This window comes from Pollicipes pollicipes, unplaced genomic scaffold (genome assembly GCF_011947565.3).
Source record: "Pollicipes pollicipes isolate AB1234 unplaced genomic scaffold, Ppol_2.1 Scaffold_5724;HRSCAF=6776_pilon_pilon_pilon, whole genome shotgun sequence".
NCBI lineage: Eukaryota > Metazoa > Arthropoda > Thecostraca > Pollicipedomorpha > Pollicipedidae > Pollicipes > Pollicipes pollicipes.
Window position 1 is genome coordinate 30,715,192 of NW_023596746.1, and position 67,500 is coordinate 30,782,691.

At 54.7% G+C, this 67,500-nt stretch overlaps 1 protein-coding gene across 4 annotated transcripts; it reads right to left on the reverse strand.

The window, feature by feature from the left end:
• Positions 1-5,955: 5,955 nt before the first annotated feature.
• On the reverse strand, positions 5,956-55,303 carry LOC119102625 (uncharacterized). Of its 4 annotated transcripts, XM_037226070.1 has the most exons (12): positions 37,715-38,131; positions 29,455-29,581; positions 22,574-22,731; positions 18,612-18,684; positions 18,121-18,276; positions 16,409-16,607; positions 15,765-15,949; positions 13,643-13,760; positions 10,317-10,475; positions 9,385-9,477; positions 8,666-8,773; positions 6,829-6,916 (listed from the first exon to the last, which is right to left on the reverse strand). In XM_037226070.1, exons 1-11 carry the CDS (start codon positions 37,864-37,866, stop codon positions 8,715-8,717), a joined length of 1,479 nt encoding a protein of 492 aa, XP_037081965.1. In that variant the 5' UTR covers positions 37,867-38,131; the 3' UTR covers positions 6,829-6,916; positions 8,666-8,714. The 4 variants fall into 4 exon arrangements, with proteins under 4 accessions (XP_037081968.1, XP_037081964.1, XP_037081967.1 ...); XM_037226073.1 differs by lacking the exons at positions 8,666-8,773; positions 37,715-38,131 and adding an exon at positions 55,124-55,303 and having other exon boundaries at positions 5,956-6,916; XM_037226069.1 differs by lacking the exon at positions 8,666-8,773 and having other exon boundaries at positions 5,956-6,916.
• Positions 55,304-67,500: the final 12,197 nt, after the last annotated feature.

The following is a 67,500-nucleotide window of genomic DNA, read 5'->3' on the forward strand; positions in this document are numbered from 1 at the left end:
ATCTCAGTTGAACAACGGTATGTCCGTTTTGGAATGCAACCATAACCAGTAAGATGCATTGTACAGGGCAGGAAAAACGAGGTTTTAAGAAAGTTGCGGTTCTTTGATGCCAAAGACCAGTGTAATGGCACCAGTCACTTTATGGTAAACGATTCCAAGAAGATTGATCGGCGCGTTAATGGGCGCCTTCAGGAAGAACTTGGCCAGAGTCCAGTCCTCCTTAGTAATTGCGATCCATGATATCGATGAAGCTTCAATAATTTTTAGGTTTGGCAACGTCGCCCAAAACGTTACAGAACACGTGAATATCAATAAACGCCAGGACATTACCGCCCTGAGTAGGACTGCCGACCTGAGCAGTTCGCATGGCCCAATCCCCGTCGTTGCAGGCCGCAGTGTAATGTGTTCAGGGTTTGTCTCGGGAAATGCGACGGACACTTCCCGGCTGTTTAACTGATCGGTCACACATTCCTGAGATCATCGCCTCGTGATTCCTGGACAGTGCATTCACATGCAACTTGTCGGGTTTTCCTCTTCAGCTGTTTTGGTCGCTGAGATCTGACATCAATGCTTACAATCGTACCACAATGGTTAGGTCCCTGGTTTGCGGGTGGTAGTGCGTCAGGTTAGCACACATCACTCAACAAGTTCGCCGACACTGTTAGTTCGCTCCACAGTTAGTATCACCTAGTCTCGTGTCGCCACTGGGGATGGTTGTTGAGATCTCAACCCGGTTTCGCCCCTTATTCTTGGTAATTTTGCTCGAGCTTTTCAAATAATTTTAATGAAAATTTTTAACCAATGACGACACAAATTTCCGATATTTGTGTTGCTGTGGACCGCGTGGACTTTGATCAGTGGCTCTTAAGATAGTGGCCACTGAAAGGCGTGATAGCGCGGCCGGGCCGCGCCGCCAAAGTTCAACATGCATCATTGGTTTAAACCCAGTTCCTCGTGAGTGACGATGAGGGCGGCCACCACTATCATGTATGACTGACCAAAGTTAGTCTGCACTACTGGTTTGGTGATAGCTGCCCTTTAGCAGCGTGACTGCCGTCAGTTGTTTTCTTTTCTTGATCTGTCAGTGTTGTTTCCTCATCTGCAATCAACACTTTCACCCTGGTTAAATATTACAGCTCATCGGTGTTAAATTCAAACTCCAAACCGATCGCAAAAGGATAAGGATTTAATTGAATTCATTCATCACATTTCAGTACGTACTACAGCCGAAAATAGTTCTTCCCCTCTTAACATCCAGTCTTGAAAGTTGGAAGAGCAGAGCCACCCTTACACCAGCGCAATCAAAATAGCCGACCAAGTTTGAACAAAACGGTCGTCAGCTTTCTTGTGATAATTGCCACACATCATTCGCCGTCGCCATGCACTCATAGCTGTTCACAGAACATTAAAACTTGCCATAGACGGGCTATACTCTGAAGATGTTCAAACTGTGTTCAGACATGAGAAGTGAGAACGTCATGCAGGTTAGTTATGAATATACACACTCGCAAGCCTCGGAAACAAAAAGGAACGACGCCCGGCGTTGTAGTCTCCGTATGATGCGCGGGTGGGCGCACGGTTAACACTAGGCGGCGGCCACCAGATGAACGAAGTAAATGGTGAGCCTGAAAAGCCACCTTCGAACGCTGTAGAACACCGATTGGAATGTTAAGGCTGTGTATCTATTTCGCATGTGCGATGTTTAGATAGATGATAGGAACAGATTACCACTTGAAGGGAGTCTGTCTAGTCAAGTTAGGATTATTGACTGTGCACGTAGGGTGGTAGGAAATTTCGATTCACAAATTTTTGCGCGATCGGTTTCTTTAAATTCGCCCCCACTGACGAGATATTGCTACGGCCCCCAAATTTTCTTTGGCTTGTATGGAAGAAGTAAGTTATCGGATAGCCCCCAAGCAATATTCAGTACTAAACACATCAACATCATTGAGAAGGCATCGTTAGCTCTAGCCTACGGCTTTTCGTGGATGTCGCTTGCTAGCGCTGACAGTAGCTTGCGAATGCGGCAATGGCGGCGGTCATAATGCTGATTTTTTTGCATTCAGCTGAGGGTTGCGAGTGTATGGGTTTAGACATGTGGTAAAGCTGGTCAGATGATACACACCAGTTCATGTCTGCCTTCTATATACTGAGATGAGGAACAAGTATTATGTCATGTCAATCGGCTGCACCAGGCTCTAGAAAAATGCGGTTGTTTTACGTTGCTTAATAACCAAAGCAATGGCCATGTCTCTAGCGCGCAGTTACTCGCCGTATATAAACCAGGCAGTCGTTCTTTCCTGCCCGCTGATTGGTGTATCTCTTAGGATTGCATTTGTTCACTCACAGCCATGACGGGATCGATAAAAATAAATCTATTAAAACTGTTCCAAAGCCCAAATACACATTCAGCAACCAAAATTAACCATAGATAATTGCCAAAATCATTTTAGGCGTGTATTGAAAAACCGAAAACGTTAGACACACTCCCTTTAAAGCACCGCGAACTGGCGCTACTCTGGTGGTTGAACCGAAAAAGTAATGGTAAAATCTTCTGTGTTGCTGCAACCATCAAATTGTTTGAAGACCAAGCCCAAAATCTTAGAGGTAAAATACCTTGCCCATTCTTTGAATGGAAAGAACTGATTGTGAAACACTTCCGAGATCATTATTTGACGAGTGTGGGTCTGGCGCGTCCAACGCCCGCCGCCCGATGTCAGCTGCGGGGCGGCCAGTGCCGCTCGGTCTGAGGACAGTTGTGAACCCGACCGTCAGTGTGCTTGTCGATTCTGCAACAGGATGGACATCATGAGGCAAGCAAGAGTTGGCCTTTTTATTTTTGACTTTCATTCCTACCCACCCCATTTGCCGCTGAGGAGACCCTCGGAAAGGGGCTCCCACGGGTAGCACACGGGGCGCAATGCCTTTCTCGGTCAGGGGATGAAGGGCGGTTATGTCCCAGCACGGGGTGCCTACCGGCTACTCTTCTGGCGGCACGGGAGGGGTAGCCTGATTATTCGGATGCCTTTGAAGGAATACATCATGCACTGGTCACCCCACTGACGCGGAAGGCCCTCTGACCTGGGAAGTTGGCCCGGATCGACCCAGAGGTCTTAATTACTGTAAAGAGATCTATTATCGCCACGCAGGGTTCAATTATTGGCAATCAGGCTTCTGGTCGGCCTAAGTTCGGCTCCCCCAGCTGGAGGGATGTTAAGGGTCCGTTCGTAAATGGCCCCTTACTGGCCCCTTACTGGTCCCTTACTGGCCCTTTCATTGCCTCATTGTGAACTCCCATCAAAAGCTCTCTTATTCTTTTTCCATTTTAATATGAGAGGCCCCAACCAACGCGTGAAGCCCTCTGGCATTCGGAGTTCCGTCCATGGCCCGTTAAGCAAATATTCCACGGTCATACCCGGGGCTGCTTGCAGGCACGGCAGCCCCTATTGGACGCTGTGGGCCCACAGCCCACAGCCCACAGCTGACTCGGCCAGCCACACGGCCAGACTCGGGGCTGCTTGCAGGCACAGCAGCCCCTATTGGACGCTGTGGGCCCACAGCCCACAGCTGACTCGGCCAGCCACACGGCCAGACTCGGGGCTGCTTGCAGACACAAGAGCCTCTATTGGACGCTGTGGGCCCTGACCTGCGCGGGTACCCCTCATTGTTTCAGGAGTTTCAACCAATGCAAAGATCGGGTACCTGCCTCGTCCATACTTGTAAAATGGGCCCCGAGGGCTCAGGCCAACCGTTTGGATCTGATTTTTGCTTGGCTCTGACTGTTTGGTACGGCTGGTACCTGGCCGATAAGGATACCCTCATCGACTCAGAGGACATCCGATTGGCACAAAGGGCCCTCTGAATGGCATCTGAGGGTCCGGTGCTAGGGACCCGCCCCTTTAATACAACCTTCGGCTAGTCCTTTGGGACCTTTGAACACTGCCTCGGGCCAACTCGGTCCCAATCGTTGGTCCGGAAGGGCCCTCCGGACCCGTCGTCGGATCCCCTCGAAAACTTACGCTGATGGACTCGGGGCCAACACAGGACCAAATCGCCAACGCAGGACCCTCTATCAGGCACTCTGGGCACCGGACCGACAAAGAGGTCCCTTTTTGAGCTAGGGCCACCGACCAATGTAAATCGCAGACCCTGGCCTTGTCCCCGCTTGGGAAACGGTCACTCACTGTAGTCCCTTTCATGTCACCTTTTATTTTCAGGGAGCCCTGGTCAACGCAGATGCCGTCTGACATTTGGAGTTTTGTCCCTATCTCCCTGAGCAGTCAGAGGAGAACGCCATTTGTGGCCCAAAGGCCCTGAGTAACTTCAAAGGCTCATGAGCGGCCAGGGGGCCCTTAACATACAGGGCCCCGAGCAGGCCATGCGGCCCCGAGCGGCCAAAGAACCTTTGGTTAGTCCCGAGGTCCCTTTAGTGTTCCGAAGGGAATTTGAAAGGCCAGAGATCCCTAAGTAGCTATAAAGGCAGTGTACCCCTGGTGGCCGGAAAAAAACACCGAATGGTCAAAAGAACCCGTGTTGCCACATGGGGTGTGCTGAGCATCTAGAGGGAGACGTTTGTTACCGTATGTACTTTTATTCTTCGACATAAATTATTTTTGAGTGTTTCTCATTCAACACGCTCACTTTTCTTCGAGCCACGTGGACTGAATAAAAGCCTCTCAAAGGGCCCTTAGACTCCCCGGACCCCCCAAAATTTCTGGCTTGCAGGGGCCCGAGGGTCCGCCCCCGCCCTGACCCTACAGGATTTCAAGCCATGCTTGTAACCTTTTCTGAGCAATTCCTGAGTATCTTAGAACTTCTCCGCCAGGAAGTAATCGCTTTGCATCACAGCATACCCTGATTATTTGTGGAATCCTTGCCTTTGAACTCATACGGGTGAGCAGCGCTCATTCCGCGCACAATCCATTGATTGTTCGCCATATGTTTTCCCACTGGCTGGACCTAGACAGGTGGGTGACGACATTTGGGTGCAATTTGATTGGACGCAAAGCTTTGAGGCAACAGACCGCTGCATTCCCAAAATAAAACATCAAGAGCTCTGCCAGCGTTACATTTGCTGGGCAAAATCGGTGAAAGGTATATTTCGCGGGCCTAATTGATATCATACGCCACGGGTTGCACCCCCAATTCGGCTTTGCAAGGTGACGTCACTGTTCTCTACGTGAATACTAGTCATGTGAATGAATGCTATCAAAATTCAGATTGCAGCGAAGCTAGCTATCTTTCAGAAGCTGCAATCGCACAGTAAATGGCGCAGTGTCAAGCGCAAACGCCTAGATTTCGCCACACTGACGAATTCGTGGCGCTTGGCATAATGCTCAAAATTTGCTTAACTGCACTAAGAAGAAAACGATAATAATAGGCATAATATATATATATATATATATATATATATATATATATATATATGGATAGATAGATAGATAGATATAAACGACAATAATAAGTCACGTACCTGTTAGATCTTGGAGAAGACAAAACTCGGTTGGCGCATTTTCCACACGCTTGCGCTGGGCCAATGGTTTTATTACACATGCACACACCTGTCAGCATACACCATGCGGCTCGTAACCGGAAAGGCAAGCCGCTAAGACACCGATGAGCAATAGAGTGGCAAGCGTCCTTTATGCATTGTGTTCAAGCTTCTGGGAGCCAAGCAGAGTTTGTAGACGAGGCTGGCGACTGGTGGCTGGCGGTATTTATACATTTTTGAAAGGATTGCGAGTAAAGGATCATTCGGTAAAAAGGGTTTACATTCTGTAACGCGACAACTTTGGCAGAAATGGATATGCCGATTATTTCAATTAATTCCATAAACCGCAAAAGAAATGGCGGAAGGAATGGCACCTTACTTGATGGTAGCCAAAGTCGATATCAACGTATCAACGCGTAAAGGGTTATGTCTCGGAAAATGCACTCAGGCGAAGATCTCCCCCCCCCCCCCCCCGTTTGCCCATCACGAAAACACGCACGAGGGTGACTGTTTACGGGCAGTACGACTCGCACAATTGCGCACGCTCTCGCCGTCACGAGAGAAAACGCCAAACCGGTGGCGGAGTGATGAGCGCAGACATCCCAGATCAAACTGGGCGAGTTAATATCAGTTTTGAAACCTCGGCGTGAGTGGCCAGGCGGTGCGTGAACATCTCACGCCATACGCCTGCGTGGTCAAGTCACGCATGGCCCAGGAATACCAGGCTGAGCACTCGGTTTGACTTTCACACGCTTCTCATCACCAAAGCTCACATCTTATCAGCCCTTCAGCAGGCACCGCGCGGTGCGCACTAGTGGCAAGCCAGCAACAATCATCATCATCACGCATCGACCCTACAATACCTCGCACGTAAACGGACTGCCACTCGCACCGACATCTCGATATATAAATCCGGAAGACTTAAATCTACCAAAAAACAACACTCCAAGGGAAGAACACCATTACAAATGGTAACACGAAACCGATCGTGAAATATCGCACGCGGTGCGGCGACTCGCCACTGCCCTCTGCCGGCCGCGCCTCTGACTGACGGTACGAGCGCGGGGCGCGGCGCGGCGCTCGTGGCCGGGACCGCCCCCGCCCCGGGGGCACCGGTCCGCTCCCACCGCTGCGAACCGCGCCGCCGGCGACCCCCGCTCCTGGATTCAGCGGGCGCTGTATCACATCCACGGACGAGTCCTACACCGCCGCTGCTGCGCCGGCCAGCCTTAACAAGCGTCTCGGGCGCTCGCCGTCCAGCGCCGGCCGCCGCTCGGCGCTCGCTCGCCGCCACTGCGCCACGTCTGCCTCACTGCCAGTTGGAGACGTACATGGCGCGCCGCTGCTGGAAGGAGGGCGGCAGCCGACCGTGGATCGGGTTCCAGTTGGGCATCCGACTGTACGGCGAGTCGACCTTCTCCATCTCTGGAATGTACGGCATGCGTGTGCTTACCCTGTCAACGGAGCAGGACAAACATTTTGCATTTACGGTTAGCGAAAGAGGATGAAGCGTGTTTGAGCATAATGGCGTGTTAGCTGAGGTATAACAGGAGAACTCAATGAAACTTTGAAACTCCAATGAAACAATGAAACTCCAACTGACCTCGATGAGGTCAACTGGATGATTTCATACAGCACAGCCCCCGTCACAATGGAATGAATCCCGCAGCTAAATGTGTTTGAATTATTTACGAACAATCGTACATAAATTTTGCATTAGCTCGGTACGCAATGCTTCGCATACCCTGATTCAACAGAAACCGACGTTATTTTTTATGCTCAATACGGGTCTGAAAAAGCATCGAGACAGCTCAGCAGAAAAGGTGAACAACTTGGTGTAAAATTTGACGAATCTAGTGTTGGGAAACTAGCTTAGTGGGCCTTAAAATTCTAACTGCAGGCAGGCACATGGCGTTTTCAGCGGCAGGATTTTTATATTAGTACTTCAAATCTTCGAGAACACGTAGAGCAGAAATTATATTAACCATCTTTTCGTATATCACAGGTTATGAGTTAAGTTCTCGGCCAATTTGTCTTAAAAAGCCTATAAATTACATTACACCCAATCAAAAAAGAAAACGGTGGCCCCGATGCTTTAGCTGGTGATTCGAATGTAAAAGTAGCCATTGAGAGGAACGTTAGCGAATGTCTGAGAGCCCCAGCCAAAACGGATCTAAGATGCCAGGCCGCATATATGAACACCAAATTATTCGGTTACTGACGTTGATCTGCCGACAAGCCTTGAAAGCAGCTTAACCCATTGTTCCTAAAGCGGTATTCACGGCCAAGTACCGTAAATGTAACTGTGTCATCACTAATACAGTCAAAGGAACGTTACTTATGTCATCTGGGGCCAACCGTCATCAAAACGTCACTCGCTGTAAATGCCATAATCATTATCATCAGCTCAAGCCATCGGTGATCTAACAAGAACAAGTGCCCAATGAGAAAACCTAAGTGCCTTTCTAACATAGCCCAACCCCGCACCCCGACGGCGAGCATGAAACACTTGTCAATCGACCCATCCCGGCCGCCCGTAGCGTCACGTACCTCTGGGTCGGTGCGTCCGTCAAAAGCGTGTCAAGGTCGTGTCACTGTCCGTCCAGCAGGCAATCCAAAGCGTCCGTCACGCGCAGCCTGTCTGTGCAGTGGTCGGTGGACCCGTGCCAGCTCTCACCGACGCGGCTTAGGCGGCGCGCACGAGTACGCGGCGGGATGCATTTTAAACGGTGCAACTTCACCAGCCAGTCGGAGCGGTGTTCTTTGTACAGTGTTTCATCGGCGTCAATATGTACGTCACGGTTAATTCAGAAGTGCTTGTAGCGGGATGAGGTTGACTGACGACAGAGGACAGCCTCTAAAATGTCTCCAAAAGCTTGTGGCGTATAACACAGCTTGCTATTAGCGCTGGCGCATGCACTATAGACGTGGACATCGATATTTGATATGTATGTACAACTTTTTTCACCACAAAACCTCCGTAATCGACCGAGTTGGGCTTCATAACCGTCACCCTTCAAACCGCATCCATCCAACCATCACTCAAGTCAGGCCACATCACACGCGAATCAGGTCAGGTCAGGTCACGTAGGTCGGGTCAGGTCAGGTCAGGTCGGGTGGGGACAAGCCGGCCAAGCCGCACGTGCGGGGTTTGCACGTTAGCTAATGGCTTACCTAGCCAGGAAGGCAAAACCGAGCGCGGAATGGGTCGGATCAAGGCTATCTATTTGACGGGCCCTCCGTGCTGGTGTCTGAAATAGAGCTCCCATTCCCGGTCGACAGCTGCCGGGGCAGAGACAGAGGAAGGCGCGTCAGCGTTATCCACAAGCCACGTGCACAGATCTAGCCGGGAGGAACAGGCACATAGGGATACAGCGAAATAGAGCAGGCATACAGAGCGCATGAGAGAGAAGAATGGCCAGAGAGAGCTACTGGGTAAAGAAAAGTATAGAACACAGAAGAAAGTATGGGGCTCAGGTCCTAACCCAGTTTGCCTTTTAGCTACTGTTACACTATTGCTTAACCAGCTGTTGCTTAACAAGCATGAAAACTTGAAAGAAACCGAAAGTAGTATGCTCAAGAGAAATTCAAACTAAACATAGTCGGATAATACTATTACACCACGAAGTGGAAGTTGTGTTATCCGCGATAACTATACCGCCAACATGCCATGGCTAACGCTCATCTCATATCATGCAAATTGAGCACAAAATATCATTAAATTAAATCGAAATAGTGACATTACCCGACTGTGACTAGTGACAGAAGCCAGGAGAATCCATAGCGAGACTGCGAATTAGGTTGTTTATGTTTGATGCAGCCTTATAATGCTCAAATCTATGGATATATTTGTCTAGATCTAAGCACCTCTAGCTATCGTTTCTCAAACTCACCCTGGTGCAAGGCCATGGGCTGAACGAAATTCATCGGGTTTTGTATTTGTGACATCCGATGGATGTTAGGCATGGACACATACTGCATGCGTCCTGTATGGGCGAGAGCACAGGTTAGTTCGGTGCCGGCCACAGACGACAATGAAGAACAACACGGAACACAGCACGTCAGAGCAGCGTGAGGAGGCTTCACGCCAGTGCGAGGAGCCACTGAGGGAGACCAAGAGCTGCCCGAAGCCCTCCCCATGACCCACACAGCAACGGCCAAGTACCACCGCCCAGCGTGCATGAGCCTAGCACTGCTCTCTGGTCATGCGTGGGGTGACCCAGACGAAGGACGGCGCGGCAGTGGGGAGGGGGGCGGCAGGTGGTGCCCCGGCTTACTCCCCACACGACCAGGCGAACAACGACGCTGTTTTATCGACTTGTACACCAGAGTGGCCGAGGTTGTGGGCCCCGGGCGCTCGAAATGTTCGGGGTTGGCCTAACGAACTTGACTCGTCACACTGATAAGTTGTCATAATCGTCGTAGGCTCACAACTGCTGGCTGCACCGACCCAAATACGTGGATCTACCACGCGGTTAATTGTAGTCAGTGGCCTTATAGCGCTCACAGCTAGTGCTTATATGATGTGGTCAACAACGGAGTTGTTAAGCGCGGTCAATAACTTTTTATAGCACAGTCCATACCTACACTGATATGCATATGTGCATTGCCAGGCGCACAGCTGACGTCACCAGAAGTGAGGCACGTGACGTAGCGGCAAAACGGGCAAACACACAATATGTTACATGTTAATACCGCGGGTTCAGCCCGTCCTTTCCAAAAGCGTAATAGCCTTTTGCGGGTCCTTAGCGCTTAAATAAATACAGATTTATTTAAAAGGCCGTGCTTTCGTTGAAAGCACGTCTCCGCTACCGTATGCACTTACCCATGCCGCTCTCGTAGCTCCGGCTGTGCCACATGGCTGGGTGTGGCATGGGCACACCGCCATGGGGGCCCGCCATGTAGGCGCGCGGGTCCTCCCTGCCGTGCTTGGACTTGGCGAAGTTGGGGATGCGAGCCTGGAATCCGCCGTAGTACAGCTCATCTGGAACAGAAGAGCCGGCTTCGTAACGGTTCTGCCGTGGCTTGTAACACACACTGCGTGACACTACTCTGTGGCGACCTCGCCTCCTGGGGCCTGCTTCTCGTGCCGCTGTGAAAAGGGCTGTGCGAGGCACGCTAAGCACGCCTCGGTCCGGATCTGTTCATAGATCCGGACAGGGCTGTGCCTGGCTGTCACAGTTGCCGCACAGCTGGCACGTGATGCAAGCTGGCTGACGCTGCCGGCCTCCACTGACCACACGGTTCCCACGGCACCTGCTGTAGCGCGGCCTTCAGGCGACCGTAGCCCGCAGCTGCGGCTGTTCATGCAATCATCTTAACTAAATCACCAGGTCTGCATCGCGTCATAGAATGCGGTGAAGCGGGTCCTAACCTACATAGCTGGTGACGAAACATCGGCGGTTTCACGTATATGCCGGACAGGATGAAGTAACGGTGTCCCTCTAGCGTCACCCCCTCATTCAACCCCCCCCCCCCCTTACCCCGGGTCACTCCTCACGCCTTTCGTGGAGGCACCAGCTTCACATCCGACCAGCGCTCTGTCGTCACGACTGTCAAATTTTATCACCATGCTGTCGGGGTACTCGCTGTCTGCTCTCGATGTTCACATCAGGCGACGAGCTTGTGGCTTCGCAGCCGATGACCTTTACACTTTAACCGACAGCTTGCATAAGCTTTTTCCCTTTCTATTGCTTGCATAAGCTTCTTCCCATTCCATTGCAAAGTTTTAGAGCCAAGGGTCCACTGCTCTTCCCCTCACCCGGTCTTGTGACCCCCAGCTCTAGTTGGGGCGGAAGCTCTGCGCCAGCACGGGACTCGCCCCCCGCCCCCCCCCCCTCCGGCGCTGGGTCTCTGCTATGAGTTTGCAGGCCTTGATATTGCGAGTGCTGAAATTTGCATGTAAAGAGCCTGCAAATTACTTACAATAAAGTTATTCAGATAAGTAGAAGAGGCGGGGATTTGTTTTGAACCGTAGTCTGTTCCGAGGAGCTTGTCTGAATAGAAAAACAGTGAAAAACATGGGCAGAATGCCTCGACATTGCAGCTCGCGGCTTTCAAAGCTGTTATTGCTACTCTTTCTGCTATGTGTGCGGTGGGTGGGACGACCGTATCTCGATATATTTTGGGTCGCTTACTCATGGTTGCTGAAGATGTGTTCTTGAAGCCTCCCAAAAAATAGAGGTTGTTTTCAATGTCATCGAAGTATATTTTGTCGGGCCTTCTCGGCAGCTAGGTTCTGTTTCGTATCGTCATACCGTTAAACACAAACCAGTTCCCTTCCATCTGGCGGTCGTCTCTCCAGTGCAAACCACCATTCATTTATTTTGATTCTGCATGGGAACTGGTGGTATTTTTAATTTCCCGCTCTTTTTCGCTGCCAAAGAAACATGCGCCATATTGCTCATGCAGCCTCATGGTGCATATGCCAAATGCAATCCTAGCGGTCAACCTAGGGTCTACTAATCCTCAGTCTCAAGCCTCTTCCTGAACTCATGCATTTCCCCCGTCTGGAGCCAAACTACCACCCAAGCCACTGCTCGGGCGGGGGTTCGAGGGCCCCCGCTTGGGTGTTAAGCCCGTGCCCCGCCGCACCCTTGGACCACTCCCCGCCGCCGGCCACCCCGGGCCTGCTCTGGGAGTGGCCGGCGCGTGCCGCGCCCGTCCGGAGCCCGCCCAGCGGCCGGCCAGCGGCCGGCCAGCGGCAGCCGCCCCACCGCACTCCAGTGAAAGTAAAACAGGTTCTGGACGAGGCGCGCCGCCCAAAAACGGCCGCACTCCGGCCACGCGTGACGTCACATGCGCTTATCTCGCGACAATCCGGCCATCGGACGCAGCGCAGCAATCCGGGAAACTGGCCGGGACTTTCGGAGTGCACGCGCTGTTGTGTTGGCGTGCCCCTCGGCGAGCGAGCTGCGGCCTCTGCCTGGGGGTGGGGGGGGGGGGGGGGGATTATCCAGCTCGGGCACAAGGCCCCGCTGAGTCCACGCTTGTTTACGAGCTGGTGCTGCGGCTGGCATAACGCCAACTGGTGGGACGGCGACTCTTGCACGACATGGTGAGCGAGAATGGGAGAGGACAAAGAGCTGGGCTTTAGAGATGGTTGTTCGTCACAAACAAGTTACCCTGTTCACAGTGATTTGATTGCAGTTTTGTAAACTACAGATTATGATGGCTAACACCCAGTACTGTACTGCTCTGTATGAGTTAGATGGGGCTAGGATGACTAAAGGAAGCGCTGAATTATTATCTAAAACATAAGTCAATGAATAACTGTATAAGTGTTTTGCTATCAAAACCATACATTTACATCACAGCGTCAAATCCGAATCATAGTTCGGTTTTAGTTCGCGAGCATCCGGTTAATTGAGAGCTTTACCAGTAAGAGCTACTGAGCGGTTGAGCTGCCGCCGTATGGGCTGCTGAGCTGCTGCTGTAAGAACTACTGAGCTGCTGAGCTGCTGCTGTAAGAGCTACTGAGCTGCTGAGCTGCCGCTGTAAGAGCTACTGAGCTGCTGAGCTGCTGCTGTAAGAGCTTCTGAGCCCTGATCAGAAGACGCAAAAATGTCTGTGCACTTTATCAAAAAGCGAAACAAAGGTGTTTGCATAAACGCGAGGATGGAGACATGCACTGTAAAAGCTGGTCCTGTGTCGTCTTCCGAAGAACGTTGCTTAACCGCACAGCGACATCCCGAGGTGATTAAGTGACCTGTTTCTGACCACCAACCCGGAGGTTTCGTTTCCTGTCCCGGCGGGATCAGCGCGTCTGGTGTTCGCGAACAAGGAGAAAGAACGATTAGTGCCCGGTGGGACAGTCATCCACCACCGACCACCTCGGAAAGCACGCTGTGGTCACCGGGAGGCACGGAGCACGGGGACAGCCAGCACTCGGCGATGCGTCAGCGCGCGCGGTGACGGGGGTCACCGATCGACCTTGCCAACGGCACGGCACTGGTTTACCCCGGCTGAAACAGATTCCGCCCGAGCACGCCACGCCACACCACGCCCCCCCCCCCCCCCCGCCCCCGCTTCCTCCGCGCGGATCTGCTGACTCATGCGGCCGCGTTCGATCGGCCAGACAAGTGCGTACCGGCCACCGGCGGTGCACGACAAAGGAACGGGCTCTGGTGGGACGCAGAACACGGGACTTACCGCCCTTCTTCCTGTCCTTTTTGTTTTTACTCCGCGACGACTGAAGTCGGGCCCGCAGGCCGCCGACGCCACCGTTCTGGGCCGGCTCCGCGTCGTCTGTGTCTTCGCCATACTCCGCCTGCAAACCGGGCATGAAGTCACGCATCTGTCTTCGTCACACGAAGGAGGAACACATAAGCGCGGATGCAGATGTATCAAGGATCACATCATCTGTGGAGCGCAAAGTTGACCCATTTTACCCCGATTAATGATCAGTCGGGACCACCACGTATTGCGCATGCGTGAGCGACGACCAGTCTGCCCGTCATACCACCCTTCGCCAGGTCTGTCTGGCTGACACCTGCCATGCTTTGACACCTGCGCCAGCCGTTCCATCCGGCAGCAAAAACACACGCCGCGTCTCCGCCAGTCATCTGTGTAAAAAGTGGCCCGTTCTCATCAATATGTAGCGGCACGCCGGACCCGACCTGACCACGACCGGTTTCTGCTTTCGCCGAAAGAGCCCCACTCGCTAGTGACCACAATGTTGCTGGCGCGGGTCCTTGCGCCACCGGCGGCCGTCGTTAGTGGGCTCCCGGCGCCGGGACGCGCAGCCGTCCCCGCATCAGAGGCACGGCGGACGACACCACCGCGCGCGCTGGACACACAGAGAGCCACGCCGCGACCGCCGCCGACGCCGACGCGGCGAGCACGCCAGCTGCCGCTCTCCTTGACGGGCAGCTCGGCGAGAGGCTCTGTTTGCGGGCTGAGCCCGACGCGGCCATGTGCCGTGTAAAAGTAGCCCGGCCCGGATTCGGCGGCCAGGCTGGTAACGGGTGGCGTCGTGGCCACTTTCCCTTCACCGACTGTCGGGGCGGGGACGGGCACAGCTGGGGCCGGGACGGGCGCTGACGGAAAGAGAGCGAGCGCAGCAGAAGCCAGCCGCAGGACGGCGCAGCTGACAGGCAGCAATGCCACATTTTACGATCAGTGTTAACTGACCGCATTATGTGCCGCTTTCACGACCCCTGACGGAGGTTCCTCAAAGTGGTGGTCGTGTAGCGAAAACAAAAACTATGTCCGCAAGTTTTTCTTCACGGGAAAATTTTCCACATGGGCAGTTGTAGCTATCAGGCACCACACATGCTGCGTGGCTGGCGGGACCGCAGGACATGGTTTCATGGTCATGCTCTTTTACCGACAAAGGCTTGCCGATTCCTTCCGTCGGCAGACAGGATTCACGGTCAATCCATGATGCGTGGATCAAGTCAGTCGATGCCACGACATGCCGGATGGTTATCGCGCGGGATCGCAGGTCGCAGGAGCAACGACTGCCGCGGGAGTTGGCCTGCGATGTCGGAGGATATCCATCCAAAGGACGACTGGATCAGCCGACTGTGGCGGCGAGCTGCCCGGACTGGGCGATGGGCCAGCTACCGCAGACCGGTCTGCACTCGGTGCCGGCTGAAGCATGCGTCCAGGCGGCGAGAACGCGTCCCGCCGCCCTGGCCCGACAACGTGTCTCCGCGTTCGATTTACGCCGAGGTCTGCCGGACTACGCCCCGGTGACTTGCGCCGTCCCCTCATGCCGTGCTGAGCGCTATTACCCAGGAGAGCAATAGTCGGCTATTTAATCGTTGGGTCGGTTCAAGTCCCATGACTAATGTCATTGTCCCTGTAGTCTGCCAGGGAGGAGTCCAATGATCTTCCATGGCGAACTGTTGGGATGACACCGAGCTGTATCCGCGTGGTCACAGACTAGCACACGTAGCCGCAGGGCTTGAAGGTTAATATTGTCTTGTATGTGCCTGTGGTCTGGTCACATGTGCTCCATGACGAGTGACATTGTCCCCGTAGTCTGCCAGGGAGGAGTCCCGTGATCTTCCAAGATGAAGTGTTGGTATAACACCAAACTAGATAAATGGCTGCAATACATTGTGTAAATGTCCACTCCACCCTAGAAAATTACAGGGTGATTTTCGTTTGCACTGTGATTGATCGCGGCTGATGACGCTGCACTTGGATCAGCAGTCGAGTGAAGCATAAACACAATTCCGCAGGGAGAAAGCGCATGCTTCCTGCACAGCTTCTCTGGTTCACGTCGCCCCTGCGGTCTCCCTGACCTCTGCTCCCGGCAACTCACGTTATCCCTGCGGCTGGGTCGGTCCGTGTCCCTGGGCGGGAGTTTGGGCGGCCTCTCGGAGCGTCCCTGCTTGCCGGAGGAGCCGGAGCTGCCGCCCGAGCCGGCCAAGCTGTACGGATCCTCGTCTGGGATCGGGATCCGGCTCCGCGAACCCGCCGGAGCCGACACAGCCGGCGGTATCGAGGCTGGAAGAAACCGTACTGTTGGCGGGCGGACGTGACTGGTCGTCGGTGTCGACCTGACAGGGTGTTATGGCTCGAACCCGGCTGGTAACGGCTAAGATTAATGGCGACGCGGCCGAGAACAGCACGCGCAACGCAAAAACACCGTGTTTGAATGCCATTATCTCCGGATATGTGAATAAATCAAGCCGGAGGATGGAAAAGGCGGCGCCGAGTGAGTAAGCACTGTTGGGTATCCAGGTGGTACTTTCCGGCCCACGGCGATGAACGGCCGGCTAGGCTACAGCTTAGTTAATTCATTCCCATCTGTAAGCAGTCAAATCTGCCCGAATTATAGCCTATTTTTAAAAATCGATCGACGAAGGCCTCAGGCATGGCCCGGTAAAGCCAGCCATAATGTGGCTCATTTGATTAGCATGATGGCACCTCGCTGCTGAAGCCAGCTGGATGGATCTGCCGCACCTGGCATCAGCTTGCCCTTGAGCATGTCAAGCGCAACGATGTTGATGATGAGCACCCAGCAGGGGCAGTTGAGGAGGTCGTCGTCGTTCTTGACGAACGCCAGCGAGGTCATGCACTGGTTCTCGAGCCGGGTACGGTCCGGGTACTGCCTCTTCAGCTCTCGGTTCACGTTCTGGTGGAACTTCTTCAGGTCGAACAGCTGTCGAGCAGGGCACGGCGCGTAAGACGAGTATCAAGGCCACCCGAGAGGGCAGGGGACGCGCGACTCGGCGCCTGCGTCCGCACACAAACCGCGAACGCCTGGTACAAGAATCTGGCAATGAAGAGCTGGCGCGTGGGTTACAATGGCATAAGCCTGCACTGTGGGCTGATATGCGAACAAGGTAAGCCTGTTTCAATGACGTTAACAGTAAGTCCTTACCCTGACCTTTTGGGTGCCGGATTTAGACTCCTGGGAGCTTAATGCCAGACATGTTTTCAGGGTATAGGCCAACTTTGAAGCCCCGTTTAAGCTTGGAGGCGCTCTATCAGTTATCGTAAGCCGCACTTGGCCAGACAATTCATGACATGTTATCACTGGGAGCCTGTCATTGCCGTGTCGCCAGTCCCAAAGTGAGGTGCTCACGCTCCTCAGCGCCATCCGGACCGGGCCGGCGGGCGTAATCGGTCACCGGATCGCCTGAGTCGGAGGACTCTCCGTGTCCAGCCACGCGAGGCTCGCGGGACTAAATTCGGAACACAGCGGAGACCCGTGGTCGGCCGCCTCCGAATCCGCGCGGTCACGTCCGAGGCGGGGCTCCCTGCTCCCTTTATCCCGCCTTGTCTGAGGCGAGACGCCCCTGGCACGGCCGACCATTTTTTGTGCGGCGATCAGGGAGTGCGTTTACGGTGTTTCCAGCTTTGCCGGCCGCTTTGGGGTCAATCAAGCGGCGGTGGACAATGGGAGTGGTGTCGGCGGCTTCCGGCAGGGTGGGGGGCCGGCAAAAAATCCCCCACCAGCGGTGATAATGAGACGGTGCGGGCCTTGAAAAAGAGACTAGGCATCGATCACGCCGGCTCTTTCCGTCGGACAAGTCATTCCGCTTGGATGATAGCCGGGTAGATGGCCTTCTTGAGTGCATCAGCGCTAGAGTCCAAAGCCAGTCCAAAGCTAGTGCCAGTGCCAGTGAGTCCAAAGCCAGCTCAGGGGCAAGAAAGGGCTTTCAGCCAACATCGGTGATTGAGAAGGACTTTCGCTTGTCCCCAGATACGGAATATGACCTTAAGCTGTCAGTGATAGCTGAGGCCGGGCCACCGCAGAAATGAGACAAAACTCTCCTATGGCCGTGATGATTGGAGAAGACCCTGACCTGTCTGTTCTATCGCGGTGCTTGGGCTGCTTGCCAGGGCCGGTGAGCAGCAAACTCGTCCTTGTGGGATGAGTTTGAGGATATCCAGAACAGGCTCATACCGAACATAAAACCTTTTCCCCATCTCACCGTAGATAAAGTCACTGAATTAACAAAACTCAGAGTACACGTCATCCTTACTCGGCATTTGAAAATTGCCCTAAAAACTGGGATTGAACCTGTCTGGTGCACTTTTACAACTGTATGAACGGAATGCACATGTCCTTCGAGGCCTACAAGAAATACGTGAGGAGTTGAGACCAACAGCCAGGATTGCCTCCTCCAGCTGGTGTCTCAGTGCCGCCTCGAATCCTCACAACTCACCGCCAGACCCTTGTTGGCCTCCAGCGCCGCCTGCGGCAGTTTGAGGATGTCGGAGCCCACGGCGTTTTCGCCGTTGGCGTACCGGACGTACACATTGGACTTGGCCAGTCGCTTCACCATCAGGTTTCCTTCGTTGTCCATCTTCACTTTCACGCCCTGGGAGGAGAGAGCCTTGTTAAAGCGTCTCTGTGTTAGTTCTTCCAATAGTCGAAAGGCTAGAGTCACACTTCCAGCATCAACAGCGTCAGGTTTCTTACGTACCATCGCAATTTTGACATTCGAATGCCTTTTGTGATCAGACAGTTTACATAACCTAAATTACAGCTAAATGCGACATTTCCAGGCAAGTGACGGGTCTTTTATTGGTCCACAACTGACCCCCACAGACAACACTGAAGGTCAGCAGCAGAGCGTGTGACCCTTCACATCCGCGTCCGGCGCATTTCAAGACAGCTCCTCGGCCCACAGCCAACAGAGCGGACCGCACTTACCCCTCCGATGTACCGCTTAGCCTCCTCGACCTTGGGGTCCCGCAGTGGGTTGTCGAAGCCGCACAAACCGATCCTGGAGGGGCGACAGACACGCACGCGTCAGCGGCATGTTGACACCGGGCGCGGCGCCGCCGGCCGCTCCCACGCCGGCCGCCGCGGCGCGGTGGCGAAACGGCGCCGCCCGTCTCCGGTCGCTGCGCGTCTGGTTGCCAAACGCATACGGCAGGCCCACGCGAGGCGACGGCGGCGGCGGCGGCGGCAACGGCGAGGAAAGTGTGGCCGAGTGGCTTGACACGCGCGCCGCGTTCACGCTCTCGCACGCCGCCGCGCGGCCGCCTGTCAGCGGGCGATGCCAGGCACGGGACGCCGCGCGACAGGACGCGGTGCGAGCGGCGGCCGTCACTGCGGGCACGCTCCCCCGTCCGATAGAATACGCGTTCGTGTGCTGCGTGAGTTGTCGGGTAGATTGCCGCCTAGTTTGCGGGCGGTGAAATGTGTAACTGACCGGTTATTTGAACCTTGCATGCGCGTGTAGTGCCGAAGAATGCAGCCATGGTAGGACAGGCGTTCATCAGAACCAGGTTGCAGTGTCAGGGGAGCCAGGTGGGCAGTGCCAGAACACGGTGTTACGTCACCGGGCGCGGCGTGCTCTCCTGTCGCCGCGCCTCCTGACGTATTTAATGACTACGTTTCAGCCTTTAGATGGGTAATTTTCCGAAGCGTCCCAGTACTGTCCTTGGGAGCCCACTCAGTACTTAAAAAGTGATGCAAGAAATGCATCAACCATACAGGACAAGAGCGCGTACAATTTTCTTGTCGGTCACGCTGACACAGGTATTTTAAACAGCAAAGACCTATGTAGCTGCGGAGGAAGTCCCTTATTTCACAACGTATGACACACTCGGATGAGTGTATGGGACAGCACGGCGTGACGATCTTTTGGGTAGCACAGATCCTTTGGTAGCACAGTCAGTAGCACCGTGATAGTCAAATGAAATATGCATTGGCATGACGTCATGTAAATTGTCTGGAGCATGAGGTACAATGGCCATGTCGTGGATGATCTGTAAAGCCAAGCAGCCGCCAGTCCACATCGTCGATTTGATGGTCTTCCGTCAAAGCCTCACGCAACACAATCTAATAATGTAGGCGAAGAAAATAATTCATTAATTCAGCAATATGCATGTCAATTTCTTGTGTCAAATTGGTGTGTAACGGTTCACTTATACTTCAGGAAAACAGATCACATTGTATTTCTTCTTAAATGCCCATATCTATCTGCGCCCATAAGAATTCTAACAGCACCGATAAGTTGTTCAGTGAGCAGCATTCCCCCACCCACCGTGACATATGTGCTGGAATCAGTTTCCAACAGTTTAGAATGTGACAGCGAGAATTCCGGCTACCGCGACCCTCAACCACGCCAACCCAGCAGGAGGCCGACCACAGCGAGACGCGCAGTAGCCGCGAACCCATGATGACTCCACCGCGGCCTAATCAGCTCGCCGATCAGGCCGATACATAAATCAGCGGCCGAGCAGCGGTCCGCCCGGCCTGATTGTTCTGGCGCGCTCCTCTCCTGGGCGGCATGCGCCCGGGGGCTCGGGCGGGCCGGCCGCTACAAAAACCGGCCGACGCCGGGCGACCTTCGGCACCCGGGGAACCTTGCCGCGGGACAGACGGGCGGGGCTGAGGGCCACACCGCCCCCCACCGTCCGCTGCCCGCGGAGCCGGGAGCGACGGCGGGATGCCACGCGAGGCGGCGAGGCCGGCCTCCTCCCATGACAGGGAGGACACGGCTGGCAGGCGGGGACGGGCAGGGGAGGGGTCTGAGCTGGACGAGGGTGAGAGGACCTGAGGTGGGGCGTAAGGTGGCCGGGTCGTACAGCCGACGCACAATAGATGCGACTGCCATGGACGGGCATGTCGCAGCTCGGGTGGGAGGCTCCGGTGACCTTTGTGAGGGCGCCCTCTACCTCCCGCCACCTTGGTTACCGGGCAGTGTCAGACTGGTCGACCTTCGCCCTACCGTGGGGGGCATTGTCGGGAGCAGACGTGCCCGATTAGGAAGATGAACAGATGGCCGTCGAGGCTAAACGGCCCCACGCCACGGCGTCGCCGACATCCACCCAGACGTTCTAGCAACGCCAGCCATTGGCTCTTGCTGCGCCACTCTGGCATGACCCTGAATGTAAGGCAACATCCGAACCAGGATCAGATCCATCCCAGACTCAGTCTCACACAGCGATTCAATCATTGAGCTCCCTTTTGTTGAACAGGATCTCTGCGTTGAGCATTAGATCAGGTGATCGACATTTTTACGTCACTGCATTGAGCAGGAAGCTCTCGGTTTTGTTAAGAAAGATTTACGGGTCTTGTTTCTACCATTATTTCTGCTACTGGTTTTGCTGCCGACTAGATGCCTGTGCCAATGGCATCTCTTAACGCACGGGATGGCTGCGGTAGAGTGTGTGTTTCGCTGCATCTTTCCTACATTTAAACAAATATTACAGGAAGCATCATAAACAGAACTCAAAAGTGAGATGGATGACGCAGCCAATACTCAGGCCAGAAACTTATGACCAGGTACCAGTGGACTTTGCGGGTTGGGTAAACCCATCAACATCCATGTAAAATGGGGAGCGGGCTGGGTTAGGTACATCTTTTGGTAAAAATGCGGGTAGGGGAACGGGTATGTAATCGTCAGGCCTTAGTGGCATGTCAGGTGTCAGGTGTCAGGTGACATGTCAGGTGGATACTCCAAAAATGGCATGCAGGGATACTGCTTCACTTGCTTTAGTCATAATTAGCTTCATTCTCACTAGGTTTACAATTAACAAAGCAAGAGAGTAATCTCGGGTGCGAATTTTCTTAAAACTCCTTAATAATTTAGAACAAAAATGCTTAAAAATGCAAATGGCTGAATCACGGTTGAGCACAGCTAATTAGGCATGGGTATCGTGTGGGAATGGGCACACAGCTGGCGAGTAAATTGGGTAAAGGAAATTCCGCCCGTGAAGGCCTCTACAAGACACTATGTACCGAGTTTCACGGTGGTCAGCATCGACATGCCCCATCCCCTCCTCCTCCCCGCCTTCCCTTGTAATCGCCAGCAGAGCCTCCGTAAGCCCACACCTTGCAATGGAACGACTTGCAATTGACCTTGAACGACGCGGCCCGCAAGCTGGCAGATTAACGGTCCTGCAGCTCGGATCTCAGCCGCTGTAATGGTTCGCACCGTCTCGGTAAAGGCCTGCCGCCTCGCGCAGTTGATCCCAACTGCGTCGCGTTCGCCAGCAGCCCGACCATTGAGTTGAGGCAGGTGGACGGGAGGGTCCGGGGAGGAGAGCCTCGGAAGACGGGGAGGGGGCGGCATGTCAGAGGAAGGGAAGAGAGAATGGCGCAGGAGAGGGGGAGGTTGGGGAGAATTACCAGTGGTCTATGCCCGCTCCCAGCTCCGCGCTCCCGTCCGCCCCCGTCTTCGGTTGCGTAAGTGCTGCCGGTGGCCGCCCGTGCGCTCGTGATCAGAATATTTGATTAGAAAGTGAAACATGGGTCTGATAGCGCGATGACGAAAAGCAGGGTTGGTTGCCTCAGCATGTGCTGACATCTAGCACTCGAACAGGAACTCCTGCCGCGGTATGCGCTTGTGTTTCCGACACAGCAGGCTTGTGTGACGTCAGCGAACAAAATGGCATGGACTGGCACACATCATCAAAGGTCAGTTCCGCCAACATTAAGAAGATTAAGTCGAAAAAGTATTATTCTTTGGTTATAGCCGTACAAAGCTGCGGCGTCTACTCTTAATGAATGAGGCATTATTGTTTCGCAAGAAGCTCGCTCCGTGCACTTTATTTTTGTGAGAGGTTTTGGCTTCAACATGGCGGAAAAAGTCCAGTGCCATAAAGCTGGACCATTGTTTCACTAGAACCAACAGGTGAAGTGTGTCACATGTAACTTACTTGCTACCGTCGAATCCTACGTCGGACCCGTGTATAGTGAGCACGCCGACACGAGCGTAGGCCTTCGCAACGCGACGGTTCCTCTCGAACACAATGATCTTGGCCCAGATTTCATCGTCGATCGAGTCCCATTTTGAGAGGACCTCCCTGATATGGTCCTGGAACAGAGGCAACACATCAGTACGGGGCAACTCCAACGGAGTGAAACGGTGCTGTACCAGTCACTGCGCCAGCGTCAACACGTGTGCAGGCGTCCGAGCCGGTGGGAAGAGGCATCCAAAGAAATAGAGAGAGAGGCGTAGAGAGTAAGATAATGGAAGAAAGACAGGATAGAGGGGCAAGAGAGAAAGGAGAGAGACGAACAGGGAGAGGAACGGAGAGAGAGAGAGGGAGAGAGGGAAAGAAAGAGAGACAGAGAGAGACAGGGAGAGGGAAAAAGAGAGGGAGAGAGAAAGAGAGAGAGAAAGAGGGACAGACGGAGAGAGAGAGAGAGAGAGAGAGAGAGAGAGAGAGAGAGAGAGAGAGAGAGAGAGAGAGAGAGAGAGAGAGAGAGAGAGAGAGAGAGAGAGAGAGAGAGAGAGAGAGAGAGAGAGAGAGAGAGAGAGAGAGAGAGAGAGAGAGAGAGAGAGAGAGAGAGAGAGAGAGAGAGAGAGAGAGAGAGAGAGAGAGAGAGAGAGAGAGAGAGAGAGAAGGAGAGGTAGAGATAGAGAGAGAGGGAGAGGTAGAGAGAGGGAGGGAGAGTGAGAGAGTGAGAGCGCGATTTGAAACGACAACCGACAACCTATAAAGTCAGCGAAGCCTGAGTGCAGCCGGCAGATGAGAGACGCGCTCGTCCTGGATTTGACCTGGATCTCCGTCGCCGCAGGTGATTGGCCCACAATCGCCGCCGTTTCAAACTCGTGCCGCCGATACCGCGCGGCGTTGTCGCCTCGTGCGCCGCGAGATGCCGACCACACACGCCCCGCCGCCGCCGCCGTTCCATGGGAGACTGCAGTGCCGCAGGGGAAAGCATCGGAGAGACTGTGTGCGCGCGTTTGCCGGTAGTCGTGTTTATGGCGAACTTGACAGAGGGCTGGTGACACGATTTCATAGCGACGCGATCGAAAGTGTTTTCGGGCCGTGATAGCCGGAAGCGATACCGTACAATGAAAGCTGTTTTGGGTCAGCAGAGTGCGTTTCACCTGCGCAGGTTAAGTACAGGCTCAGTGGAGTGCTAACTCGCAAAAGGTCTCATCATGAGCCGCGTTAAAGCAAATGGGCCAGTCAGATCACAAACCGACGTAGTCCTTAGATCTTCCGGCTAAAAAAATGATCACAGGATGATCTTTCAACAAACATACAGAAAGTTGCGTAAAGTCTATCGACAATAGTTCAAAAGACCATGTGATTTCAGATGTTGGTTTTTAAAAATTTGGTTCAGACGAGGGAAAAAAGCTGCTGAAAAATTTGTAAGGTCGGGTTGAATGCAAAATATTATAGCTCTTAAATACGCCCCAAAGAGAGCCAAAAATTAGATAACAGACAACGATTTGACCACCTGAAGTCAAGTGAATCTCCAAGCTGAACAGCTTTTATACGCTCAACTTATTACTTCACAGGCAGCGTTTTGGTGTCATAGCTTATGACACTATGAGATTTCTTCAGTTGCATGGGCTATCCTGTCATAACGAAACAATAACTCATAAGCCCAGAAATTTATCGCTCAACTTGTTATTGTTAATATCACCCGAACTGGCATTTGGTGCAAGTCATGGTGGAATGATCACATGAACCCCACTGGTGTGAATAGGTTATCATGCTTCGTGCAGTGGGCCCGTTTTCATAACTGTACCACCTGTGATAACCAGATCACATGCAAACGATTAACACAATCTTTACCGAGATCAAACAGCTCCGCAACCACGACGTCATTCCCGCGAGGGGCCACAAATCCCACGAGATACGACGGCCGTCCGAGTAATGAGCCGACTCCAGACGCCATCAGCACACCAGACAGCCGCCCGGCCAGACATGGCCTGTCCTCCAGACCAGCGGCCAGCGGCAGCCAACCGCCCGGCCAGACATGGTCTGTCCTCCAGACCAACGGCCAAGGACAGCCGGCTGCCCGGCCAGACATGGCCTGTCCTTCAGACCAGCGGCCAACGGCAGCCAGCCGCTCGACCAGACATGACCCGCCCTCCAAACCAGCGGCCAAGGACAACCGGCTGCTTGGTCAGACATGGCCTGTCCTCAGACCAGCGGCCAACGGATGTGACGTCACGACCCCTGGTCGGAGCCGAGAATCCGCAGCTCAGGGTCGGAGACCCAGACAGAGGCCAGCCGGCAGTCTGATGCTGAACGCGTACGCAGCGCCCGCGCCGACCGACGCCGGCCCTGATAAACAGCCCGTATCAGGCGAGATCGCGGCGGCGGCGGCCTGCTTCATGCTGCTCAGCTACGGAGCCAGGTGACCTGACACCACCCGCATTCGCACCGCAGCGTCCGGGCCGACAGGCCGGGCCGCGCGCCGCGTCCTCCTGTCTGCCAGCCCCGCGCGCCCGCCGTGAGACGGCCGGCGTATCGCACCATTATCGCCGCACGACGCCGGCGCTCGCGCCCGCGCCGCCGCCGCCGACAGGCCGGGCGCGACCCCGAGACCCGGCGTTGCATCACGCCGCGCCGCAATATCGCTCAGGGGTCAGCGGCGCGGCCTGTCGTCCGATCGGCCGTCGGATCGCGGCCGCGCGCGCCGATGCGGCGCCCCGCCGCGCGCTGACCTGGTTCGCCGCGCGACGCGGAGCACGCCGCTCCGGCGACAATGTCCGGCAATTAGGCGCGAGGTAAACACGCGGGCCGCCGCCAACGGCGCGCCGGCGCGCGTGCTTTGTTGTCCACCTCGCTGCACGCTGGCGCGCCTGCAGAGCTGTCGGGGCCTTGGTGGACTGCAGACCGCAGGGCCGCCGGCCGCCGAGCCGCGGGCGGGTCGGTCCAGCCCGCAGCCGGCCGTTAACAGGAACCGGGTCAAGGCGCGCGCGCCGCCGCCGCCGCCGCCGACAGCTGGCCGTGGACGCCTAGCCGCGCCGCCACAGACCGACGCCGCGGACCGACACATCAGAGAGGCGTCGGGGGAGGGGAGGGGGCACGGCCGCAGGGCGCCCAACGACACGGGCTCAGATGAGTACGGACCCGTGCGATCTAAAGAACGAGTTGTGGGATGACCGGTGTTATCTGTGCGACAGCTGGAAAGTGGCAACTCGCAAACGCCGTCTCCGTCTCTCTGGCTTTCTTCAGTGGCGGCGTCGCCGAGGGGTGGGGGTGCGTCCGTAAATAAGCTCGAAATTCAGCATTACACTTTAAGCGCTGCCATGAGGAAGCAATTCCGAAATCGCCGACCCCACTCCTCCCCTGACACTCTCTTTCCAGCTCCCTCCAACCGCGCGCCGGCGGCGACACCTTTGCCTTGATGTGTTGCAAGTGGTCCGACATGACGCCGTGCTATCAGCGATCACGCGAGCCGGCCATCCTGCCACCCAGCATGCATCTACGTAGCATTAAATTGCAATGCTTGGCAGTTCTAAGAGATTTCACGGTCGGGAGACAATGCGCTATTATAGTCATGAACAATGATCTTCATTTACATGCGTCGTACTAATCACTCCGACAGCGGTATCTTTGCACTCCCGTTGTAATTACTACTGACCTTGCAACAGCATGGTAATTACGAAGATGGGCTATGAGGAAGCATGCCAAGTCATGAGTCCGTGTTAAATATAGTGCACGAAAGTATTTGGGACTATTCCGGTATCCTTGCATGTGCCTCGTGCATGTTATCATGACAAACAGAAGAAAAACGCGATTGTTTCTTTGTGTACTTGACGAAAACAGGAAAGACGCCATATTTGGAACATTCATTCCCAGACGGATTACTGCCAACACACCACAGTTCAGTACCCTATCAATGGAAAGTAGGTGCCTCTCTGTTCTGTTCTGAAACTCATGTCATTGTCTTCAGCTCCAAACCTAATCCATACACAAGCGCTATTGTTTGTTAGCCGAATCCTCCGTGTATTCAAATTTCGTGAGGGATGTGTTCTTGGAAGCCAGAGACAGTACAGCGACGGCGAGAGACGTCCTGGGCACCTCCGCTGCGTTCCAAGCGGGGTCGATGCGGGGAGGCGCCGCGGGTGGGCCGTCTGCACAATGTCGGGGCTGACGGCCCCCGCGGTCCGGCCCTGACCAGGCTGGCCGTCGCTATCTGCTGACCCCGCGGCCAGTCCTGATTGCGCTGATTGCTGCTGTCTGCTGACATCAGAGCCGGCCGGTACAGGGACTGACCGTCTGTCTCCTGGTCCACAGCTGTACGGGCTGATCCCCTCCACCTCATCACCTCACAGGTAGCCCTAACTGTACAGGACTGATCCCCTCCGCCTCATCACCTCACAGCCAGACCTAACTACGAGAGTTATCACGGCCGGACCTCACTGAAGCCGCACGTCCGAGACCGAGTCTGGCAAAGTGTGTGGTTTAATCACCTTGTCTTGCATCTAACAGCTTATACACCTCGGTATCAGCAGGCACACGCTGTTTGGAATTGACTTGATGAAGTAGCATTGGTCCTTTAGACCTTCTCGCGTAAGTTCATCGAGCGATTTGCTCGCAATCATCTCCAGGGTCCCAAGATAAATTGATTCCACTCTCTGACCTTCAAACAGTGTCCCGCAGTCGTAATGAACTTCGAACTGCATTGGGTCATACCTTGCTATGCAAACGATTAGGTGGGCCCATTCATGACGATGACCGTTCGTCAAAATCTTGATGGGGGTCATGATTAATAATTTGATGATTGGACCGCCTCTGGTGGCGGCGATGGTAAATGATGCGCCTGAATACACGCGACGGTTCCGACCTCTGCGGGAACTTGACTATGACAGTTCAGTCAGAGTCAGGACCTCAAAGATTTGATAAAACGGTCGCATGGCCGGCAGTCGAGGAAAGACTCGAAATGGACGGCGAAATCCCACCTGCCATTGAAAGAAACCCAAATGCTTAGCGCTTCGCCAGCCTGCGGGCCTGAGCGTACAGCGTTTCTTGATGAACGTGAAGGGATCATCTGGCTCACATTACAACACCTATGATAGGCATCTGTAGGATTGCTCCAGCCGGTTGCGTTGTCAACCCCTCCGGTTCACCATCACCAGCACAGCTCGCCCGCGGCTCGGACATCAAGGAGCGCGGAGTCATGCCAGCCTAGCAGGAACAGGGGCTGCTGGGAACGGGAAATGTGAATGCCCACGTAAATGACAAGGCTGTATGTCATCTAAATTGCCAGTTATGTGACACGCCGGCTGCTAATGGAAGGGATTCAGTCTTAGGTGCCAGTTCTCTGACTGCGAACAGAGTGCCATGAGTTTTGCTTTTGGTGAAAGGGCGATTCCTCAATGTACCAACGTGCGGGCGCAAAGCAGGGGCGAATGCTTGCGATACTTAACGCAGGGTTTTAAATGAGTCATCTCAGCACATGCCTTTCCCTTTAAGGCCAATACTCCCAAACCCCGACGATAAAGCATATTATGATCTGGATTGCACCAATCGCCAGCCGCGGCAAGTCCAACCAGCATCGTGAACGGCTACGGCTGACTCGTCGACAGCCTTTTCCACGATTAAATCCCCGGAACGCGCGGCGAGAGCTGCCGCGCGGTCCGCACCGTTAGCGCGAGCGCGCGCCTGGCCGCCGGCGCGCCGCAGCGCAAGGTTAATCGGCCAGCAAGCCGCCCAGATGAAAGTGAAACTGCGCCACCGGCGCCGCGCCGCGCCGTTGTTCGGCCGAGCGGCCCACTCGGCGCAGATGGCGGCTCCGATGCCGGGCCGATCCGGGTCGGGCCGCGCCCGCCTTTGCGTCGTGCCGCGTGGTGTCCAGGAGGAGGGGCGGAGCGTGTACCTGCAGCGCGCTCGACCGCCGGTCATCGAGCGCAATTCGCCCGGCGCGCGGCGCAGGTTTCACAAGCGTCCGCTGGCTGATCTCGTGACCGGCGCGCAGCATGGCTGGCCATGAGGCTGATTCGGCCTCTAATGGAGCCTGGAGGGCCACCCACATCAGTCCCCCTCCCTCTCACTCCCACCGCCCGCCCTCATAGTCACGCACTGGATGGGCGCCGGAGGGAGAGGAGGGGGGGGGGGGGGGGGGCGCTGGCGGAGCGCGTTCGGCTGGCGACCCGGGCGAAACTGGCCTGACAGGGCTGGCGACGTCACCAGGGCCTCGGCGCGAGCTTAGAGTCGACGGAGGCGGCCGGCGGAGGCAGCCAGCGAAGGCAGCCGAGGGAAGCAGGCAGCCAGGCCGGCTAGGATCGGCTGAGCCAGTCCGAGGCCGATCAGCTCTGTCCGCTCTTCACTCGCTCTGAGCTTTCAGACGGACCGACAGGGACAGTACTGCATTGTGGCGCGGCGCAATGAGCTGCATAATCCAAGTCTGTTCCCGACACCGGGCGTTTTGGAAACCGACGTCAGTGGTTGAAATATCAGGAGTCAAACCTACGCTGATGGCTGGAATATCAGGAGTCAAACGGACGCCGATGGCTGAAATATCAGAGGTCAAACCGACACCGATAGCTGGAATATTTGGAGTCAAGCCGATACTCGGATAAGCATCTTGATAATAGACATTCAAATGTTTAACCAACGTAAACAACATTTGGAGCACACCGTCACCATATCTGTGAGGACATACAGATAGGACATAGGACACAGGATAGGATAGGACATAGGACACTGTCACAATATCTGTGAGGACAATGCGGTACTTACTCTAGCAGTAACAGACTGAAGACACGTGCCTTGCATGTTTACATCGTAATCGAGCCCTCATCTAAATATCGTGAGCTACTGGAAATGACGTGCATACTTACACTGTGCAGTTTATCCTTCTTGTACCAGACGTCGTCCTCCTCCTCCTGATAGGCGGCTTCGAGGTTCAGGTCGTCCCGCGACCGACTCAGGATGCGGCGACGGCTCACCATCTCGTTGGATGCGTTTCTGAAAAAGACCGTATGGCTTAGCCGACGTGGCAGTGGGTGTAGATGGCGCCGGCCATCGTGTCTCGCCTGTCGCTCAAGGGGGAGGGACGCTTGTTGGCCAGGCTGTGCCGCGTGAGCACATTTGCCGCCGCTGTTAAATGAGCGACGCCGGGGTTCAAATAGTTGTAACCACCACATTCTTCCTTACGATTTCTGGGCTTTAGGAGTTGGCTGCCGAGGTTGCGTCGGGATGACTCGCTGTTATGAGCTACTCAAGTGAGAACCGAGGCTAGAATGCTGGACCCAGGAGCTATTAGGAAACATGATTTGCCTGGGAGACATATGTCGGCGGCTGCCGAGGGAGACAAAGGCAGGCTGCCGTAAACGTTTGGAAATGGCTGGTCGGAGGGAAACTATTGTAAAACGGTCACGTCATGTCCCTACCCAGCCGTTGCCAAATCACGACGCGCCGATACCACTGTTACGCCGGTTAAAAGGGAAAGCTCGTCTGGTCACGTGCCCCTTAGCCGACGCTGTTTATCGTACACCTTTTGAAACGCGCCACGGGAGTGAGGTCGGTTCACCGCCAAACAACACGAACGATTCGTGATATCAAGCTCGTCTTGTCGCATGTCAGCTAACCCGTTCAGCAAAACACCGCGGCTCAAATTAGTCCAGCTTCCAGCCAAGGCCAGCGCTCAGCAGAGCACGCACCCTGACTGGTCAGCGCCAACAGGCCGCCCAAACCTGCCACGCGGCAGCGCCGGACCCCAGCCGCTGACGAGAGCGGCTGCAGCGGCGCGGCCAGTTTTTACCCGGCCCAGCGTCACGCCACGGAGAAAGTACAGCCGGTCCTGGCTAAGACACCGCCGCCGCTCCAGTTCATTAAACAAGCTAGCCGGGCTGAAAAACCGGCGCCACCAGAGGCCGCCCCCGGCGCCGCTCTCAAACCGATGGCTGCTGTCCAGAGCTGACGTCGGTCGTTTGATGAAGGGGGAAGTAATACACCACACGCGCGCGCAGCTTCGGCGCAGGCTAGCTTACTGAAAATCCCAAATATGGCACGCGGCATGACGCAACTAACTGAGGGCTGTTTGGAATATAGCGGACTCAAGCGCTAACGGGCGTGAAGTGTTGAAGCGTTGGCTTGCATTGAATGCCATGAACGTTTTTGTACGGACCGCTCAAAGCTTGGCGAAGGCACTGAACGGATGCCACCGTCGCCTGACCGTGACGTTACTTCCGCCTGCGGAACGGCGAGCGATAGCAATCCGCAAGCATTCCAAGCGAGTTTTGCTATGATTCACGTGCCGACCGTGAAACACGCAACGGGCCGAGGCTTCAGGGAAATCGTTCGCTGTCAGTGGCGTATCCGTTTTTGTCTAATCGAGCGGCCCAGCTGCAGACCCAGTCCACAATGGACGGGTGTCCTTCAAGCCCGAGGTATGCAACACTCGCTCTGCGGTTGGGCCACACTGACCCAGATGTCCGGTTGGTGGCGTTGCCAGATACTAATAACGATCCGCTTAGCGCGGAATGTCTTTGATAAGTGGATCGAGGGCGTGACAGGTGAGAACTCTCGCCTGGTATGCATTACGTCACTGCAGGGAACCACGAGCGCAGACGTAGTGAGTGCTGTTTGAGTGGTAGCTGTATTATAGCTGGTGCTTGACGGGCGCACGAGCGGACGGCATTTCATGACGCGGCAGCTTTGCGGCGCGTGCGAGTTTTGACGTTGAAGGGCCACTCGCTCATGTCGATAAGATCTTGTGGGAACGTAGAAGCAAGCTGTATTCTGTCAAGTTGATGCGTTGAAACGAAAAGGACACGTGGACAAGACATGCGTGTCATGTGACAACTTTCCACATAAGATGTGCTGAACTGGTTTACAATGTTCCAGAACATGACATTGAGGCAGGTTGTTGACGACAAGCCGCATCATGCGGAAGTAACAAAAAATTGTGAACACAAATCACATTTTGAAGTGTTTGCAATCCTAACACATTCAACGTACCCGTGCAAGCTCGCACAAACACAGCTGACAGAGCGTTTTAGCCGAGCCTGTTGTTATTCAGAAAGGCAGATACTATCATCTGATAGAAACATTATATAATGGTAGGTGAGCCGCCTGCCATTACGCTAAATTACATTCCCGACTAAACCTATCTCAGCATAATAACACAGCGGGCACTGCAACGTCCTCGTGGCGTGCTGAACAAAGGCACTTCCATTCAGTCACATGGTGACCACTGATCATTTGGAGCCAATTAATGGCACGCTGATTGATTGTGAGGCCTTGAGAACCACTTTCAGGCCGGCGACCAATCAGCGACTGGCGGCCCTGTGACGTCACCAGGGACCGCGCCCTGTCACAAGGGGCTGCGCTGGCTGCCCGGAGCCGACAGGTCCCCTCCAACTGACGCCAACACCCGCTGGAGGCATTTCTGTTGGATGGCGACGCCTGGTCGGGTTTTCCATTGTATTTCTATTCCCGATGTCATTCCATTTCAGATGGAACAGAATGGCACTTCCGTCTTTTAGAGGGGGTGTTCTAAATTTGAGGATATTGAAGCAGATATCCGATATGACGGAATAAGTTAACATATGACTATTGATATACTTTTAAATAAAAAAGGCTGTCCTGGACAACACAATCACTCTAGTTAGCAAATACGCTCCTTATTATGTCACTGTTTGGGTCATGGATCGTTTGTATGATACCATTCACTTGTCGTGCTTCAATCACCCGAGAGGTGGCCCGCGGCGGTGCTGAGTGTGTGCTAAACCAAATATAAGATGCTCGTGTGCCGGCCCTTTTCGGGACGTTTGTGCTTATTTATGAGTGAGTTTAAGATTTTTACGCGAATTTGCATGCTCAGGTATAGCGCTGTTCTTAAGGTATTTGATTACAAGTCTTATTTCCGTAACAGCTAGGAGGAATGTACAACTTCTTATATTGCGCAGCACAAAACGTTGTTCATGTTAGCATATTGCTTAGCTTGCACAACATTGGGTAGGAGCTAATTGACGGCCATTGCATCTGGAAGTCGTTCTTATGCACGACAGATATGAACGAGTTAACAATTATATTTTTATTGACCCGGAACTCCACATGGCCAGTGGAAAAGTAGAATTTCAGCAACGTTGTTATGGTGGTATGAATGTTTGGGTAGCCTTTAAATGGCCTGCAAATCTTCTTGGGCTTGTAGCTCAGAAACTAGAAAGTTTTGGATCCTTAGAAGAGCAGGGCTGTAAACTGCATCGAACTGTTCTTAAGATTGGCTATTTCAGTTAAAAATCCCATACAAATTTGGAACACTCCCTTTAAAGAGGCATTTACAGCTGCAACTACTCACGACCCCTTTGATGGCCCTGGGCAAGCCCCCCCCCCCCCCCCCTTCCCGAGTGTCTGCGACGCGGTGTGTACATGTCGGCGAGACATGCAGGATTGGGTTTGTGATCAGCCGACCCGAAGTGGCGTCTAATCATTAGTCAATAACCCGGAGCCCTTGACGCAGCATTTACAACTCCAATTGGTGTGCCTTCGGCGCCACGACCCCTTGCTCCACGCCTCGGTTTCATTCGGCGCTACTGAGCCTGTTCCAGTTGGCATGGCCTCATCACGTGCGGCGCGGCGCGGCCTGAGAGACGCCGGCATGCAGACGGGGGGGGGGGGGGGGGGAGGGGCGGGGAACGGGCGTGGATCATTTTCGTCATCGGTAAAAATACCGGTCCAAGGTCGCCCGGCCAGTTAACGCTGTCGATAACTGTTCGGACCGAAGGCTAACCGGCCAGCCTGCGCGCTGCCAGCACGACGCGGGCTGGAGGGCGGCTCCGCTCAGGCGGAACGGTTCGCCCCTGCCCGTGGGACAAACCTAGCGCAAAAGCTGTCGCGCGCGGAACGGTCCTGCTGACACAGAACAGCGGACCGTTCTCGCTCCCCCCCCCCCCCCCCCCCGCGAACTCATCACCGAGCGGGACCAAGATAACATGCACAGCGGAGGTTCAATGCCGTCATTCCTGTGGTGGGTCGACCTCCCTCGTCGTCAGCGCAGAGACCGTTGCCACGCGCAGTGTCTACAAAGCGCATTTAACTTTGAGTTCATATCAGCCTGACCCAAATACCCAGGCATTGTTCTGCATCGATCGGTTTTGATACGCTTGGGCCTGTGCATAACTTACGTTACGCATTTTTGGCACTTTTTTCAACCGGGCTCCTTTCCTGCTCACTGCTAAGGATGAGAGAAAGCTACCTCCTCCCAGCAAACTTGTTAAAATGTTTGTTACAATTTCGTCATGAAGCTATCCGAGTCTTGTTCGCGTGCTACGCTTCGGTTACGCTTGACCAAGACCCTCCCCCCCCCCCCCCCATTGCGTGTAGAGATGTATAAACGGGCCCAGAAATACTGTATGATCAGTTTAGGTATCAGCATTATTTGCCATTGTCTCTTTATCTATGCAATATATCAACTCCATAGTTTGTCTTTTCTTGGCAGATCAGTATATTTTAAGTGACATCCGGCCATCCTATGCCATATGCATCAGTGCATATTGAGGTGAATGCTGAATGCTGTAACCGTTATGCAGCTCAGTTATGGCAAGTTCCCCAAACAGACGAGGGATTAAACACAAGGGATGTGCGCGAACAGGCACACAAGTAGGTAGACATTAGACGGCCATAAAACCCACACAGACTTTTCAAACGAAGTCAATTTATTTCACACCAGGATTTCTAGTATTCTGAAGGTGTCTTGAAAATATTTTGAAAACTACTGTCAACGAAGGAACTGTTGACGTGTTAAAACACTTCTCTAGCATATAGTTATATCTACTTGCGACATACCTTGAACTAGATGTAGGAGGACTTGGAAATGTATTTCGGTGGTATTTTGAAGCATTATGTGGTAACCACAGCGTGTACTTTTCGGAGACAAAATTAAACATATGAAAGCCCTACTGCATCACAGAAACATGATTTAAAAACGATGGGCTAAGAGCTATACCAACAACGTTATTAGCTGCAACATTATAATGAATTGCCTTCAACACTGGCAACGGGAAGAATTAAAGCACCTTTGAAAAACAAAAATACAGGATACAAAATTAGCCAAATGCCACAAAGACTTGCATACTTTTGTAAAAACCTTGTGCATTCGTCATCGACCTTTCCTTGCAAGACAGAAGGTTGGACAATGGAGACGATTATCGGCATTAAGCTTACATATTAGTCTCGTTTTTAACATGCAAGCAATAAAGCCGTAAGCAAACTGCTAACCTTGTGACGAATGACACAACAACTTTGACAAATGGAGGACGCAAATTATGAAATCCACACGACGTTACTGCTTACTTTTGTTGTGCTCGATCTGGCTGGAAAGCTGCTTAAAAAACAATATGAAGCCTATTGCCAGCAAGAAGCAAGCTATAATCGTGAGCATGTAAGGTCGAGCACACTGATTGTTCGTTTTCTTAACCGTTATGTGCGGCAGTTTCTTTCACTTCAGAATAGAGGATGGTTGATTACAACAAGCGATGGCTTTTGCTGTGCCCGTTGGTCCTTGTGAGCCCAAATTTACTCAAATGATCCACACAAAAAAAAACAGTGACGGCGGCCACCATCGCTTGCTATCTAACTTCATGGTCAAGATGACGAGGCAGCTTTATCTGACGCTACCCTCCTGAATAATGCAACGTGCTTAAGTATGCAAGAATTGCCAGCTCCACAGTGCAAGGCGCAGCGCAGAGCATTGCATGCATGTTGCAATCAGCACCTCAATAATGCGCATTACATTCCATGATCTCAGATAAGGTATTGGAACTATAACGCTGCACTATGAAGGCATCAATGGCGTATTACATGTCATATTACGGTTTTCAGAAATTTCAAACATAACTCACGGTGTTAGACTATATTACTCTAATATATTTAAAATCACTGCAATGCGAGCCGCAAGGTAATACAGCATCCTCCCACGTGTTTGCCTGGTACTAGGCCTTCACGGTCCGCGCGGCACAAGCAGGGTACCGCTCACTTCCCCACCCGCACACCTGGAGGGTATTGCGTGTTCCCCGGCACAGCTAGTGCCCACGTCTCACCAGAGCCACCAGAACTTCTCTCATATCCTCGCCCGCACAGCCAGCGAGTCTCTCCTGGCTCCCCGGTGCGGTCGGCGCGTGTCCCCCCTCACGTTTGCCAACGCGGCCGGCACGTCTCCCATGTTTCCGCCAGCGCGGTCGGCGCGTCTCCCATGTCTCCGCCAGCGCGGTCGGCGCGTCTCCCATGTATCCGCCTGCGCGGTCGGTGCGTCTCCCATGTCTCCGCCAGCGCGGTCGGCGCGTCTCCCATGTCTCCGCCAGCGCGGTCGGCGCGTCTCCCATGTATCCGCCTGCGCGGTCGGCGCGTCTCCCATGTATCCGCCTGCGCGGTCGGCACATCTCCCATGTCTCCGCCAGCGCGGTCGGCGCGTCTCCCACGTCTTCGCCAGCGCGGTCGGCACGTCTCCCATGTCTCCGCCAGCGCAACCAGAGCTCATCGGCTGTCTCCCGGCGGTTGCCTCCGCGCGTGGGCCAGGTCGGACCGCCGGCAGAACAATGAATGAGACGCGCATTGTCTTCGATATTGTGCTGGCCGAGAGCTGGAGAGTGGCAGCGAACCCAGTGCGCGTGTGCGAAGCGGACTTCGCCATCAGCTCGTTTCGCCTCCAAACGTGCCGTGCCAGTCCTAGTCTTGCGGTTTTGGGTTGGATCGCGGATTAGGGCACATATGCGTTGGTTCGCAAAAAGGGTCGGCGTTTTGTGCCCTATAGGGTCTTTGGAATCAAAAGTTGAAAGGGCTTACACGAAATAGGCCGCTCCGAAGAAAATGAGGTCAGAGGAATAGCGAATTGTCAAGTTAAAATGGTACCGACGTGTTAATGATTCAGTCAACCTGTAATACAAGATTGGTTCTGAATTTAGCGTTAGTAACCCTTCTGGCCAAACAAAGTCATCACCGAAGTGACAACCTCGATTGTGATAGCCACACCAGCGGAAGCATTTAAGCGGTCGCGGTGACAACGAGGGGCCTCAGGGTCACGACGGCTCAAAAGACATCCACACACCGAATTCGAGGGCAATTTCGACAGTTAGGCATCGTTTTCACCCTCTAATGCTGCTGGAGAGCCATTGACCTCAGCTGATTAAGGCATTGACCCAATTGCGGTGGGGCGGGCGGCGGTAGACCCTGGTTCGTCCGCGCCGGTGTGGCGAAACTCGCTTCGGAGGGACCTCGAGATCCCTCCCCTCCCCCCCCCCCCGCCGGGACGCGACAATCGAACGGATCATCGGTACGCGGCGTCGCGCCGTCGAGCATCTCGTCCTCAGACACGCCGCCTCTCGACAGCTCCAGCGAGGCTCGGCGGCCGGCGAGGCGAGGCGCCCGGCGAGGCGCAGCGAGGCGAGGCGAGGCGCCCGGCGATCGCCTCCGCCCGCCTCGCGCGCGCGGCGGCCGACTCGAGCCGGCGACAGATGTTTCCCGGCGGCTGGAGAGATCGCGGTCGGTGTCGGCGCGGTGTGGGCGAGCCGGCGCTCTGCTCGGAGGCTGCCTGAGCCGCCTCGAGAGAGTCGAGAGGCGTCATTTACGGCAGCCGTGTTCTGACGAACAGCGGACAGAATGCAGGCCAGAGGAAAGTGAAATGGCATTAGAGCTCCGTCTCTGTCCTAGCAGGACGAGGGGCGTTGCCGTCTTCATCCTCATCGAGCGGCGTTGTGCAACTTATGCTATTCCGTATTCATGCGAGAAAGCTGTAGCGTGCATGACGTGGAGGCAAAAAGGCGGCTGCTGGCTGGCATGTGAAGGTGCCATTCGTTCGCGACAGGGCAGGTCCAGACCTTGCGCAAAATTTGCCAGTTGTTTCGGTGTACGCCCATGATTTCAAGCTGCGTCACTGTATGCAAATTACCGCACAACCTGGAAGATACGCCGCGCAACGAGATCACTAAATGGGCCACCAGTTCATCTCAAACGAATTCGGACCACGGGAACAGTACGCAGCGTGCCCAAAGCGCCAACAGAACACGTCAAACACAAGGTAGGAATCAGTAACTCGACAATTCACAACTCGTCAGCAGCCACTTGCCAACGGAGAGGGGTTACGCGGACGACTCAACTGACCTCTTGGAGTTTCCCGGACGGTGTATGGGCAGGAAGTCGTAAGTTTTATCCTCACGCGCCTCTGACCCTCTCTGTCCGCCGCGAGGACGTCCCGAGTACGGGTCCTCTATCTCTTCATACGGCGGATGGGGGCGCGGGTTTCTGTACGCCATGGCTGCGGCGCCAGCTGCGAGGAGCGTCCAGCTCCTCAGGTTACACAGGCCCTCGGACGGGCGCGCTCGTGACCGGGTCACCGGTCACGGCTGGGTCACGCACGGACACCAGGTCAGGTCGTCGTCACGGCCCAAGACGTGGACGCTCTCGGACCAGTCACTGCTGCTGCCGCTCAGCGCCACCACCAGTCACTGTCCCGCCGTACGCCGCAGGCCTTCGCCGCTCACCGGCTCTGCAGCGGCGCGCTCCGCTCGCCGTGCTGCGGGGGCGCACACTGCGACGAGCGGCGCTGGCGGCGCGGCTGGGCTGACCGCTCACCGCCGGCGGCCGGCCAAGGCTGACGACCGGGCCAGCCGGCCACACCTAGCGCCGTAACCCGGCCGGTCGGCGCCCGCGGCCGGTCGACCCGCCGTCTCGAGGTCGCGCCCGCGCCCCTGCCGCGGCCAGGTCCCGACGGACGGCCGAGGTGCGCGCCTGCGGTCGCGACGTGACCTGAGCACTAACGTGACCCGGCCGGTCAGAGACACGCGGCTGAACGCTGTCCCGACTCCGTTCGTCCACCGCACGACTGTCCACGGCCGTTTTCACACAAGTCCTGATCGGGTTCGACGTATACGCTTTTCCCAGCGGAGTCCGCTTTCTAACCATCCGACGGGCGTTATGTTCGCGACCACGGGCGCACCATAAGAGCCAGCACAGCCCTGAATTTTTAACCATCGCGCACTTTACAACTAACGACCGTACAACGTTATGCTGTCGGTCAAAAGCCATGCAGTCCTCATCCTCATCCTCATCCTCATCAGCCGCCAAATTAAGATTTGCCAAATATTTGCCGCCGGCCTCTTTCTTGTCGGGTGTCTGGCGGCCGGCACGCCAGCTTCCAAATCTGTCGAGCGACAGTTTGGCCGGCGCGAGCCATCTGGCCCTAGCGCAGCGGCGCTTCCCACCCTCAGTAGGCGGCCGGCGGCCCGGCCCGGCGACGGCATCAGGGGAAAAAGCTGCCGACAGACGCGACCAGGACCGCTCTCGCCAGCCAACGCCATGCGTGTCAACAAGGCACTGGAACAGCGTGGATCCTTCTAAAAATGGCAGCCGGGTTCCGGAGTTGGCACAACATTGGACTCCTCGTTATGGAAGCAAGGTGATATAGATGCCCAGGTAATATACCAGTTGCACATGGAAGTGGACGTGGTCCGCCACCTGGCCCCGCTTCCGTTGACGTGTTTGGTCAAGATCAGAAGACTAATGGTCGCAAGCGTGCAATCGGCGCATTATCGCATTAACCCAGCGTAAAAACGCGATTTGGAAGTATCCAAAGGGACCACTCTGGCTTTTCCGGGGCCCGCTCTGTAGAAAGCCGGTAGCGATGGTCTGATTGGTTTCACGGCAGGCCCCTTTTTGCGGCGCTGGTTTTTGAGCGCAAGAAGCAATCGTGGGCACTGAAGATTCCCACGCCATGGCCTAATGTGGCACCGGCGCTGTAACCAGCGCGGTATTGCAAGCACCACAACAAGCACGCAATCGCGTGCTTGTCTGGATCATGTGCTGCGGCGGGGTGTTGCAACCACTTCAATAAACTCCCATGCGCAGGCGCGCCGCACTGGTGGGCCTGTCTGATCCGTGGGATTCTCGAAGTCGGTGGTTTAGATTGTGACGCGTGATAGCAAATCACATTGGTTTCTGCATCCATGTCACGAGTAGGCTCTCCGATGATCTTGTTGGACGTGACGCCGAGTCACGGTTCATTCCTGCAATCCGCTAGATAACTTGTTATCACTTTCATGCACCACCGCGCCATGCCAGCACTGTAGTTTTATTTCGCGGGAGCATCTGGGAACAGCTGCGTTTGATTGTGTACGTGTTGCGTATATAGAGCGTCCACTTTTAAGGTCTAGATCATGTGCTCCGTTTAAGTAGGCCACGTGGTAAGGATATTTATCGGCAGTGAAGCAAGCAAGACCTCAAATGTAGCTGTTGTAGTTGGCGTGTTTTATAATATACACAGCGTCTGGCCAGGGTAATGAAGTTTCTAATAAAGCATGCACGAGCGCGATCGGAAATTGGCCTCTGAGTTTTACTGCTTAGTTGCATATGTATAATTGAACTGAACTGAAATGCAATGACCAGTTAATTTCTCCGGTAAAATCTTGGATGTTTTCCATGCCTTTGTGTTCAAGATTGTGGTTTTACCACTCATAAGCGGGCGGTGTTCCCTCCTTACGAACATCGTGCATGCGTCTTTAGAGGTGACATGTGAATTTTTGGACATTTTGCATTTTATCTGAAAGGGTCAATTACTTACCAAGCTAGACCACTGAGCTATAGCATCGTTTTCCGGGTTTGTACGTTTGTACTTACGAAATATTTGTCATTAACGCACCGACATTCACTAGGAATCTTCGAGGTCAAAGCGAGACCTGGTAAAGTCTTGAAGTTCGCCTCAAATTACGTCCGTACCGCTTGGCCATTATCAAACATCACTGGCACGTGTCATTGATGACGTCGGGGTCATTCCAAGTCAACGATGCTGCAGGTGAAGTTATGCGATGCGTCTAAGTTTCGGAGTGTATATTTTGTAGTTCCAGAATGATCGCTGCATATTGACATCGCGACATTTCATATGTATGCACGGCATCCGTAATAGCTTCTTAATGGTTGGAAAACATCGTACCGCAGCATATATATATATATATATATATATATATATATATATATATATATATATATATATATATATATTCAAGTATAATGCTACAGGCGTCCATCACTACTCGTGCGTCCTTTGACGACCCTGTCGATGTGCACATCGCAACCCAAGCCCGATGTTTTATTAGCCGTTCCGTTCGTCACTAGCTTTGTTTACTTGTTCAGTCGTGGCGACCTTCAGTGAGCATTTAAACGGGTGTTCGGGGTGGAACTGGGGTGGTGCGCGCGTGCATGGGCACATCGCCCCGAGATACAGCTCTGGACGTTCCCACCACGTAATCCAGCCACCGCAACAAACACCTAAAGAACCACGCCATTGGAAATCAAGACTGGCCCCCCGGCGCGGAGCGATTATTCAGCGAAGCCGAAAGTGGTACTAATAGTTCACTGTTGCCGACTGCGCCGGTCGGTGAAGTTCATGTGTCAGGGGCGACACGCGCAGAGGGTGGCCCACAGGCGCCCCGGAGCGCCATCCATCACAGACCAGCCGGCGGGCACGCGGAGAGCAGCGGCAGCGGCCACCGCACGGTGCGCCGAGCGACCTGCTGCTATCAGCAGCGCCGACAGTGCGTTAACAGATAAACGCTTTTTTTTTTTGCCTCTGAGCCATCGCTTCATGGAACGGTTCCTCCTGTGAACTTGGCTGAATCCGATCGAATTCCAGTGTGGTTACCCCCGTCACAGGCATTAGCGATTCTAATCGGCCTTATTAGGACCGCGGTTAACCTAATTCTTAGAGCCCTGCGAGGTCCTGCCTTGTTATTCATTTCAGTGTCGCGAATCGTGATCGAGCTTGATTAAACTCGGCGTAATGCCCTTGCTGTTGTCATGCCTCACCCCCGCCTGCTGTGGCTGTGTTTAATCCGTAACTTATGGTCAGCCCGCCCACCATACCCCGTGCTACGCCCATCATTCACCGCGGTCCTGCCCCCTGCCGATGTCCTCTCACCGGTCCGCGTCCTGTCCGTGTCTTCTTACCTGTCTGCGCCCTGTCCAAGCCCTCTCGTCGGTCTGCGCCCCGCTGATGTCCTCTCACCGATATGCAGCCTGCCGATGTCTTCTCACCAGTCCGCCTCTGCCGCTGTCCTCTCACCGGTCCGCCCCTGCCGCTGTCCTCTCACCGGTCCGCGTCCTGTCCATGTCTTCTTACCTGTCTGCGCCTTGTCCACGCCCTCTCGTCGGTCTGCGCCCTGCTGATGTCCTCTCACCTGTCCGCCCCCTGCCGATGTCTTCTCACCAGTCCGCCTCTGCCGCTGTCCTCTCACCGGTCCGCCCCTGCCGCTGTCCTCTCACCGGTCTTCGCCCTGCCTATGTCCTCTCACCTGTCCGCCCCCTACCGCTGTCCTCTCACCGGTCTGCGCCCTGCCGATGTACTCTCATAAATACGCCCCCTGCCGCTGTCCTCTCACCGGTCTACCCCTGCCGCTGTCCTCTCACCTGTCCGCCCCCTGCCGATGTCCTCTCATCGGTCTGCCCTCTGCCGATGTCCTCTCACCGGTCTGCCCCCTGCCGCTGTCCTCTCACCGGTCTGCCCTCTGCCGATGTCCTCTCACCGGTCTGCCCCCTGCCGCTGTCCTCTCACCGGTCTGCCCCCTGCCGATGTCCTCTCACCTGTCCGCCCCCTGCCGATGTCCTCTCACCGGTCTGCCCCTGCCCCCCGCCCAGTCAGACACAGGAGCGGCGCCGTGCTTCCCGCCAGGCCGGAAGCGCGGCCCGTGACATGCAGGTCGTCGCACGCGCCGTCGGTGCAGTACGGCTTCCGGCTTCTCACCAGTCGCGCTGCCTGGCTAGCCATCATATCCTGTCATTATACAGCGCCGCACTCTGCCGGCGATCGGCAAGGACAGCGGAACCATTAGGAAGGACCTCATTTAGGCGGCATGCCTGGACCGTGAAGCCTTGCATTGCGCTTAAGGGCGCTTAAGCGGGTTTCATTCCGCGGCGTGTCGTAAAATTGCCCTTTTTATGCTCACGCTAATGAAGACCAGTTACCCAGCATTGCTACAGCTAGAGCGGGGTAAAGGTAAGCGAAAGCGGCTCTTGCCACCATGAGCTGAAGTTGTTTGTGCGCCCCGAACGAGCCAACAGCTTCCGAAACAGACCATAACTAGACGCGGCGTGACGCGGCTCACACGTTTAGCCGCGTCCTGGCCACCTGACTTCAGCGAGATGGCGCCAGCGCTGCATGCAAAGCCGCGCTGTGCTCTCCCGCGCGGTCCCCTCGCTGCTGCCCAGTGAGCCCAGTGGAAGGCTTGCACGCGAAGAAAGCAAGAGTTTCTAGAAGACGGCCGCAGCTGCAGGCGGGGCAGTGGTCCGCATCAGGCCGGCGCTGGCACGCCGTCTCGCCGCTTTCGCTGCAGGAAGTGCCGGCCGACTGCACGTGCACACGGCGGCCGTTGTGCACGCATGACCCGCCGGTTTGACGGGATGGCGGTGCGAGCGCCCGGCAGCCGAGGTGCTCAAAATACAACGGCTGGTACGCTGGGAGATGTGCTCGCGTTGATCACGACCTAACTGGATCAAACGTGCTGAGGAGTTCAAACAGGTACAACGTAGCACAGCAATGCCAACGACCCACGCATACCTTGTGATGTCGCACGCTGTAATAAACTGCGCAATAAATCAGCGCGCCAGCAATGCCTCTGGCTCAAGCTCTGGCCCGGCCAGGTATGCGAGTATGAAGGCATGTACTGGCCTGGCTTAAGCTTGGAACCTGCCGGGTATGCCGGTGTGAAGAAACACGATGGACTAATTTGTGGTTTTGTCCCTACAATTTAATGTCCCATTGTGTTGGCCTTCAGTCAGCCCCTTGAGGTGGCTGCTGTGGAAAAGGCACATGAGGGATCATGACTTCCCTCAGTGGTTCCTGAACAAAACAAAGTGATCCTCGGGAGTTCCGGCAATTGTCGTTCATCAACGAACCACCCAGTCGTGGCTTGTAGGCGTAGCACTCTTATGCACCGGAGCCGAATAAAATGCAATACAAGATGTACCTGAGCTTGTTATGCAGCGCCCAGTCTGGAAAACGCGCGACTGAGCTCCTAGCGCTAAACCAGTGATCTGTCGCTCGAAGAAATGAGCCCGGTAGGTGTTGACTCTACCCGTTCTTCGATGCCTCAAGAGCTTTTTCGGCTGGACTTTATAATGACGCCCTTAAGCACCGCCCGTCGTAGCGACGCCTTCCGACACAGCGAACAGCATCGCAGCCCATCCCAGACAATCCGCCGGTTCGATGCCACCCTCCACCCGCACCCGTCCGGACAATTTTCCGAGCCACTTCGCCGCACACGCTCTCCCTGATCCCTGCGCCCAATCCCGACTCAGCCCGACCCAAATAAAACCCGACGTGTTCGTTGGCCAACTCGCTCTGCGCCCAGCATCCTGACGGCTCGAGAGGGCATTGGGGCCGGCGGCCGGACCCAGCGGGCCGTCCCGCAGTGGAGCGGGCGTCGCACCGAGCCCCGAGCGCCGGGTCGCCGCGTGCCCTCCAAGGTCCGGCGGCGGCGCGCCGGCCAGCCGGCTCCTCGCGGAGAAAGTGGCTGCACGGCCCGCGGGCTGCACTCAAGGTCCGGCCGCGGCGCGGCGCCACTGTCGCCACCGACGCCTCCCGTGATGGAGCGGCCTCCCCCGAGACCCGGGACACTCTTGGAGTAGGAAGCCCCCACCAGATGACGGGGGGGGGGGGGGGCGCCGCCCGTGATCGCGGCCCGTTAGCCGCCGGCGCCGACACCGGTTTCCCAGCTCGGGCCCGGCGTGGCGGCGGGGTGAGACCACAGCACGGCCTCATGTGCACCTCCTTCCGCCGACCGGCTCTCTAAGGTCGCCGGGCCTCGCCAGCCTCCCGAGCGGGCTGCACGCCGCGGAAATGACTTCGCAGGCTTTCCGCGCGGCACGGGCACGCCGCCGGCGCCGCCGCTACGCCGGGACGGCGCTCGCGACGCGCGTGGCTCGGCGCGGCGCTCCCCAGACGCGCACAAACACCTGGCGCCGCGTTCAGGGATTCGAGGGGAGCGGGTCGCGAGGGTCCGATCATCGCCTGTCAATCAGTCCAACCATGGGGGACCGAGCGCTGTCCGCCTAGGCGGCGTCAACGACCCACTTAGCGGACCACGATTAGGGAGGGGGCTATTTGGTGCTTCGGCTCGGTTGCCAGGCGCGGCTGGTGAGCCTTGCGACTTGGCCGGAGGTGCCACGATGGGACTGCGGGAGCGCCGTGGTGGTGTCGGAACGCAATGTAGCGCCATTCCAGACCGCCGAGCCCGTCACGCCGCTGGCAAAGGCGCCAGCTGCCCCAGGTCTCTTGTGGTTTCTGCGTCTGTTCAGATTTATGCACTGTTCCGGAACTGGACGCTTGTGCGTGTGAACACTTTCACTGACGAAGCAATCGTTTCAGAGCTGGTGGAATCAAATAGGCGACGTGACGGATTTGTAAATTGAGCAAGTGTGCACTGGTTTTGCTCCTTGAAGTGAGACCACGAGGTTGGAAAGCATCTGAGATACCCTGGCCTCTTTTAGAAAGGCAAACACAGCGCGTCTCTGCGTGGTTCGTATTGCGCATGCGCGCTGATTATTGGCCTTCTGAGGTCGTTGGAAGGTAATTGCTGAGGACTATCCGAGCAGTATGTCATTAGTTAGAATCATACATCATATCCGCCATGCGTGCCACGAAAAGCACGCATTCCGAACGAATCGGATTGTAAATTACACATATGCCAATCGCATCAGCCCGTGTCCAGCATGATTAAAACGTTATCGATATCCTGCCAGGTCATTTACTGGAGAGGAACGTCGCAGAAAATACCGAGACGGCAGAAGGAGGAAGGTACACACGATTACAAAATGCACGTGGTGAATTAACGTCGCAGAACGATCCTTCCTATGCCGTTGTGCGTAGCGATCGAGGCTATCTTTGCAGCATTTGGAACAACGAGGTCATATCACAGAACATGAAGAACGGGTTGCCATAAAGGCAGAACGGATTAGTTGCTCGGAGTATTTGGAACGGTGCAACATGGCGGGCAAGCTTCATGACACGAGATTCATATTGCTGCTGGCGTTCTAACCTAATGGCGGTCTAACGTGCCGGCGCATTTAAGGTCGTCAAGTGGCGATGCATAAAAACGCCTGCCGAGATATCATCGGACCGACGACCGTTGTGAAACAGTACAAGCTCGTTTCTGTTACGTTGTACGCAATGCGAGGTCTGGAGCCGATATCAGAGATAATGGGATCGGGGACATGGCGACACAGCCGGCCGCCGCGCCCGGGGCAATGTCACCAACTGTCCACTCCGCCCGGGGCAATGTCACCAACTGTCCACTCCGCCCGGGGCAATGTCACCCACTGTCCACTCCGCCCGGGGCAATGTCACCAACTGCCCACTCCGCCCGGGGCAATGTCACCAACTGCCCACTCCGCCCGGGGCAATGTCACCCACCGTCCACTCCGCCCGGGGCAATGTCACCAACTGCCCACTCCGCCCGGGGCAATGTCACCAACTGCCCACTCCGCCCGGGGCAATGTCACCAACTGCTCAGGACAGCCGGCTGCGGACGCCGGGAATGCTTGCTGCCGCCGAGAGCGGGCTGGTCCCGCTTACGAGCAAGGCCGGCGGGTGCCATATCACGCTATCAATGCGTGGCAATCGTAATACGAGGGCTCATGTCTCCCGGATGCCACGGCGGCTGGGAAAGGTTCGGTCGGAGGAGACGTGCGTTTCTGCCGGGGTTTGGATCTTGTTTGTGTAACTCGTGATTTCGTAGCGGTATGCCATGGCTGCGCCGTAACCGACGGTCTAGCCAGAGTCACCATAGTAATCCGATTTGTGTAACAGTTACAAATACCGTGACTTTAGGGCTGCCAGGATTTCTCGCTCGCGAAAAATGGCAGCATAGCTGAGCGGCTGGGACTGGTCCCTCGACGAGTGTCGCCACTCTCACAGGGGGATTGAAGTCAATCGTGCAGAGCAATACCGGACTGCGATAGGACTTACGCACCGATTCGGGCCAAGCCGTCCGGGCACGGCGTTAGGGCAGGGATTGCGTCCAACAATGATCTGAGACCGGCACCGGTAAGCCCGACCCAAGGCTGGCGTCGTTCGGGCGTGACCTGGTCCACCAGCCGGTGCCACCGAGACCGAGGCTACCGAGGTCCGGGTCCGGCCACCGGGGGGCTCTCCTCCCACGAGCGGCTCTCCCCCAGCCGGCCAGCGTCGCGGCGCCTCGCGCTAAAGTGGGCCGCGACCGCCGCGGCCGCTCTAAAACAGAGCGCCGCCTGTCGTGACCTCCCGAGCCGCGATTCACTTTCGCCGGTCGGTCGGCGGTACCGGCGCGGTTCCGGCGAGGCTCTCCGCCCCGACTGGCATGCCTCGCCCGCCGGACTGGCCGCCAGCTCTCGCTGGCTTAGCTCGTGTGATGCTGTAAACCGAACCAGACAGGTGTGTTAGCTGACAGAGGCGGGCGATTAATGCAGTTTTTGGTGTCTGAATTAAATGAAGGTCTTGACCAACCCGTTAACTCGGTTGCCCGAGGCGGCGGTTATTTGGGTTTTTCATTAGGATGTGCAAACTAACCTTGTGTTTCGTTAACACGAAACGCTAAACAAGTCAAGCCATGTCTTCAGACGCATGCTAATCACCTCAGTTCCAGACCGCTCCGAGATGCACGAAAAAGCCTTTGTGATTTATTCATGCCGTGGAGCGTCTGTGACTCTGAAATACAGTGCCGCTCTCCTGATGGTAATGACTCGGTGAGCGTCGCAGGGCCGCCAGGTTTTCCCGTGTCTGTGGCGGCGCGACAGCCCCGCTTACACGGTCTCCGCTGGGTGCGCCACTGGCCCGCACGCGACGATATCGCCGCACGACAGCTTCCCGTGGCGCCGCAACAGCGGCCGAGCGATCGGCCCAACAGCGGCCGCGCGATTACCACAACAGCGACCAGGAGATCAGCCCAACAGCGGCAGGGCGATCGACACAACAGCGGTCAAGAGATCAGCCCAACAGCGACCAAGCGATCGGTCCAACAGCGTCCGAGCGATCGGCCCAACGGCGGCCGAGCGATCGGTCCAACAGCGGCCAAGCGATCGCCACAACAGCGGCCAAGCGATCGGCCCAACAGCGGCTGAGCGATCGCTACAGCAGCGGTCAAGCGATTGGCACAACAGCGGCCGAGCGATCCGCACAACAGCGGCTGAGAAATCGGCCCAGCATGCCATAGATTCCCAACGGGGACCAGGGGAGCGGCGCTAAGTGGGTGGCACAGCGTCTTATGACGCCAACAGCAGCGGCTGATGACCACACAACCCTGGCGGGTCTTGCCCTCCGTGGGCCGCATTCCGACTGTGAAGACCAAGCAGACCACTGGCGACGAGAATGTCATGCATGACGGCCCGACAGCTGCCGGAGCCTGCCCTCATCGGCCGGCACCGCTGCGACGCCCTCTGGCGGGGACCAGTGCCGAGTCGCGCGTCTCTCCTCGCGTCGGATCCGCAGACCAGCACCGAGTCCAAAGGCGGCTCATTATGACCGGGCCGGATATCGGAGGCGATCTGGCCGCCGCGGTCATTAGACGCCAAAGACTCCGCATAGGGCAATATGCCTGGCAGAGATAAACACTCGTCTCGGCGGCGGCTGTTGTCGGCGATACTTTAGAGCTCACGACCAAGGCTACGACGAATAACAGAGCTACGCAACGCTTGTAGCTCCCAGGACGGCAGCGGCTGAAGCGGCGAGGATTGTTGAACTGAAGCCTCGGTGAAAGATCGAGCACACCATCCGCCGGGAACTGAAGATGCAGATGCCAGCGAGCCGCAGGGGGCCGACACCCCAGCCTCGACCGTCCCTCCCTCATGTCACACCCGCACTGGTCTTCCATCACGCCGATTGTTGTCCTAAACCGATCGCCTGGCTTCACCGGTCGCTCACGACTCAATAACAAGAGCCGTGCCTGGCCGACGGCGACTGCGGCAGCGACGCGCGCCGAGCGTCTCGCATTGTGTACTTCCCCTCCTGTCGCCCCGCAGGGGGATCTCGCGGTGCGCACCTCCCCTCCTGCCGCCTCGTAGGCCGATCTCGCCGTGCGTACCTCCCCTCCTGCCGCCCCGCAGGAAGATCTCACCGTGCGTACCTCCCCTCCTGCCGCCCCGTAGTCCGATCTCGCCGTGCGTACCTCCCGTCTTGCCGCCCAGTAGGGCGACCTCACGATGCGTACCTCCCCTCCTGCCGCCCCGCAGGAAGATCTCGCCGTGCGTACCTCCTCTCCTGCCGCCCCGCAGGAAGATCTCACCGTGCGTACCTCCCGTCTTGCCGCCCAGTAGGGCGACCTCACGATGCGTACCTCCCCTCCTGCCGCCCCGCAGGAAGATCTCACCGTGCGTACCTCCCCTCCTGCCGCCCCGTAGGTCGATCTCAGACCGCAGCGTGTTTGGCGCTAAGTGGTCACGCAGATCCGATCGGAGGCTAATCGCCGTGCGCGCCGCTTTCATCTGCAGCCAGCGCCAAAACAATGGCCAATCACGACACTGGTTATCAATGAAATATGGGGTCTTAAGTGCTTGTTTTCGCCCCGCTAATATTTTTCTTTTCGCCTCCATGCTGTCATGGGTTTCGGTGCGTTTCCTGTCGCTGTTGTATTTGGCTGATGGTAAAGAGCTCTCGAGGCTTTTTTAGTTCATATGAGAGTTGGATATGCAGGTTGAGACCGCTAGAACAGAAGTTTGTTAGGACTCCGTCGCATTCTCAACCTCGACAGTATCACCATTGCGCCTGGCAGATTGGTTGAGTTACGTTCTATGGTCCTAAAGGCTTACGCACGAGAACCCTTGCTATTTTGTTCATGGCATTACCAATGTAGGTCACGAACTGAAATGTATGTCACGACATTCTCTTCATGACCTTCGAACTTTCGACGCGGAGATCATTCATCTTAATCATTCGAGATGGTGAACATCTTTTTTTGTCGCCACTGGAGGACGAAATCGTAGCAAACGATGTTCTTAGTGCTGCATTATCCATGAACTATTACGCAGTGTGTGCATCCTTGTGTGGATCGCCAAACCGAGGTTTAAATGAAGTACATCCATCGGAGGGAACGGCATCAAAGTACCCCGGCTTCCCGCACCGCTCGAAAGCCCGTATGTCCGAACTTAATGCGTCGGGATTCCCATGCGCTAAGCTGCGAGTCGGCAGTTGTGGCAGAATCCCGAAAATCCCGTAACTTCCTGCCTTCCCTTCAGCCTGATATATCTGCAATGGTCTGTCGGAACCGCAAGAACTCCAAACAATCAACCAAGCACGATGCATATATTGCTCTGGGTCGTATCGCTCTATTTAGCACAAAGGTAGTCGTAAGCAAGCTTGCTGAAAGGCGCGACCGCGCTTTTCCTGCACCCGCAGTCCAAGCCCGGCTCCGAGAGGGCAGAGGTCCTACCAAAAGTCGTGACAGGCTAGTGCCAATACAAGGACATAACGCAATGCCTCTATTTAGTAGACGAGATTTTGATAATGACACCATCTCTTTCTGATCGTCTCAGCCCTGAGCCGCACCCTCGGCCGACCCAATCGAGCGTGATTCGGTCGGAAGAGAGACCACGCTCGAATTAGCCGGAGTTCCGAGCAGTCACCGGAATTAATGGGTGGCATTCCAATCGTGGCGCGGTCCAGAGTCGTCAAACGCCAGAGCCAGCCATTCCAGCCATTTGTCGACCTGGCCTGCGCTATTTGTTTTCGGCGGCGACCGTCGGCCCTGTTTCCCAATAGCGTAATGGCCGTCTGCCGAGGCGCGTGGAAGGTCGACGAGTGCTGCCAGATCTCAGACCGAGGAGCGGCGAGAGCGCTGCCATATCTGGGCCGCGCCACGCTGCCACCGATCTTTGTTTCTCTTGACTTTCGGGTGCAGGAAATCAGTAAGTCTTGGCCAGTTCAGCTTCCCCCGTCCATTGGTAAAAATGAATCGTACTGACCACAGGCACGACTTCTCTGTAGCGTACGGAGTCGTTCGCGCTAGGGCAACAGCAACCACGCATGACGTTCGTTAACAAGGACAAAACCAAGCTGGCGACAACGCGAGCGCGACGGAAGCAGATCCGAAGCCGCGATCCGTGCACCTAGCCATCAGTCGTCGATTTGTGGTTACGGTCACACTGGGCACGCCTCGAGCCAAGGCCGCTGACGCATCAGGGCGGCCCTCTTCCGCCTGCGAGCGCCGCGCGCCCGTGCCGGTTACCTCAAACCTTGCCGCGGGGCTCGCCGCTGAACCAATTCCGTCCGATGAACGTCACCGTCGCAGGCCCATCAGTCAGGCGAAAATTGACGCTCCGCCGCTTCACAGGCCTTGGCGTTTGCGATGCGGCGGGATGACGAGGGGATAACCGCCCGCGCGTCGGCGCAGCTCGCCCGGCCCACCAGCCTGAATGGTCGGCCGACCGTAACAACGTAATCGAAGACCGCCGTCCCGCCTGGAGCGTGTATGGTCGCACGCGGCGGGACGAGCGGCAGGCGGCGGGGGCCGAAGCTGAAGTTCGTGGGGGAGGACGTTTTGGCAAGCGCGGCGAGCAAGCCACGTACACCGACGGACACTGTCACCTGAGGAACAATAGCAGCGGCACAAAAAGAGCGCACGCGACGTGCCACTGAGGAATGCCGCGAGGAGTCCTAACGAAGATGTAAGGGGTGCCGTCAGACATCGGCGTCATGGGTCGTTGGAAGCAGCGCACAAAAACGGTGCGAGGCCCCCAAGCGCCACGGCCGCGATAGATTAGGGTCGTGGCTGGCACGCCGTCGGTTCGAACCCATGTCCTACTGCTCCTTTAAAATAACCGCAGCCGGTGCGAGAGACCGTCATTTTCACTGCCTGCTGATTTAGGTGCGCGGCTGTACACTTGGGTGGATAACTTATGGATATGGCTGGAAAGCGACCCCACCGCCGGCTTAATAAAAGTGCAAGATGATATTTATATTCTATATTTATATACATATATATGCATGTGTATATACATACATATATATATATATATGCATATTAAAATATAACTTATGAACAAACAGATAAAATAAACTAGTCATTTTACAGTATTAGCGTCAAATCGACCGCAGTAACTTCGTACGGCCTCCAGAACATTTCACATTGCACAGCCTAGCATACTGAGCAAAGCGTGGGACGTTGACTATTAGGAAATGGCCGCTATAGAGAAATATATTGTCAGTTCCGAAACAGATGCTTGATGTCCAACAAAAAAGGCTAATGCCATAAACTGTGGGTGCACCAGATACCGGGCAACGCATCCAGATATTCATCCGCGCTCCTCGAGGCGTCTGAGACCGCCGCTCTCCGCTCTCTCCAGCCAAGTGATCACCGCAACACTAAAGCACCGTTTAGGCACATTACTCCGCCACAAATCCACCGCCCACGGCGGCGCCTGCCGGCACCACGACGGTCGGCGGTGATTGGCCAGGCGTGTGCAGGCCCTGGTGATGTGGTGGCCCACACACACGCACACGCACACACGCGCGCAGCTGGAACTGGCACGTCCCCCGCCTCTTTACTACTGGGCGTCTCCGCGGCTGGGGCACGAGCGGGATGCGGGCTTTGCCTCGCGACTCCCAGGTGGCGGCGGCGGGCGGAAGAGCGCCTCCGATGTATGTACAGATGCATTCTGCAGACATTAGATGTACTTTTACCTGTCCACCGTCGTTGCTTTTGCGGCTGCACTAGATACTCAGTTTTGCCAACATTTATGCGATTAAAGGTGGAGCGTTTCGCTATAACTGAGGGTATTGCGTCTGTACATAGTGATGTGTGCGACCGTACCACATATATTAAGGCGACTTCAAAGCTTCTGCCCACCACGCGCCAGACCTCACGCCCGGCTGTAGCTGGCCCCCGCCGTCCCTCCCCCCCCCCCCCCCCCCCACCGTCCCCCGCCGTCCCCCGCCGTCGGCGCTCGGGTGCAGTCACACCGGCGCGATCCATCACCGGGGTTCAGTCACACCCGGCGTATCCGATCTGGCAAGCCGCAGCCGTTGTGCAACCGATGGCGGTCCGCGGGCGAGGGGACAGCGGGGGGGGGGGGAGGCACGCCCCCCCCCCCCCGGAAGTCGAGCTCGCTGCGGCGAGAGTGGCACTCGCATTGTGATGCACCAGCCGCCGACCACGGCCGAGCGCGTTTGCACACCGCACCTGGCGTACAGCCCGCAGCCGACACGCTGGCCATGAAGTGTCGGCTGTAAAGCAGCACATTGTAGCGGCGTTTTGGGACTCGCCTGAGCTCCGGCGTAACACCGAGACAACGCTAGACTCGAGCCATCCGCCGCCCCTGACGGTCGCCCCTCTGAAACCAATTTTGTGAATTTCTAAGGCACAATAGCTCTCCGCAATGGTGTGTTCATCAGCAAAACAAACTACCTAGGGGCGCTCTCCGGGGCTCACCAGCCTGCCCTGCATCCGAGCGGACCGCGAGTCGGCGGTGGCGGGTTCCCGACGGTGGCAGAGCGTCGCCCCTCGCCCGCCGGCGGCGACCGGGTGGGTGCGGTGCAGTTTCGACACAGCTGACGGGGAGGGGGGACGGGCGTGCGCCACGCGACTGCCACGGGGCGGCCGTGCCGTCAAAGCGCCTGCAGCGCTGCAAACTGGCTTGCAAAACGCGATGCCTGCCACCTGTCCGCGATCCGGTGAACACTTTCACCCGCGGACTCAACAGCTTAAGTGACAGTACCGGCGGCGGCGTAATGGCTAATGATCAAAAGGTTGCTGCAATCGTGTTATTAAACGTTGCTCTGGCGTTTGCGGGGATGACGAGCGGTAACGGCCGTGCCGAATGTGTAAGTCGTGACGGTGAATGATAACAAAGTGTGCTTCTTGGGAGGCGTCGGCTTTTTGATGCAAGAGGCTGGAATCACCACACCAATTGGGGCCAGCCGTGGCTATTCAATGGTGCTGGTGATAGTCGCCATGCTTCACATGGTGACAAATGGCGCACTTAGCTTATTTGGCAATATAGCCTGGTAGCCTTCGCCGGACCCGAGGGCTTCATGACCCCCTGCCTTCTGTCTGGGATTTTCAAGGACCAACTTTGGAACCACTTAATGCAGGATACTGAGACTGTGATCACCAGAGTTTTCGACATCATACACGTTACGTTAAAATGTGAGACCTTTCTGCGTTAGGACCGCTAATGATGCCGACTTGGTCACGGTCATGTCGGTCGAATTTCGCGTTTGACGTTCGGTAACCTTTGCTTGCATCGCAATTTGAAAACATACGTCAGCTGTCGACCGTCTGTGAGGTTGTTGCCAACTAAGGTATCTTTTTTTTTATTCGCCGTATCCCGTAGTGATTCGTTGCACTTTGGCACACTGAAAAACCACGAATTTCTACAGAGCGCAATCGGGTTAGGTTACCTAAGTGACTTGTATCTGAAGATATAAAGTATACTTGAGATGGCATGGTTGGATCCCGTACACACAAATTTAAAACCACGTGAGCTAAGCTTACAGGTAGTATGTTATACCCATGAGTGGGTGTAACAACGAGGGTAAGCTGAGAGGCATGTCCTTCCTCCTGATTTGTACAACATGGGGTTTTGTATTCTCCAATCTTGCCCGGAGAATGCATGCATGTCACATTTTCCTGTTTATGTCCCCCTAGATTTCAGTTTGACGCCCGTTGTGCTGATTCGTCCCCAAATCTCAGGAAATTAGCTACATCCATCTATTCGATGATAGTAAGGCACTGATGTGATTCGGTATGCCAAAGAAATAGCAGTGTCGTATTTCCCAAATAAGAATTTCCATGCCAGTGCTGCCACATATCACATTGTTTTGGTGACAGAAAAATAACCTAAAGTCAATTAGGGTAATGTTACACCATCGAGCTGACAATGCCGATGAAAGGCTGCTATTCAAAGTCACAAGTCTGGTGCAGATCCACGGGGTGGCCCGGCGCCACTTTTCTCCTGGCTCCGGCATGTTTAGCATTCGAGACAGCGGCGGGCGGCGTCCATGAGGCCCGCAATCGGCGAAGGTGGGACAAACACCCGTCCGCCGAGGCTGAGACACAAAGCACATTCGGCCAGCAGCGCGAAGGAAACCCTCCTCACTGCCAGCCGCCTGACACCCTGCGGACTGAATGGACGGTTCCGCAAAAACAACACAGCGCTACCGTCTGATAGAGCTCGTGTTCAGCCGTACGTGTTCGCCACGGATAAAACCCTCGCGTTTAGTCGGGGGAGCGGCAGCAATTGACCACAGGGTAGTTAAAACCGCTCACTGGGCACTGCACGAGCCAGTGCACACGTATGGGTTTAAACCTGTGCCGGGAAGGGAAAGTCGACCCAGCCCCACCGTCCCGTGTAACACGAGCACCTCGTGACTGCCCGCGTGTCAAGATTAGATCACCGTCATGCTAATGACTCGCTGGTGTGCGACTCACGCCCTCTGCCTGTAGTAAACGCCGATCTAGATCTGTTGACTTAGCCCGGAGCCACGGGGTGCGCGCCGCGCCCCGCTCCTCCGCCGAGCGCGCCTCCGCCACGCTCTGACACCTCGCCTTTACTCACCGATCGCCGACTCGCTGCTGCTGCAGGCCGTGCTTGGGCCGGGGCGACATAGGTCCCGTTCCGTTCCTTCAGCCTCGGGCCGTTTCGGCCGTTCCGCTGCGTGTTCTCTCGGCGGCCCGATCTCACAGCGGCACAGCACGGCTCACGGCACGACCTGCGCCGGCGGAGGACGACCGCGGCACCTGGAGCGGCGCGCGAGTGCGCCGCCGCCGCCGCCGCCGCCGGGCCGGTGACGTCACCCGGTGACGTCACCCCCGACCGAATCCGGCGCCGGTTGGCCGGCGCGCGGCGACGCCCCGCCCTGACCCCGGATGCGTCGCTGACCACCGCTGGACTGTCCAAGGTCAGGCGAGGACCCAGCCCTCCCCCACCCGACAGCATGCGGGACTTGGCGGCGGTGGTGAGTCAGCCGCTGCTCTGAGTGGCAGCGCTGCCCCCGGTGCCGCGGCGGCCAGCTGTCGTCACCAATCAAGCAATGGAGCATGGCTCAGCTCGCGGCACCATTCCTCTTCAATTCCATAGCGTCCTGAGGGTGGGTTCGACTGCGTGCCGCTTTCTCTTGATCGCAATAGTAGAGCCAGTTTTAGGGAATCCAAGTCGGACGTTTTCGAGAACTGAATAAGGTACACGCATGCATCCATTTTTATTCTTGATTCCGTAGTTTGAACCGAAGTTCCGCACTTCTCCACCCCTTATTTACGGTCTGACTCAAGAAGCACCGCCCATACTTTTTATTCCTATGTTCCACCTGACAGAATGCATTTTTCTTCAACCAGTCTCTTATGTGCCGCCGTTTTGCTCCCATGCATCAGCCTCTGTCTCAGGCAAACTGCCTGCAAGCCAAAAAATTACGCCGCCGTTCATATAGCAAAAAACGTATGGGTGACAAGATACTCAACGTTCCAATGTGCTTGGGTATCCTAAAGTGCCTAATCGAGATTGTATTACATAAGATTTATAAGGGTTTTTCAGCAGCCACTTCTGGCGCATTCGCCAGTTTGAAAATTGTGGCAGCCAGAGGAGCACGCACATAGCACCCCCGAGAGTATGCCCCCCCCCCCCCCAACCTTCTTACCAATTTTATGGTATGTCTTATTATGCACGAAGTAACACTGAAAAGAGTCCGATAGGCCCGTCAAAATAAGGATTTCGAGAACATGTGATGCTTTTTTACGACACGCCAGAAATTACGCGCGCCTGCTGCGCAGTAAACGGCGCGATTGGCCTTCTGTGTGTTCTGTTTTAGGTTAAAGCCTCACACATTCCACTGTAAAATCCTGCGTACGCCCCACTTATAGCATGCAAACGAAGCTAAAATCGGTAACAAGTGTCAGCTTTGTAGCATCAGCGGTTTAGTAACAGCCAGCGAAAACCGTTTTAGTGTCGTTACGCTTCAAAGGCCGTTACTCTCGGCGGGCCGTTACCGTTAAAGGGTCGTTATTACTCCACTCCCGGAGTGTGCGGCTAACTCCATTTGCTGACTAACGTCAACTCGGTGGCGCGGTTGGCGAATTCCCTTGCTATGACAGGTACGATGCATTTAGTTCCAGTCTGGACCTCAGTGCGCTTTTCCTCGACCGACTGCCGCCCAGCAGATGGCAGCAGCTGGGGAGGGCCTGGCATGTCGCGATATCAGGTTGCATCAGCCAGCTCCCGCGGCTGTGGGCTCACGTGCATGGTCTGTCTTTACATAGACCCTTCTGTCCGGTGACTAACGGGAGCTCGGGCTCCCGCGGGTCGCCGGACGGAAGGGTCTATGTAAAGACAGGCCATGGGGTCACCAGAGCAGTGTTCTGTCCACCTGCCCGAGAAATCTGGAAAGGTCTGTTGCGTGCACGCACGCTACGATGGGCGCCACGCCCGCCAGCCAGCGGCCAAGACTGTTTCTCAAGTGCGCCGAAAACCGAAGCACCTACTTTGTACGGTGCACACATGCACGCGTATGTGTTTATAATCAGAATCTAACCAGAGGACACCGTGGCTCGTGCTGGGACACCGAAAACATTTGCGGAAATGTTGAACTGTCTTCGGACGGACGTTCGATCCGTTCGCTGAGCCTTTCGCGGCGGGGGTGGGGGGCATAGCTGAAGGGAACCCGGAAGGGCAAACTTGCAGCATTGCCAACCACGCTTTAGTTTTCCCTTTTCTTCCTTCCTGCCGCACTCTTACTTTCCATATCCATCTTAACAGCGTCCCGTTTATCTGCGGCCCTCTCTCCGCCGCCCTGCCTCTGCCGGCGGTTTTACTGCTCGACATTTACATACGCGCGATCTGGGCGGTTGCGTCAGGCCTGTTTGTTTTCGGGGGGCGCCCGGTATGATCCGAGCTGGGTCAGGCGCCCCGCTGGGGCACGAGCGCCCGTCGCGCCCACTGATACGGTCAGAACGAGCTCTCCGGAGCTTGGCGCCAGCGTCGGCCGCCGGCGGAGAGCGGACGTCCCAGGAGCCGGCGGAACGTCACGGCGACGTTTTGCTGCCGCTGCTCTCTCGAGTAAATGTTTCGGATGGCAGTCAAGTCGGGCCGGTGCTGGCATGTTGAAGCGTCTCGTTTGTCCACCTGGCATAAATGTCAATCTGAGAGCCGTCGGTATGCAGTGCCATGGGTGATAGCTCTGGAATCAACTGTCGGTATTGGTCGTATGTAAGGCTCGAATCACCTTGACCCATTTGCGGGGTGACCCAAACGCGCAAAGGACAGGTAAAGCAGGAGTTAGTATGTAGTCTGGTAGGGTTATCAAATTGTGATTGATGCGCGCGTGTCGCGTCGCGCGACTCCTTACGTAGTTTGAAAACCACATAGATTCACGCGGCCAACTTCCGTTTCACCTGACTTCCGCACATGTGGTTCCCTCCAGTCGTTATCTCCAGCCATTATCTCCGCCTCTCTGTCGGCAGTCCGGTGTTGTGTTGGGAAACAGCATGATAGCCTTCGAGCTGCCGCTCCCGAGCGAGGACAGCCCGGTCCCAAACCCGGTGTCCCTGCCCGCGATCTATGACGGTCACCGCCGGTCTGTCGCTCCTGGACTGTCCTTGCGTAACGCCTCGGCCATCGCGAGACATTCCACGTCCCAACCGAACGCAGTCTTGTCCAACAGCTGCGAGAGCCGCCTCACGCACAGCGCTCCTCCAGCACGCGGCCGTCGTTCTCCAGCACGGAGGACGAGGAGGCGCCGAACATCCGCGTGGGAGGCGCTGCGTGGCAGACCACACCCATCGTTACCATGATGCAGCTCGGGCCGACATAGCTCACATCACGCACGCAGCAAACAGGCCGCCAAGGAGAGCAGCTCGGGGCCACGACGGGGCTCCGCGACCGCGCCCTGTACCGCTGCGAGGTCGGCCGATCGGAGAGTCGAGCGGCGGCTCGGTCTCCGGTGGCCCGGCCACTCACCGATCACGTGGGAGGCCGATAGCACGCGTGCGCGTGGACACGGATGCCGTAGCTGTCACGCACGAGCACGGGCGTGACAATGAGCACGGAGTTCCAAAGAAAGGAGACACAGAGCGTGTTCGTAGGGAACACTCAGTTTGCGAGTCGTGTCCAGAGCATGATAGCGAGGACGCTTGACAAGATACGTTAACTCCAAATACGCCGCCAAGCTACGCGTCAGAAACGGAATGCGTATAATTTCATATCCTTCCAGGACCGTTGAGACAAAGCGTTGCTGATCCCGTCACGCCTGCCCACCCACGCGCAGTGGCCACGCCTGGCTCGCCGTCATTTCGCCGCCGACTTGTTTCCCCGGTCAACGCAGACTCGGCCAAGGTTCCCCAGGCAGCGCGTTGCATATTTACTACTGCGGCGCTTCGGCCGCCAGTGGCGTAGCTGGCCGCCGTGGAGGCCGCCGGCCGGCTGTTGTTCAGTCTGGGCCGGGGCCACGCCCAGCGGTGCGGCGGGCGTCTTGAGCCGAGCTCACGCGCGGACGTCCATCGGACCTGTCACGCCCCTGTGCAGCGCCTCGACGGCCGCTGTCCCACGGCCGCGCGGCCGTCGCTGATGCCGGCCCACACGCGCTGGCCGGCGCGCCCGCCGCGCGCTGATGAGGGCGGGGTCGCTCGTGGTGGGAAACATACCGAGGTGATCTGAGGACCTGTGGCAGCCTCACGGTCGTGACCGACTTTGCTTGCGCTCTACTTAGGTGGCGGTATGGCGGGAAGAAAAAGAAGTAAGCTGTTTCTATAGCAAGAAAGTTTTGTTTTTACCTTGCGCACGTTGGCCTTTGTTATCTATTGCAAGAGCGAGACCACCCTGGCACCGAATCATATTCAGCGTCAAGGGTGCTCACCACACACATTCATAGATTCAGCCCTATTCAGCGGTTGTGACACCTTCCGTGCTGCCTGGGACTCACTCGACCCCGAGCTAAAGTCCGTGCAGCCCTCATTAGGTAGCCCATTTGGCCACACTCTCGGCCGGAATCAGCCAGCCCCAGCCGTCTCGAATAGCCACGATCTCCCATGGCTGTGAAGGGTCACGACCGTACGTGAGTACGGGCCGTTTCCAGGGAAAGTTCTTCATGAATCGAATCTGCAGGATGAAGTGGAACATAAATCATACATTTGATCATCCAGTGTTTCATTTTCCACAAGCTTCAAGTTCCATCTGGTCTCCGGCCTGTGCCGGCTTAGCAGGCATATCCCCTCACAATAATCCGTATTCTGCCAAAACTAAGTCGTACTTAGCTTAATCAGCAATATAGCACACCTGAGTGCGTGCTCCTGCTTGGCATCATCACTCACATTCCTTCCAATCCATTTCGACAGCTTGATCCAATCTTGTTCTAAATAATCTGTTTCTGTGGAAATTTTCAGATTTATCCTACTCTTCTCTGTGGATTAACCCACAAGCGCGTGATTGATGAGGTTAGAAATAAATCTGGTTGGCCTAACCCGCTTTCGCACCATCACGACGGCGGAGGCAGATTACAGTAGCACTCGCAGCGGCACGACAGCCAATCCCACTGGATTCGGCGCACGTGATGACGCGGGATAGCGAGAGACAGAGATTGTCATTGCATCAACTATTATTATCCCGGTGTATATTGTGGCCGCTGACGATTACAACGACCTAGAGAGCACTGTGTACTGTACATTGGTATAGGTTTTGTTCCGTATAGGTGTTGTGTGTACAATCTTTTGGTTTCGAACTGACATAGCAAAATTACACCAATCGTGAAATCCATCACGTAACTTTTTAAGTGCACTTGCGAGGAGCATTATGCACGCAGATAAGACAGTAGTAATAGCCTTATTCCTCGGAGAAAAACCAGGAGAATGGAGATATGGATGCGATGATATTTCGGCCACACGCCCTTATGGAAACGAAGAGCAGAAATGAATGAAGCTAATACAGTTAATATGATAATAAATTAAAGTATTTTATTTAATATACTGAAACACATTATTAAAACCTAATGTGATTTGGTGTCAGGGATCACATAAATTATTAATAAAATTAATAAAATTGAAGTAAATTAATTCACGTCTGTTCTTCGTTTTGATAAGGGCACGCTGACGGAATATGACCGCATCTATATCCGCATTCTCCTTGGTTTTCTTCGAGGAATAAGGCTATTCATATGCCTTATCAGTCGTGACATGCATTTACGCTCTCAATTTCGACATCCAAACTTACTATATACGATGATGCAGCAGATGTTGTGAATCATCCTTACGGTTTATGCGACGAACCGTTTGTGCCGGGCTGTGATTGATTGTCTAACACAACATCATCAATAGCGATGGCCCATTTTATGATATCGATATCGTCAATGCTGGGCACATTTTTTATTTTTTTATTTTTATATTATTATTTTTTTTATTATTTCGCCTCCTTTTCTTTGACTTTTGACTGACCTGTCGTATGATCGTGGTCTTCGAGTCTCAGCAGGTCGAGTTCGCCTCCTTTTGTTTGACTTTTGACTGACCTGTCGTATGATCGTGGTCTTCGAGTCTCAGCAGGTCGAGTTCGCCTCCTTTTGTTTGACTTTTGACTGACCTGTCGTATGATCGTGGTCTCCGAGTCTCAGCAGGTCGAGTTTGCCACTTTTTATCCCTCCATGTGCTGTCATGTGTAGTAAGTTATCTAAGTTCAGAAAGTGCTTTGCGTTTTGACCGGAAAAAATCCCGTGTTCATTCCTTTTGCTTTATTGCCATATTTTCTTATTTCTTTTCATTGTACTTTTTTGTTGATATTGTCTCAATATGACTTTAGCAGGCTTTCCAGCTACCCGTTTCACAATGCAAAACCGGACAGGCGTCAATTGAAAAAGCATGGGTGTAAATCATACACCGGTCGCATTAGTTTGTCTGTCCTGACGTCTGTCAGGGATAAGCGTAAAGCGTTTAAGGACACTACTATACGTTACAGATGTGCATATCTGGATATGTGTATGTGGTACATAGAATGCGTTCGCGGACCAGGAGTGTGCGCAAAAGTACGCCTGTTTACCGCGTACTCGTACGTCAGTGTGTGCCCAGCATTGACGATATCGGGGAGACGAACGACAGGAAAACCCACAGTAGAGTTGCCCATGTAGGGTACAGCCGACTCCAGCCTACTCGAGCGCGGCACACAAAGGGCCGGTGACATTCCAGCCTCGGGAACCGGTCGTGGCAGCACCAGCAGAAGAACCGGACTTGACCGGCCTCAGCCGACCACCACCGACCTCTCCACCCCGGGTTCATGGCTGGGTTCACGCTGGTGACACCGACCTGTCCACCCCGGCCCATACTGTGTTTTCGCCGGCGACACCGACCTGTCCAACCCTGCTCATGTCTGTGTTTTCGCCGGTGACACCGACCTGTCCACCCCGGCTCATGTCTGTGTTTTCGCCGGTGACACCGACCTGTCCACCCCGGCTCATGGCTGTGTTTTCGCCGGTGGCGTCGACCTGTCCACCCCTGCTCATGTCTGTGTTCCCGCCGGTGACACCGACCTGTCCATCCCGGCCCATGGCTGTGTTCCCGCAGGTGACACCGACCTGTCCACCCCGGCCCATGGCTGTGTTCCCGTCGGTGACACCGACCTGTCCACCCAGGCCCATAGCTGCGTTCCCGTCGGTGACACCGACCTGTCCACCTCAGGCTTATGGCTGCGTTTCCACCGGTTGTCGCTCCAGCGCCGCTGGCTGCTGTGGCAATGACGCGCATGAGGCAAGGGAAGGTGTAGGCCTTTGGGCACGTGATGCCCCTACCTCTTCATGGGAGGGCATCTGCGCGCATTACGATGGAATAAACCGAATTCTCAGCCACAAATTGGGTTAATACACCGGCGTCTGCATTCTCCGTCTCGGGATCTAAAAACAGACATCGTGGTTACAACATGCACCTCAGGTCACCAGAGGCCATAGAATAATCGTGCAGGTTGGGTGGGGGTTGGGGAGACATCAGGGGAAAACAGTGGCCTACATCAGTGGGGTTTCGCTGGACAGGAACCTGGTCACGTATGGTCGTCTGAAAGCGTGCAGGGCAGAAACAGTTTTCACGACGTCATCGGCAAAGGTTTCGTTACCGTGCAGTCGCTCAAGGGAACCGAGGATCAAAAGCATTCACGACGAAGACCTGCGCGATCGGTGAAACGATGCCTGCTATCGTGAACTCGAATCAGCCGATCCAGCTGTAGGGAGGGGTCAAAATCCAGGGATCTGCAAAAAATGGGAGGTACCGGGAGTTCTTGTAGGAAAGCACTACCTGAAGACATTCATTACACATGCGTGCCAAATCGGAAAAAGGTGAAACTTACTAGGGCTGCAGGCAAGGTGACTTATTTGTATTATCCGCATTATCCATCTTATCAAACGTTGGCGTGCCGCCCTGTGGCAACGGCGATGAAGCACGCTAGCGGCGTACCAATTATCATGGAAGGAAACTCACGTTGAGCATGTGATAATTGTTCTCAGTAGCCTCTATTCATTGATGCTGCACAATGCAATGCTGGCTACTTGAGCTTTAAAGCGTTGTTTGCCTGGCTTGTACCTTTCATGCACTACCGTGTTAAGTGACGTTGCTGTGTTGTCACGGGTCTTCATAGCATAAAATATGGAACAAAACGCTTTGCGACTTGCCCTTTATTTTGCCGAGTCCGTCGGATCTAATCGTTCTGTGATTCAGACAACGCGTAGCAATCAAATAATGAAAATTAACAGCAGCGATGGTCTTTGCAAAGATAACTCAGGGTCATATCCTCACCAGCGTCAATTTTAAGTTTACTTAAACAAGCCCCACTCTGCTGTTGTATCCTGACTCCTTGCGACTGCTGAGTGTAAATGGCGATGTGAGCGTCATTCAAGATCAAGTTAGCGTCACCAGGGGCTTTGAAAAGAGTTTAACTAACCCTAAGGCCGATGGTGCAACTAAAGTTTCGCGAGGTCTTCATTCGGCAGCACAGCAAAAGCAACAAAAACACCTTTTTTGTTTCTGGTGTGCATACGCTACTCCGAAATCCTCTCTCTTAACGTTTTGCTCTAATTCTTTACAGTCATGCTCTGCTTCAGCATTCCAACAGCTCCAAAGCACAGTGGCACACCACGTTACGTGACAAGAGATGACATCGTTTATGCCACACACTGATTGTTATCGCCACATGCGTGATTAACTTGACCGGCCCAGAAAAAAAATACAACATCTAGTGGTAAAATCTACCATCGACATAGATCAATCTTCAATCAATGTAGTAGTAAGGCCGAGAATGAATGATTTTCATGGAGTGAAAAACAAAAAAGAATTAGGCTGTTAAAAACGAATAAATAAGTGAGGGACACTTGACATCATACAATCTACAAAAGTATGTGTGGCATGCAATCACCGAAGCAAACAGGAATGAAATGCGCATTTAATAAAAAAAGATCAACTAATGGTGAAATGTCATCTTCGGCGCCTCTTTTCTGTGTGCGTTAGAGAAACAACCTTGAAGTGACGGCGACATGGGAGCGACGATCGGTGTCAAAAAGGAGAGAGGTGGGTGTGTATTGCGTGCGTCACGTGCTAGGAGTAAAAATGCCTCAACCATTTACCAGAATTTGCGAACGTGTATCAACGGCAGCGACGTACATCGAGATGGCGGTGGTGGAAGCGTTGGCCACAGCTCAATGTTTGCAATCTCAGGAAATGCCAGGCATCGCCCTTCTAATGCCACGATCGCAAAGAATATGTGGGATATCGGGAATGGCGCCTTTATCTCAAAAGTGGGACTTTATTTGGCGGCATCCGCCGTCCGGCTACTGCACTGGCTTATACCAACTGAATTCACAGTACCAATATGGTAGTTGTATATGCAGCTTCTAACACCAGATAGGCCGATGTCAAGGCGATTCAGGACTAACAATTAAGAGACCAAGCTAGTTAATCTCGGGTTGCTCGCTGAAAGCAAGTGACCAGATACGTTAAGATGGATCAGCGTTGCCTCTTGAATTTTGGAAAGCTGCGTAAGGATAAAAAACGTGATTTGACGAACCTAAACGAGGCCTGGTGATTCGAAAGCATCGTATAATTGAAAAGGCCATTAGTGAAGCTGCAGATAATGTATGGTATTAATTGTTCCAATAATACATTGAGTGAGGGATGGGCATGGTGTCTTGCCAGCCTGCGTCGAGGAACGTGTCGAAAATGGAGAAGCTGCTGCGGGTTTGGATCGTTTGTTTGGTTCCGTACGGTGTGGACGTGTATATAGGACTGTGGACCTTTATAGGTACCATTTCTACTAATTTCGAAACCGCCGTTATGTCCCCTATTTAATCTGTAAAACGTGTTCACACGATCAGGCTGCATCTTTGGACAGCAGCCTAATTGTGCATACCATGAACATCATCCTTGAGCATTGCCATTAACCACCTCCACTGCGGTGTGGTGCTGCCACCTAGGGAAGCGAACTATAAGGTATGGTTTTTGTCTATTGGATAGCTACCAGCGCCACTGATCCTAGCGTACTCTACTAGCGCCGCTGATTCCTAGCGCCGCTGACTTCTAGCGCCATCTACACCAGAGCTCATCACTGCGTGTTACACCAGCGCCATCTATACCCTAGTTTTATGACGGGAGCGATTGGATACCGTCTGGTCTTTCCAACGCCGTCACCGAACCACTTTGACTCAGACGCTGAAACTTAGGCACTTTTCCTGCCTGACTGTCAATATGAGAATATCTGTGTCATTTCGGACTCTACATTTAGTGGACGGGCCTGGGTCTTGATTTTTGGAACCCTGGCAAGGTAAATCGCACTCTTTTCAGACACGTGCATTAGCGGTTCGTTTCTAGCTAAGAACGCCGGCGTCCAAGCAAAACAAACTTTCATATCATAATAAGCATAAATTCTAACTATTCTGGATTTCTTGCTGATACCAGTGGACGTAGAGCACACGAAACGTGTGCGGTGCCATAATGAATCGACGTTGGCTTCGTCGCTGAAATCCAGTTGTTAGGTTACTGTATGTCATGAGTTATCATTCAGGCATCTTTTGCGGTCATGATTATGATTTCTTTCCGCTGTCGCCCGTGACGATACCATTGCAAATAACAAGGTGTTGGGGTACAATCACCACTCTACTTCGCGTAAGGAACCGTGGTCGAAAATCTGAGGCAGAGTACGGAATTCTCCCCGGAGAAATAATGCTGTAACCATGAACTGTAATGGCCCAGACATCTAGCTAAGTCTTGCCAACATCTGGGTCGAATGCTTTGCTCGGAATGCAAAGAGAACAAGTTGACCTCTCTCAGTAATCACCGACGAGTTTTGTGGGGAGGTGATAACTGTAGTGATCATTTTAAAATCCATCGTAAATTTTTTAAGAGGTGCAGCACGTTGTGCGCACCGTGAACATTGCTACCTCCTGCAATATTTGTTCAATCAAAACTGAGGGCCTTTAATGTCTTGCGTCCTCGACCGTTAGCAGTTGGCTTCAAGATCTCCGATTTAACCCAGCAAGAAGCTGATCGATGATAATTTGCGGCCCGTGTGCAACAACCTCAGATAGGTGGAATTGCGATAGCCGAGATATCACCAGAATTGTTTGCTAAAATGTATGCGCACAATAACGATAAACAAGTTGACGTCGCCGAGCATCTTTCACAAGGCACTCCCGTGAAGAAAATGTAACCACTGTGTCTCCGCCGCCGAATGTTGCAAAAACGATCACTAATCAAAAACGATCACAAAAACTAAACACACAAAAAATCAAGATGAGCAGCGACGACAGATTTAAGTAAAGTAGGCAGTTGAAAACACAAACACAGATAACTGTTTGTCATACGTGTGATTTTTTCAATGCATGTAAGGCACATTCTTGAAGTCCTTCCTATATCAAGGTCATTTATATCATGTCAAAACACCGGATGACGCCACAAATAGGACAGTTCCTTCGAATGTTTTCTCGCCGAAATAGTTGTGACTTTGGGCGCACACAAACGTGACCGGATGCTCCCATTAGGGTCTGGTGCATACCTGCGTTTGTCGTTCGAAGACAACGCATCGCTGTCTGGACTGCCGGGACGAACTGTGGTTCAGGACGCTGTTTTTAGTGTCCAGGACATTGTGCCATTATGCCATTACGGTCCAGGACATAAGTCGGGATACGGCCCTAGGCGTTTTAGATTTCTCACTGTGCGTTTTTAGCGGAATAAACCTATTTTGCGGTGCGAATACCCCTGTACGGCGTTGAGAGGGCCGCTGAAGATCTCCTTTTCCGCGTTATGACGATGCGTTGCTGCCTCAGGCCTACCGGCCGGTAGCATGGTGGCCAGAATACGACGGCCGGTGAAAAAACCACTAGCATGCGCTCAAAGGCGGGGCAAGACTGCTGGTCGAATCCTTCGAATTCGTCGATAAATGTGTGCAAATAGTCCTCAGCTCTTGTGATTAGGCGCTTAAGCAGTGCATTAGAGGCCGCGTTCGTCCTGTTGTCATATGACATATGACGGCTTCTAATAAGAATAAATTATTTTGGTGCACAGGCAGCATAGACTAATTCTTTGGGCAGTAAAATTAAGCACACAGTCTCTCAGCGAAGTCGAGACCTTTCATACTCTGTATTAAAGTGCTAACAAACGGCCGACTATTTACGATCGATCATTTCATCATTCTTCCTCGTTTCGAAGTTACGAACGCGTGCCAAGTGTTCATAACGTTGAATGGTTTGGTACCTGCTAAATGCCTTTCTGACGGCAATTTTCACCTATTAGAGGGAAATAGATGATCCATATCATCCATAAACACTGCGTAACAAGCTAATGGGAGTAGTTTAATGGTAGAGAGAATGCCAGAAAGTAGAGCGCCTCGGTGCCACGTTGAGCTCAGTTAGAGCACATGTTCATTGTTTGTTATGGACACATTTCGTATGCGCATCCTTTGTTTTGCACACTTTTTCTGTTTATCGCATTTCTACT

Coding starts and splice junctions, on each gene's coding strand:
- LOC119102625 (XM_037226069.1), bottom strand. CDS start 37,866: ATGGCGTACAGAAACCCGCGCCCCCATCCGCCGTATGAAGAGATAGAG. Junction 13,761..15,764: donor GACCCAGCCGCAGGGATAAC/GTGAGTTGCCGG, acceptor CCCGGTTTGCAG/GCGGAGTATGGCGAAGACAC. Junction 6,917..9,384: donor GCCCATGGCCTTGCACCAGG/GTGAGTTTGAGA, acceptor CGTACATTCCAG/AGATGGAGAAGGTCGACTCG.